This window comes from Pleurodeles waltl, chromosome 9 (assembly GCF_031143425.1).
Source record: "Pleurodeles waltl isolate 20211129_DDA chromosome 9, aPleWal1.hap1.20221129, whole genome shotgun sequence".
Classification (NCBI taxonomy): domain Eukaryota; kingdom Metazoa; phylum Chordata; class Amphibia; order Caudata; family Salamandridae; genus Pleurodeles; species Pleurodeles waltl.
In genome coordinates, this window is record NC_090448.1 from 1,074,276,687 (window position 1) to 1,074,348,775 (window position 72,089).

Genomic DNA, 72,089 nt, shown 5'->3' on the forward strand with positions numbered 1-72,089 from the left:
CGTAGATTCGTGGGTCGTAATGGCATGGGTGTATTTCTGTTGGCGTGATGGTGGAGGTTTGGTCATCTCCAGTTTATCGCTGACCGCTGATGTGGCGGCCTTCAGTGGAGGTCTGGTTTTTGGCGGTTTGCCAGTTGTGGGTCAGAATGACCCTGGCAAGTTACCGCGGACGCGGCGGTGTTATGGCGGTCTTCTGACCGGCGGTAACTGCCTTTTACCGCCAGGGTCAGAATGACCCCCTATAACTGCTAAATTTCTATGGTTTTGCAAGAATTAAATCGGAGCCTAACTAAAACATCCATGTAACCTTTGTTTTTTTCAGTGAATTTCTATGGTTCTTTTCATTCTTTTTCCTGACTATAACATCCATGTAAGCTTTGTTTTTTTCAGTGAAAAATCCCTTGATATAGTATAGTAATGGTAGATGGGTCCAGCCTGACAGGGAGGATGCAGGAAACTAGAAGTTGGGAACACAGGATGGTAGTAGAAGTCAAGTTAATAATACTGCCAGGATTCTGTTCCAGTGTGAGTTAGGGTAGGCTGATGCTCTCTTGGGTTATTTAAGGCATGATAGTCAACTCATCATCATGCCACTCACTCGTACAATGTTAGCAAAGTGTATCAGAGCTGCCACATGACTAACTTGCAGTCTTCTGTGGCTTTATCTCTTTATGAAGCTCATAGTCCCAATCTCCATGATGTGCAGTATGCAAAGGGAAAACAATTTCACTTATCAAAAGGAGGCAGAGAAGCAAAGATCATTATTTGGAATGCAATAGTTCAAAAATAAAAATGTTATGTTTTGATGTTTAGGCCAAGATTACGAAACAAGGATAGGCTCTCTGAATGAAAAAGTACAATGCTGTGCCTGTCAAAAAAATATGTTTGTACAGAGCACCACAAATCATTGTTTTTTATCTTCTTTCACCAATGAGCAAGAGGACAACTATAGTTATGGCCATCACCAGTGCTGTGATGAGTGTGACCACAACTGCCACAGCTGATGGTTCTGCTGCCCTCTGTAAGCCATTATTAACTTCCACCACTAAAATTAAGGCCTTCTATCTACTTACTACTTTTTTCGTGTTAGGTGTTTGTTATCCCTGCATATGTTCCTGTGTTGTTATGTATTTCTCGTGTCTGAAGTTGACTTTGTCCTGTCTGCATGTTTCTTTTGCTGTTTTTTCATAAGCTTGCTTTCCCCATCAATTACACTTTTTTTGTTGTTGTGTAGTACTAAGAGGGGAAAAATTGTTTGGTATGTAAAGAGGATCACACAGGCAGGCCCAAGTTGTACTCGAGCCGCCAACCATTTTGATTGTTGTATTGCAGAGTCAGAGTGGTCATAACAGTCATGGACTTTTGATAGAAAATGATACTGATAGATAGCTAAGCTAACTGTAGTGAGGTATTGCTGTTGTATCTTGTGCACAAAATACTTAGCTGGCTATCTGGTATCTAAAATGGGTGCATTATGTTTTTCACCAGGCACAGAGACCACCACCAGCAGTGCCATCAAAGCTGGAGTGTCGGTGGGGGTGCAGGCTGAGGTGACTAAAGAAAAGGGAGATGTTGTCTTACTGGTGGCAGGGACAAGTGGTAAGTCACCTTGCGTTTGTATTGAAAATGTACTGTACTGGTTAAGTGAGGCAGATATCCTGCCATCACCTCTAGAATCAAGTCCCTGGTGTTGGCATCTTGCCACCTCAAACTGAAGCGCAGTGTAATACTAATCTCTGGTGCTGCTGCTAAAACGAGTGCAGGAGATGACTAAATTAATTTGTGTGTTTTGCGGGCTAGTGGCACAACAGAACTGAGGCTGCCATGCACAAACCACAAACCAACGACAGTGTGTGTTTTCCAGTGCCCACTCTGTAGACTACTAGTGCTGCATTTCATCAATATGTCTTTCTGTACCAGACTACCTAAAGTAAATTCTTCAGCTGGACAGCTGTGATGTATATGCCACATTTCTCTGCCTAAGTGAAGTTATTTTTCATAATACATTACAAACTGATGGTTCCAATATTTTTCATCCCATTAATCAACGTGACTTTGAAGATCTTCACATTGATTGATGGGAGGTAAGCTATTTAAACATTAATCCATAGTACTTGATCATTTATTTATACCTGACTCAACCAACTGTTCCATAGCTAAACCTCTAGGTAGCCTAAACCCCTTACAACTTACCATCCTGTGGACTACCTGATTTCACCACTGCCAAGTGAAGGTTTGTAATAATTTGTGTTGGAGGCATGGATGTAATGTGTAACTAAGGGCTTGGGCCTTATCTACATATTTGTGGATGGAATGCTCTGAGACAAATAAAAGACCCTGTTCACTGCACTAGTTCATCATTTTCTTCTTTGTACTGTCTACTATAATACCACATGGTAGATGGGATATCCGTTATCTGCCAAGTGTGTCCCATCTGCCATACTATCACTATAAGCCTATAATCTAAGTTTGGACTTTGGGTAGTGGAAAGGAGGAGTGATCTTGAGAAGGCAGGGTCATTGGAATTATAAGTTCACATAGAACGCCACAGTTGGGCTGCCCCAAAAACATGCTGCAGAGTAACCATCAGACCCTCCAGCATGGCTTTGTTATGTTGCATAGTCAAGTATTAAATGGGCAGCATACATACTTATATGCCTTGCTCATTAATGGCAGGTGATCCAGATTTTTTAACACGATAAGTGTGTAATCTGTTTCACTATGAAATTATGTCCTTTTGAAAAATTATGTTTTCTTTTCTTTTGAATATGTTGGTGTTCTTACTTAATTATTCCTTGCCGTCAGTGCTATGATTGATTGATTACCTGACTATGATGTGATGCATGGGTGCAATAAACTTGGCCCAGGTTGTGGGAGACTGACTAGTACCACTACCCATATCAATCATCACATCCAAATAAAATTCAAATGGCCCTAGGGGAACAGCACTATGCCAGTATTGACAGTATACATCTGTTGGAGCTGAGAATCACAATATGAGATTTTGTATTTTGTTCTTCTCTTATTTTCTTGATATATCTACTCCAGCTAATGGCACCAAGCACCAACCAGCACTGGCCCACCCACCAACACCGCCAAAGATAGCTGCCCAGCTGTAGCAACACAATTTGTGGGAAGTAATGGACCAATATCACTGTCTGGTGGCCCTGAAACTGGAAGAGCAAGAAGCACAGGCGCAGGCAGAGATACTGCAAAAGGGTACTCAGGCTGCCAGCCAGGTCCACCTCCATCTTGGCCATGCCAGAGCCACAGCCTGCAGCAGAGGTACTCCACTGCCACCTGTTCCACCACCACTGTCTCTTCCTTGGACTGAACAACATAACGCCTACTTCATCTTGTTTTACGATGGGTGGCTACTCTAGCCCGTGAGATGGCACTGCTCTGGCAAGGGCAGCAGGACTTGGTCTATGAACTGGATGCCCTCATGTCCTTTTTTATTGAATATCTTTTTTTGATGGGAGGACATGAGGGTGGAGAGGGAGGGGGGACAGAGTTGGAGAAAGGGTTTGGACTTTAGACATTAGGCTTTGTTGCTTTCTTTTGAGTTTGGATTCAATTGGACTAACTTTTTGGGACATTTTGGCTTGGGAGGGGGTAGACCAGTTGTGGGTGGAAAAAGTGGCTTATAAAAATAAATGGGGTCTCCTTTTTTCTTAGTCATCCTTCATTATCTGTCTTTCTATTTTTAGTTGTCCTAGTAAAATTTATAATATCAATGTTGCGTGTTCTGTTGTGTTAAGAGATGTTAACACAGAGCTGCACCCTTTATAGTTTGTCAAATTGACACATGTATGTGCATCAACCCTACCTGAAATATCTTCCTATGTCCTTCACTAGGTTACTCATCTGTTTCTGCATTCCAGCTATACCCAGCCACCTGAGTAGCACTGTCTGGTAACAGAAACTTGGTTAATTCAAATCTATTTTACTTGATGAAGTTTTACAGCACCAAGCCGCAAACAATTATAAAGTACAGTAGTACTTAGTGAAGCAAATGTCCTTGTCCTGCCGACTGTAACTATTTGCCCAGTAGTGGTCTGCCAACATAGACAAAAATAGAATTTATCTCTCCTTCTAAAGAACAATTGAAGTACTAAATTGATTAGGGAATGGTACCTATCAAAAATCTTCATAAACCTTATTGCAGTGTTTACCAAAAGGCCCTTCCTTATTATTAATGTTGTTGGTATTAGTGTTCTCTTCTTATGCTATCAGGGAAGACATCACAAAGCAAGGAATCACTCCCACCTATCCCAAAGATGTGAACTTCAACTTTTGGATTCATCGGAAAGATTATTTATTTATCACAGGCAACTAGACTCCAAGTAACTGGTCAGGACTACTCCAGACCCAAATGAGATTGAGAGAGATATACCTGTAGTGCAGTGTTATTGATGAACAAGCGAGCAAAAGACTTTGAGCATTTATTTTGCATAGATTTGTATTTGTTAACTAAACTGACTGGTCTGGTCTCTGAAGGACTGAAAATAAAGTACAGGAAAAAGTGGACCATGCAAGTAAATTTAGCTAAGCCTGAAAGAACCAATCCAATTTACAAATTAGTTAGCACTCTCACTATCTGCTGCCACATTAATCATCATCACTAACACTCACTCAATACTATATCACACATGGTGCAATAGTTAGTTACCTGATACAAGTATGGTGGTACACAATTCTCATATTTTATCTCCACTTTTTGTCACGATTCACCCTGGGCTTACCGTCTGTAGTGGAGAGGGATGGTGTGCAGCCCCGGTTCCTGCAAGTCCTGCTCCGACCGAGGTAGGGGCGACCCCTTCCGGTAGCCACGGTGCTGTTGACAATAGTACGCCACCACAGTCCGTGCCCTCCAGAAGGAGTGTCAGAGGAAAAACCCCAAGGGAAAAAAAAACCTCCAACAGGAACTCCCTGGAACAGAAGGAGGACACAAGGAATTAGCACTCAGGAGCCTGGGAATACTGGAAGGCTGAAGAAAAAACAGGAACAACTGGCGTCCAAGCGAAGACCAGCCAGAGCGTGACCACCACAGCAGAAGTGTTGCAACGCAATGAGAAGAAGAAATGATTCCCCTTTTATACCCCTAGACAGGAAGTGATGGACAGGAAGACGTAACACCACCATTTTGGATTGGGAAGGGGCTATAGCAATAGACAGGAAAAGAAACCATAGTAAAAAGGAAACAGATGCATGCAGGGAAAAGGGAGGTGCAAGGTATGCTAGGAAGGAGAAGGCATGGCTCAAGAACCATGCAGGAGGAAAAGGAAGGCCCTGAAAATGGGTAACCGGTAAGTCTGAAGCTGGGGGGGGGGGCAGACACCCCACGACAACACTCGCGCCGCGCGCTGTGCGCGGCGAGGACCGATGCCCAATTCTGGGCCTCCGGCCTCGCCGCATCCAGAAAAAGGCCCCCGCGGGCCCCGCGACCCTTGACACGGGCAGCGGCTTTACCCGCGTCCCGGCCTGGAGGTGCCGCGGGCCGCCGTGGATCAACACTTTTCCCAAGGAAGCAACTCATTGGAAGTTTTAGAAATTAATAATCTTTACTGGGGCAACCCAGATAGTGAATGGAAAAGAAGGATATGTGTGGGAGGGAGGCAGGTAGGTATTGTTTCCAATGTCTTTGAAAGGAATGGGAAGGCATTGAAACTGCACACTGGTCAAACTCCAGTCTGGTCATACATGTGAAAATGGTTGGGCTGAATAAGTCAGACATATAATATAATGTTCCTCTAGCTATATCCATTTTTTAGCAAAACATTTTGACTCAAACATCTGGGATTTCCATGGTGGCCTATCCAGTCAGCGAAGTAGAATTTGTACTGAAACTTAGGGGAGGAAGTCCAGGAAGTTGGTCAGCTAAAGCACTTGAAGCTGTCCAAGCACCCTCATCCTCCTCCTCCTGTGGTGTTTCAGGAATAATGTAATTGTGTGGTATAAAGTGCTGGTTCATTTTAATCATGGTGAATCTCTTAACATTTTGAGGACAGAGACCGGTACTTTTAACTGTGACAACTACACCAGCTGCACTGATCACACTCTCAGGAGACATATTTGCTACTGGACAAGCTAGATACTTTAATGCCAACCTGCTAAGCTCTGGCCATTAACACATCTTCCCATACCAATAGACCAATGGTTTTTGGTCCATGTAGACCTTTTTTTGTTCTTACAGATAGTCTTGTACCATCCTCTGAATGTTCATTGGTGCTCCACTTGCTCGGCCTCTGTTGCCATCACCACTGCAGTCACCTTAAGCCCTGCCACATCAAACCAAGCAGTTGCAGAGGTTGGGTCCCATTCTTCAATTGCTTGTGTTATTGCTGGTGCAGTTGCTGGTACAGCTGGTGTTGGCTGCTTTGAGACAACATCACTGCCCTCTCCAGAGTTTGAAGGCTGCAAGCCAAAACTTCTGCTCAGGACTTTAACTTCCAGCCATTCCCCTTCTAGGTCTCTCGCTTGTGTAGTGTAACATTGATTTCTGAAAAAGGAATTAAAGTGGCCAGTATTTTTAGTTTACAGTGGATCAAGTATTGTGGCACAGATGTACTCTTTAGAAGACACAATCTCTCTTTGCAACCTTGGATTAACAATCAAGAAAAGGATTAAGCTATGAACCAACTCATGCACTTCTCCATTACTGTTCACATCGGCAAACCTTTGCAATACCTTTTTTTAACTGATCCTGTAGTAGATGCAACAAAAGGATAGCTTGGATCATTGTACTGTCCTCCTTGCTGACCTTCCATGTGTGAAAACCTCAAAAGGAAGTAGCATTTGTGTCAGGCATTTGACGAGGGTCCTTTTTTTCACCTCCGTGGTCATACTTTCCCAGTTGCGTCCCCTCCTCTGTCAAAGACATAGTCATTGGTTGACATGTACTGCTCAAACAGATGTTGTAACATGTAGTAAGTTGAGTTCCAGCATGATGGCACTTCCTGTAGGAGGGCTTTAATCTGTACTCTATTAGCATGCTGAGTGATCCTCACTAGCTTCTCAGCTTTAGAAGTATGACTGAAATAAGTTCAGATTCTTCTGTAGATGGTCAGTATATCACTGACTATTACTCCTTTTTTGAGATAGCCCTGCACAATCAGGTTAATGCAATGCACCAAACACAGGACACTGTCATATCTACCATCTGCCATGTCCTTGACTATGTTATTGGCATTGTCCATGGCAACACATCCAATTCTGAGATCTCTGGGTCACTGCCATTCAAATACCTTGCTGTTATAGTCTTCCAAGTTGTTTGCAGTTGTATGGTATTTCTCCATGGTGAACATCGCTACTGTTGCATGCTGCCTATACACCCATAAACGTTTCTTCAGCACTGAGACCTGCAGATAGCTGTAGCCTACCCCCCACAAAAGAGATACAGTGTTCGGTGACACACATTAAATTAGTTGCTTGAAAACAGGTCCGTATGTCTGTCTTTAGTTGGATAGTGTGAAAAGCACTCTGCTGCAAAGCTTCTACAACCGATTGCAGCAAATGGTGATGGAGAGCCGGAACAGCAACTCTGGAAAAGTAGATCCAATTGGGAACCTTCCATTTTGGGCTGATGGCCAGCACATGTTTCACAAAAGTAAAAAGGAGAAGGTCCAGTGATAAGATTTTAGCCAGCTTTCCCCTGTACAAATGTGCTGCTGGGTGGTTGCATTTGTAATGCTCCTCCTGCCTAAACATGCCTGTAATAGTAGCTTGTATTCTTTCTTTTGTAATGCACTGACAGGAGAAGCCCAGGAGATGGTTGGCTCAATGTGCATCTTGGAGAAGTGATCACCTTATGCGGCGGTGCCTCCATCTGAGATTGCTGAGGTGGGTGATGCTGCTGACACACTGCTGGGGACAGAATTGCTTTCTCATCACCTCCTACCATTATCAGAGCTGATTTCCCTGTCTTATTACCACCACATCCTGCAGCAATATTTTAAGGTGCTCCTCCCAACCTATTATGTGATATTTTTCAAATGGGTATTTGGCCTCCAGTACCATAGTATGACCCCTTCTTACCTCAATGCACACTCACGTGGCAAATGGAGCATGTTGCAATGTTATCTTCCTGCATGCTAATCATAAAAAAGTTCTTAATGGGGAGGAGAACTGTTTTAGTGGGCCACTGGAGCCAATGACAATGCCTGAAGAACTGGAGGTAGGTGAGTGTGTCGACTATTGCCTCTCTGCACTGCATACTTCAACTGAGGTAGTGGTAGATGCAGGTCTCAGTGGGGACCTTAAAAATATGGAAGCTGGCAAGGTGGTGGTGGTGGTGGAACCAGTGCCACATCTCTCACAGCATGTTGAATAGGAGGAATAATGTTAGTGTACCTTGAGACAGAGTCTATGAAAATGATAGGATCATCCTCCTCCTCTACTCCATAATTCCAAGGCTTTCAGGAACTTTCCTTTTCCCTTGCCTCTCATGCAGTATCTCAGGCTCTGCTGGGGTACAATTCTTGTCCAGATCATCAGAAGGAGGGCTTGGAGAAGATGGCAGAGTACCCTTCCTTTTTCTTGCTGGAGATCGGGAAGCCAATAGTTCAAGAAGAGGTATAGCTCAGCAGGAACCTCAATCTCGTGTTCTGCTTCTGCTTCAGGAAGAACTATTGCTGGCTCGAGCCACAGCTCCTGTCCACTTTGCTCAGTTTCCTGCAACAATTGAGTAATGGTATGCAGCTGAGACAACTCCAATTCAGAATGACTGCTCATCATCATGAGTGCAGTAGCTGCCTAGCTGAAAGACATGCCCTTGGGCTTTGGTTGGGGTTGTGCCTTCGTTGATGTTGGAGTGCTGCTCTCAGCTTGCTGCCCAGAGCATGGTGCTGCAGGCCCACCAAAGACGTTTCCTAAAAAAGGTAGGGGGTGGCAGACAAGTAGTAGCAATCTGTTTCTTTGTCTCTTACTCACCGACCACTTCCTTGGCAAGAACACCTTTCTTTGGGGCTATCTTTAAGCTCTGTCTGTTGGCACCTAGCAGCACAGGCGGAAGCAGAGGTGTCACATGCTGTGGTCATGTCACTTTGTGCTGGCCTTCTGTCTGGCAGTACTGTGAGTGATGTCTTTTGTGCACCTAAAAGCAAACAAACAAGAAAAACATTTAGCAAAACGTGCCATTTTTGCCATTAGGATTATTCATAATACAGACAATATAATTTAGTGAGGTTATCCCAAATAATGACCAACAATAGTGATTTGACTATTTATTCCAATCCACACTGCAACATAATATTTCAAATCAGGATAACAACATGAAGATGTAATTGTTTGCTTTATGTTTATCTAAGGGGGGACTCTGGTGGTGGGCGGGGTACAGTGGAAATGGAATAATCAATAAAAAAAGAATGCTGGTGTGTACCTATGGCAGGTGTGGGGTACTGGGAAAAATAGAATAATCCTTCAAAATGAATGCTGGTGTGCACCTATGGGAGGCGGGAGGGTGAAAGGGGAAATTGAATAATCCTTACAAAAACTAATGCTGTTGTGTGCATACGGCAGGCATGGTGTTTGGGAAAATTAGAATAAACCTTAAAAAATGAATGCCGATGTGCATCTATGGCCTAAGAAAAGAAGACGTATGGTGGGCAAGAGATGAAGAGAAAATGTAAAAAAAAAAAAAAAGACTTGCTGGTGTATCACTACGGCCTAAGAGAAATCCATTGGGAGACAAGGAGGTGCAGGGGAAAATCAAAAAATGCATACAATATTATAAAAACTGTTTAGACATATACTGCAATGATCCTCAAGCATATTAAACTGATGTCAAGGAAAAATGTAAAAACATTATAATGGCATAGACCTGTTCTTTCAACGCTCTTAGAAAATGGCTTTGAAAACTGGAAAAAGGGAATTAATAACACCTCAGGTGACTTGCTAAAAATGGCCGCCGGCCACAGTGGTCATAAAACAACAGCAAGCAAGGAGGAATGGAAAACAAAGAACACTTGCAGGCCTATGGCAAAAGCATACTGACTGCCTACACAAAGAGGCTGCCAGTCACATGGTCAAACAAAAACAATAGCAAGCAAAGAGGCATGGAGAACAAAGAACACATGCCGGCCTGTGGCAAAAGCACACTGACTGCCTGCATAACAAGACCGCTGGCAACATGGTCAAATAACAACAGCAAGAAAGGAGGTGTGGAGAACAAAGAACACATGCAGGCCTATGGATGAACACTGACTACACAAAATGGCTGCTGGCCACATGGCATGGATAACAAAGCAAACACACACACAGAACTAGCATCATAATCAATGAAGAAAACACCACTATAATTCAGCAGTGCCAAAAACAAAAAGTGAGCTACACAACAGCAAACATCCTCTCGAGTCATAATGATATCATATTACCCCTCTAAAATACACTTTTTGTAGAAAATAAGTTAAATACAAAAAAATAACATTGAATCCAATGCCATCCCTGGTCTAAATAATCATAGATGCTACATGAAGCAAAGAAAAAAAGTGATTTCATATACTCAATGACTAGTACTGGCTAGATGGTCCATGGGCAGACTAGGCCACATGGTAAAATAAATGAATAGTGCAAATTTAACAAAAATGGAGAAAATTTACTCGACTGTGCAACATTTTCTCTTACAAAAGATCAAAAATGTAACAAAAAAATACTACACCCCTACTGCAACTCCAGGCCACCCACCATAACCAAATTAAAAAATTGAATAAATGTACAAATACAATACTTGTGCATGCCGTCTATCAAACAACACCCTTATTCAAACGTTTTTAAGCTTGTTGTCATGTCACAAAAACAAAGAGGCTCATTTACAAGGCTCTTGCGCCACTGCAGCGTCATTGTTTTTACGCTGTGGTAGTGCAAAAACAACTCCAAATCTACAAAGTTATGCTAGAGGCCTCAGTGTAACTATTCACACCTGGGCGGCAGATACCGGCAATGATATGCATGGTAGGAGTTCCCAGGTCAAAAGCCACGCAGAACTGACACAGCAACATTTACAGCATTTCACTGCGTCGTTCTGTGACTTGCATTTCTGTGACTTCACTGTGTCAACAATTTAACACCTGCTCAGAGCAGGTGTTAAACTGCTGCAGGGCTTTTTCCTATGATTGCCTTCCACTCATTGTTAAAGTAGTGTCATTTTTTACACTAGTCCAGCAATGCATGAGTTTAGTGCCAACAGATGAGTCCGAATTTCTGACACATCTGTGAAAATGTGCACGAGGAGCTTTGTATTGTAAATACAGTGCATCCATAGTGTTGTTAGGTAATCATTAGACAGCACAAGAAATCTGACGCATTGGAGCAGATGCATCAGTTTCTTGTATAGAGGCCCAATGTCCTTATAATCCAATGGTATATGGAGCAGACAAAGAGAGGGATCATTTCTCTTGAAAATCCAAATGAAAAGTGACCAAGAGATGGACAAAGCACTGGTAGGAGCCTTAGGACAGGAAGAGGAAGGTACAGTCGCTGGGGCACTTTCTCCCTGTTATTTTGGAGTGGATTTACCTGCTTCTCCAGTTGCAAATCTACTCAAGAATCAGGCCCTCATTACAACCCTGGCGGTTGGTGATAAAGTGGGGGTAATACCACCAACAGGCTGGCGGTAAATACTGCTAAATTATGACCATGGCAGAAACGGCTCAGACAGAAAGCCACTTCAACACACCGACTGCCAGTGCTGAATCGACAGGCACCACAGCGGTAATCGCCTACAGCCAGGCTGAAGCCAATGTTCCGCCCACTGTATTAAGCCACAGGAAACTGCCACCTTTTCCAGGGCGGTACCAACGACATCAAAAGCCTGGTGGAAACTGAGCTCAAAAGCCAAAGGACTCACCTGTGAAGACTCAGGGAATAATCACGACGCCATGGAGCCCGAGCTGCACATATTCCTAATGTTGATTTACGTCTGCTCCACTACGAAGACCAACAACGGCGAAGATGACCACAGTGAGTACAGCCACCTAGCACACAGGGGAAAGGGGGAGGAAAAAGAGAGTCACACGCACAACACACATCCCCACCCCAACACGATGCACACAAGCAGATGCAGTAACATAACATATTTACCCAGTACTCCTCAGGAATAATGCAAAGACAACTCCAATAGATAAAAGTGAGTGTAATAAGATAAATATAGTAGAATTACATGCATCGAAATCAAAAAGTATATACATATTTACAAATGAAGGGACACTCCCCAGTCCTCAATGTTTGTGGGCCACAGGGCCACATTACAAAGTCCAATGCCACACTTCACTCCTGCAACAACACTGCAGGGGCATCAGGTCGAAAATAGGCAGGCACCTCAGGGGGATGGGGAACTCAGCCCGCAGATAGAAAAACGCCACTGGTCCTGGAGGGGGCAACATGCCCTGTGCTTTGTCCTGGGGAGTGCAAGGCCACAGCCTCTCTAGTGGGTGACTTGCCCACTGGTTCTGGAGGGGGCATCATGCCCTGTGCTTTGTCCTGGGGAGTGCAAGTCCATAGTCTCTCAAGTGGGTGACTTGCCCACTGGCACTGGAGTGGGCATTGTGCCCAGTGAGCCTCATCCTGGGGAGGATGGGGTGAGTGGATGGCTTCTCCACTGGTTCTGGAGGGGGCATCGTGCCCAGTGAGCTTCATCCTGGAGAGGATGGCATGAGTGGATGGCTTCTGCACTGGTTCTGGAGGGGGCATCGTGCCCAGTGGGCTTCATCTTGGGGAGGATGGGATGAGTGGATGGTTTCTCCACTGGTTCTGGAGGGGGGATTGTGCCCAGTGAGCTTCATCCTGGGGAGGAGGGGGTGAGTGGATGGCTTCTCCACTGGTTCTGGAGGGGGCATCATGCCCTGTGATGCAGATCTTGGGGATTGCAAGGTCACAGTCTCTCAGTTGGGTGTCATACCCACAGTATTTGCAAGGGACAGGCCGCACAACAGCCCATGGAGGTAGGTTTACAGAATGTCCGTCAGCAGTAACGGCTGTTCAGTGATGGCAGTGGTGCTACTGCTGCTGGTAGTAGTGGGGGAGGCTCCAGCCCATCCCCTGCAACTTCGGACGGCTGCTCACCGGTGCTGCTGGCAGAGCTGGTGGTGGTAGTGGTGGGGGGAGGCTCCAGCCCATCCCCTGCAGCCTTGGATGGCTGCCCACTGGTGTTTCTGGCAGAGTTGGTGGTGGTGGTAGGGGGAGGATCCAGCCCGACCCCTGCAGCTTCAGACAGCTACACCACCATGGTTGAGCTCAAACTGAGTCCGAGCACCAGGCCCCTTGTCCTTACTGCCTGCTGGTGCAGGCCACTTGCCCTTCCTGCCAGCAGGTGGGGATGGCTCCTTGCTCCTTTTGGCAGAAGCTGTGGGTGGCTCCTGCTCCTTTTGGCAGCAGCTGGGGGTGACTACTTGTCTTTCCTTGCTGCAGCTAGGGGTAGCTCTTGTGGCTACTTGCCTTTCCTTGCTGCAGCTGGAGGTTGCTCCTTGCCCTTCCTTCCTGCAGCAGGAGCTGGCTCCTTGCCCTTCCTTCATGCAGATGGGGCTGGCTCCTTGCCCTTTCTTGAAGCACTTGGGGCAGGCACCCTTTCCGTCTGGCTGGCTGGTGGCTGGGATCCTTTCCTACCTGGATTTTCTGGGGACACTACTGTGCCCTGTGTACTGGGTGGCTGAGGTGCTTGCCTGGGTTCTGACCACTCTGGCCTGACGTGAATGATGGGGGGAGGAGGGGTAGGGAAGAGGTCAACGGTGGAGAGGAAAAGCTTCTTAGGGACATTGGGGTGGGAAAAGGGAGAAGGTCTGGGAGTGGAAGAAGAGGGAGTGATTGTCGGAGGTGTCTGTCTGCTGTGTTTGGGTGCAGGTGCATGGGCTGGATGCTGTTGTGAGGTGGATGGCTGTTGGGTGTCTGAGTGCTTGCGTTTGTGTACGTTGGGAGGAGGGGGCACAGACACAGTGGGAGAGGCCACAGGGTACGTGTGCATGGATGTATGGGTGGTGACTGCCAGTGAGGTGTGTGCTCTGATAGGTGTGCTGGTGATGGTGACAGTGGATGAGGAAGTAGTGCATGCAGGTGTGAGTGTAGATGGAACTGGGAGGGAGCTGGAAGACGAGGAGGAGGGAGCCTCAGTGAAGGCAGTGGATGTTGGTATGTCTGCATCTGGATGGTGTTTGTGTGAGTGCCTCTGGGATGAAGTGTGGTCCTTGTGTTTGCCATGTCCACTCTTGTGTGTTGTCCTGTGTGCATGCTCATCTGCCTGTGTGCTTGGGATAGGTTGGGGTTGAGGGGAATGGGACTGTGAAGAGGAAATTGGAGGGGGGAGGGTGGAAACAGGGACAATGACTGCCATCAGAGAGGAGGCCAGAGCCTGGATTGATCTCTGTTGGACATCCAAGCCAGTGTGAATACTCTCCAGAAATGCACTGGACTGTTGTATTTGGGCTGCCAGCCCCTGGATGACATTCACAATGGTTGACTGCCCAACAGAGATGGATCTCAGGAGGTCAATAGCCTCCTCTCTCAGGGCAGCAGGGCTAACTGGGGCAGGGCCTGAGGTGCCTGGGGCGAAGGAGATGCCCACCCTCCTCGGTAAGCGGGCACGGGCAACTCGCTGAGGGGCTGGTGGGAGGGTGGTGCTGGTACGGGGTGGCAGAGGACTTGTGTTTGGGGTGGGCACAGAGGTGTCCGCCACCACCAGTGAGCTTCCATCGGAGGAGATATCCGTGTCTGAACTGTCCCCTCCTGTCTCTGCCGTGGTGCTCCCCTTGCCCTCCGTCCCACTGGTGCCCTCAGCGTCGGTGGACTCTGCCTCCTGGCTCCTGTGGGATGCAGCTCCTTCTGTCCCCGGTGCCTCTGCTCCTTCGCCAGATGATGCTAATGCACATAAGGACAGGATGACAAAACAAAAAGAGGGGAGACAAAGGATACACTTGGTTAATGGCGGCACCAACACCACCATTGGCGTACACAACACACTTACACACAGGGAACAGACCTACGCACTCGGCAATGCACTACCAGTTACAATACTAGTCACCAGGCCATGGGTAGAGACAGATACCGCCAACTGCAGCATACCTTGCACCCACACACCCCTGCCCAGTAGTGGATGCCTACTAGCTAGGTTGGAGGAATTTCAAATCAGAGCCCTGCCCAACATGGGACCTACTCTGCAATGTTAGTCCTTGGGAGGCAATCCCCAGCTGGGCCTCCGCCATCTTCCATGCCCAGCATCTCAGGTCCTCCCACCATTTGCGACAGTGGGTGCTCCGCCTGCCATAGACCCCCAGGGTCTGCATATACTTGGCGATGGCACGCCATATACCCTTCTTTTGATGGGCGCTGACCTGCAGAAGAAATACACACAGTGAAAGGTATTAGTCAGACCATCCTGCCTCTTACACTCATGGCCCACCATGGCCATTACCATTCCGATTAGCACATATATGCCCCAGCATACATGCTGCACGCTGCCCAGGGCCAATCCACTAACCCGCCCCCTACACGAGGCCTTCACACAAAGCACTCCATGCATTCATGACCCATGCATCGCAATCACAGTGTACTCACCTGTTGGTCTGGAGGCTCATACAGCAGTCGGTACTAAGGTAGGACCCCATCCACCAGTCTCTCCAACTCTGCCAAGGTGAAGGCAGGGGCCCTTTCCCCAGTCACACGAGCCATGGTAGGATCCAGACACAGGTCACAGCAGCACATGCAGTGTAGGTCCTCTCCTGTTGAAGGTCAGGTAGCAAGTGAATAAACAGATAGAAAATGGCGGTGACCTCTGCGGCAGTGCATACTGTCACTGCAGGCGTACATCACCATTGCCACTGTATCCCATAGGGCCCAATGATAACCAATGAGGAGTTGCACTGCGGTTCCCGACCGCCTTCCGCAATGTTGCACAACGTGAACAGAATTACCTAATTTCCACCTATCCCTCCATACAGGACAGGCAGATGCCATTTTGGGAGGGTGAGGGGGGCAGGCCATGGATCCTAACTGCGTCACAATTCACAATTTCACATTCTGGACATATGCCACCAAAATATTGTAACAATCACAATATGCATTGTACTGTAGTGGTTACAATTTACAGATAATGACCAGCTGCTCACTCTTTTGCCCCATAGATTGTAACCACTGCAGATGGATAGGAGATGGAGACATCCCCCCGTGTACAGACCCCTTGTGGAGTTGGCAACAATAGAGGACAGGCACATTATCCTCACCTACAGACTTGACAGGACCACAATCTCAGAGCTGTGTGCCCAATGCCTGACCTGATATCTGCTATCTGTCCCCGTACTGGGTTCCCCCCCCCCCCCCTTGTGCAAGGGCTATCAGTGCTCCATTTTTTGGCAACAGGTTCTTTCCAAGTGGCAGTGGGCTTGGCAGCAGGAATGTCACAGCCAATGTTCTCAATAGTATTGACCTGAGTGCTGGGTGCCCTGATTAAACACATGTGCAGCCACACATTGTTTTCCCCCAAGTGGAGGATTTGGCCACAGTGAAGGCTGACTTCTATGCAATGGGACATATCCCCAACATCATTGTTGCAAATGATGGGATACATATTGCATTTGTCCCCTCCCCCCGGCGAAATGAACAGGTCTTCAGAAATCGAAAAAGTTATCACTCTATGAATGTGCAGATGGTGTGCTTGGTGGACCAGTACATCTCCCATGTCAATGCTAAGTATCCAAGCTCAGTGCATGATGCTTTTATCCTAAGGAATAGCAGCATCCCAAATGTGATGGCCCAACTCCAGAGACACAGGGTGTGGCTAATAGGTGAGCCCTGGTACCCACCCAGTGGATGTTGGTGTATGGGTATGGTGTGAGACATAAGGGTTAGTGTGTGGCTAATAGTTGTCCCTTGATATTTGCAGGTGACTCAGGTTACCCCAACCTATCATGGCTACTGACCCCTCTGAGGAATCCCAGGCCAAGGGCTGAGGAACGTTACAATGAGGCACAGTGGCGAACAAGAAGGATTATTGAATGTACCTTCGTCCTTCTGAAGGCCAGGTTTTGGTGCCTCCATCTAACAGGTGGATCCCTGTGTTACTCACCCAAGTAGGTCTGCCAGATAATCATGGCATGCTGCATGTTGCACAACCTTGCCTTGAGATGCCACGTGCCTTTTCTGTAAGAAGAGGAGGCCGGAGATGGCCGTGTGGCAGCAGTGGACCCTGTGAACAGTGAAGATGAGGAGGCAGAGGATGAGAATGAGGACAACAGAAGTGCAGTCATTCGTCAGTACTTCCAATGACACACAGGTAAGACAGTGTTATTTCACATTTCATTGACAGTTTGATGTGTGACATTGTCAGTGGCAGGCTGTGAATTCTTCCTTCTATGCCCACTCACTGTATCCATTGGCATCTCTTTTTGCAGATGTTGGTGTCCCACTATTGCTCCTGGTGTGTTCACTGCAGCCAACTACAGGTTTTTACAATGTATACATTACTATACGGTTGAATTGCAATGATTAAAGCAAGTTAAACGAATACTCACTTAAATCATTTGACATACTCCATACTTGTATTTTTTCAAAGGGTGTTTATTTAAGTGCTAAGCAGTAGGGGGCAAGTGCATTGGGCTGGGGTGATGATGGAGGAAAGTCCAGGGTATAGTTCCAGTCTATTTGTAGCACATGTGCATTGTCCAAGGGGGCATAGGAAGGGGAGCAATGGCAGTTCAAGGTGGACAGGGTGACAGAGTGGGACCCAAGAGTGACAATCAGGAGGGTCTCATTTCCTGGCGGGGATCTTGGCAATAGTTTCGGCTTCTGTCTGGATTGCAGGGAATGTTTGCGGGGTGGTCATCCTTCTGCAGGGAGAGGGGTGCTGGTGGCCTGTTGGTCCTGTGGCAGGTCCTCCTGTCCACTAGCGGCAGTGGAGGTAGAGGGCTGTTCAGTTGTCTGACTAGTGTCAGGGGCCCGCTGGTGTGCCACTGCCTCACTCATACTGTTGGCCATGTCTGCCATTACCCCTGCAATGGAGACCAGGGTGGTGTTAATGGACTTCAAGTCCTCCCTGATCCCCAGGCACTGTCCCTCCTGCAGCCACATGTTCTCCTGCATCTTGTCCAGGATCTGTCCCAGTGTATCCTGGGAATGTGTGTATGCTCCCAGGATTGTGGTGAGTACCTCCTGGACAGTCGGTTCCCTGGGCCTGTCCTCCCCTTGGTGCACAGCATTCCTCCCAGCTTCCCTATTGTCCTGTGCCTCTGTCCCCTGAACCGTGTGCTCACTGTCACTGACCCCAGGTCCCTGATTATCCTGGGTTTGTGGGGTGCCCTGGGGTCCCTGTAGTGGTGGACACAGTGCTGATTGATGTGTCCAATATTGTGTGACATATTGTGCATGGGTGGGTTGCCCTATGTGGTTGTTATTGCCCTGGCAGCTTTGCCTTGTGTGAGTTGTTATTTGGTGGGCTAGATGATTGTCTCTAGTGTGCATGCTTTAGTGATTGGTGTCCGTGCAGGGCTGTGAGTGGTGTCCATGAATTGGTGGTGCATGCAGGGCTTGGCATTGGGATGAGTGGGTTGTGATGGTGGGGTGTGTGGAAAGTGGTTACGTGATGGGAGTGAGGGTGAGTGTGGGGGTATGTGTCTGGCATGCAGGTAGGCAGGTGATAGTAGTATAGAGTTGACCTACCAGAGTCCAGTCCTCCTCCTGCCAGGCCCTCAGGATGCATGATTGGCAAGACTTGTTCCTCCCATGTTATTAGTTGTAGGGGAGGAGATGGGGGTCCACTGCCAGTCCTCTGTACTGCGAGCTGGTGTCTTGCTGCAATGGAACGCACCTTCCCCCGTAGGTCGTTCCACCTCTTCCTGATGTCATCCCTTGTTCTGGGGTGCTGTCCCACGGCGTTGACCCTGTCCACGATTCTCCGCCATAGCTCCATCTTCCTAGAAATGGATATCTGCTGCATCTGCGATCCAAATAGTTGTGGCTCCACCCAATTGATTTCCTCCACCATGACCCTGAGCTCCTCCTCAGAGAATTTGGGGTGTTGTTGTGGTGCCATGGGTGTAGTGTGAGTGGTGTGGGTGAGGATGTGTAGGGTGATGTGTTGGGGTGTGTCATGTAAGGTGCGTGGGTGGTGTATAGGTGATGGTGGTATGTGGCTCTGGTTAAGTGTATGCTCTTTCTGTCTCTCTCTGGTGGTAATGATTGGTATTAGTAAAGGATTGTGGGTAATGTGGGTGTGTGTTTTATAATGGTGTGGTTGTGGTATGTGTATGGGTGTCAGGTGCGTGTAATTTCAATTGTCCAATATGGTGCTGTTTTGTTAGTGTGTGTGTATTTTGGGCGCGGCAATATGTACCGCCAATGGTTTACCGCCATTGAATGTCCGCCGTGGTGATTCGTGGGTCATAATTTTGTGGGTGTTGTTCTGTTGGCGTAACGGTTTGGGTTTTGCTACTGTCAATTTATAACTGACCTTTGGTGTGGCGGATTTGTGTGTGTGGCTGAATAGTGACGGATTGGTGTGTGTGTGTTATAATATGGTTAGCGGATATCCGCTGCGCAGCGGTATGTTGGCGGCAGTCAGCCTGGCGGTAAGTGGGATTTACCACCAATGTCATAATGAGGGCCTCAGTGACATTAATTCTCGCGATCTCCGGCATCCCAAAACAGAGCCAGGTGGCACTGTGTTGACCAGAAGCCTGACTTGAGGGTGGGGAAATCTAATTCGTGCCCATAGGCATGCAATAACAGAGCCTTGCATGTGATAATGGAGCTGTGTGCATGCCAACAAAACATTGCAGAAGCCAATAGAAAAATATTCACTGAACAGTGGAATGGCACTGTGTACAGGGACGTGGCATTACATATGTAGCATGGAGTTATCTGTATTTTACCAACTCTGCAAGCAGAAATAATTTTTCTACCTAGGCCTACTTATGAGGTGAAGGAGAGAAAGGGGAGGTCACTTACCTGATGGACCTCAAGACCTCCAGGAACCTTTTACACCTGACAGCTTTTGGTGTGGGCTTACCCCAGACTTTTTTTCCTTCTCCTCTTCTGTTTGCTGAAATTTGTTTTTGTTGGCCCTAGGACTTTGTACACTTTACATTTACTAAAAGTGCTAAAGTGTTTGTGTTCCATGTTAAGCACCTCAAAGCACACTAGGACCAATGAGAGATCTGAAGTCACCTTTCCCCTGGTGACAAATAATGGGGTGGAAAAGGAGAGTGAACCGCTCCATGGCCTCCTAGCCTGCAAGGAGCAAGATGTGTCTGTGGAAGTGGTCAACCTCTTCCCTACCCTGATCGCAGAACAGCAGATGAGCTGTCACTGTTAGCTGAAACAAACCACAGTATGAGAGATTCGAAGTCACTATGTTCCTGGTGACAGATGATGGGGTGGAAGAGAAGAGTGAACTTCTTCCTCACTGCCTGTCCTCTAAGAAGCAGGATGGGTCAGTGGAAGATGTCAGCCTCCTTCCTGCCAGACCCTAGAACAAGTAGATAGACTGCCTCTAGTTCCTTATAGCGCAGATTGCCTCTCTGTTATCTATCACCCTGGGCTTACACATTTTTCTACCCCTCACATTGATGCAGGAGACAGTACGCCTGTAAAGAACACAATTTACATACTGTCTGACAAGGTTGAGGGCTAGCATCAAGGCAGAAGTGTCCAAGATGCTTGAATTGGGGGTTATTGAGCACTCCAACAGTCCCTGGTCCAACCCAGTGGTGCTGGTACCCAAAGCTCCCCCTTGGGGCCCAACCCAGAACTTAGGTTCTTTGTGGACTATACGGGGCTCAACTCCCTTACCAAGAATGATGTACACCCCATCCCCCAAGCTGTTGAGCTCATAGATAGGTTAGGATCTGCCTAGTAATTTGACTTAATTTCTGGGGACTGGCTGACTGCCCTTTGGAGGGGAGTAAGGAGAGCTCCGCTTTTACCACTCCAGGTGACACTTTCAAATCAGGGTGATGTTCTTTGGGCTAAAGAATATCCCTGCCACCTTTCAGAGGTTGGTCAACAGGGTCCTGGCTGTGATTGAGGCATTGAGTGTCACCTATCTGGATGATATCGTTATAATCTATTCCAGTTGGGAGGATTCCCTGTTCCACCTCCCTGAGGTGCTTCATGGCTCTGCGACAGGTAGGCCTGCCTATCAACACCAGCACATGCCAGATAAGGCAGGGATGTGTGATGTATCTGGGACACCTGGTGGGCAGGAGAAAGGTGCAGCCCCCAAACGAAGATTGAGACTATCCTGTCCTGGGAACCCTCTAAAACTCAGACTCAAGGGAGGGCCTTCCTGGGCCTCACTGGATACTCTTGGAGATTGTCAAGAGAAATGGCACCATTGTTGTGCCCTAGACTGTGCTGACTTCTAGAAAGCAGCCCAAGAACCAAGTTGTTACTTCAGACAGATGCTTAAGAGCAAGCCATAGGGGCTATACTATTACAGTAAACAAGTGGGACCTAGACCAACCTGTAGTCTTCATAAGTAGGAGGTTACTCTCCAGGGAACCAAGGTGGAGTATTATTGAGGGAGAAGCCTTTGCTGTGGCCTGGGCACTGAAGATGCTGAAGACCATACTTGGTTGGGACTTCAGGGTTCAGACAGACCACAGGCACCTCACATGACTCCAGCAGAAGAGGGGTGATAATACCAAACTGCTGAGGTTGCCTGTTGGAAAATGGGTTATTGGTAGGGCAGGTAGGTACCTACACCTAGCAACAAGCCACTAACCTCCACATAGGTACAGTTAGGTCTCAGTAAATTAATCCCAGCTCAACCCTTGGTAGCTTGGCAACGAGCGTCAAGGCTTAACTTAGGAGACAAAGTGTAAAGCATTCAAATATCACAAAACAGTAATCAAATAAAACACAGGAAACAGTTTAAAAATCCAAAACCAATTTATAAAAATAGTTTAAATTTTTATCTTTAAAATGACACAAAAACGATTAAAATCGGTTCAGGGGAACCGGAGATATAAATTTTTAAAGAATTACTATTTTTCTAGCGCTTAGAAACAAAAAGCGCCAATCGGGTCATCTGGTTGCACCAGGACCGGGGCAAAGTCAAACTTTCAGGCCGACCGCGATGGAGCCCTGCTCGGCTACAGGTCGCGGGAGGCCTCGGTTAAAAAGTTACCTTCTGACTTAGTCTTTATTTTGAAGTTTTTCTTCACCGGGACGAACCTGCCAGTTGAATCCGACCTCCTGGAGCCCTTGTCCGGATATGCGATGTGGGTTTCCTCGGTGGAGACTTTTACCTTCGGACTTAGTCGTTTTTTCGAGATGAAAATCCTTCGACCGGGGTAAACCTGGATCTTGATCCGACGTCCATGGAGCCCTTCTCGGATACGATGGCTGGGAGGTCCCGGTCAACTTTTTACGTTCGGACTTAGTCTCTTTTTTGGATGTTTTTCTTTACCGGGACGAACCACGAAGTCAGGCCGGGTCGCGGTTGAGGCAAGCCGGCTAGAATTTCCGCGGCGGGTCGGTCCCTCTCTGGAGCTTTTTTCCAAAAATTCTCAAATCTTTTCCAAACTTCTGGGGCTTCACCCAGATGTTCTTTTAAGGTTCTTTTGGGGTCCACAGCTCACCCCAAGGGTCCAGAAGTTCTGTGATGGTCCTTGGGGGGTGCGGACTTCAACTCCCAGAATGCACCTGGCGCAAACTCCTTTTTGGCCACTGGACAGTGGTCAGCTGGTCGCTTTCTTCAGGAGTTGGTGCAGGGGACTCTGGTTTAGCAATTTTTCACCTGTAGCAAACAGGGAGTCCCTCCTTGAACCAGTTGAAGCCAGGCAAAGTCCTTCTTGTGGTGAAGCCCAAGTGTGCAGCTGGTGCAGTCCTTCTGAGTGCAGGGTCCAGGTGCAGGCCAGGGGTCCAGCAGGGCAGTCCTTCTTCTTCTTTAGTTCCTTTCTTGTTGAATTCTGGAGGGGATCTGAGGCGTGGGTGCAGGTCTGCCAGTTTTATCCTTGCTCCTGGGTGAAAAGCAGGGGGGCCCTGGTTCTCCAATCAGGGACAGGGTCGTCCCCCTGTGATGACCACTTCCTGGGAAGTGTGGCAAAAATCCATCCCAGAAGGCAACAGTCTCTAAAAATCCAACATGGATGAATCTGATTTTTGGAGGTTACATCTGGCTGAGCCCACCCACTGGTGTGGCTAAAAATCATGAACACACCCCTCTCCTGCCCTCTCCTAATCTAATCAAGGGGGCACCTAATTGTCTGGGGTTGCAGGATGTGGGGGTGTTGCTGGGTGCTCCAAATGTCCTTCTCTGCCTTTGAAGACCAGTTTGGCAGCCCTCCCCATTCCTGCCTCACCATCTGCTGAGGGGAGATTCTCTCCCCAAGCACATTCCTTTGTGTGAAGTCAGGCCACTTCACACCTCATCAAGGTAGCCTGGCAGAAGCTGCTGCAGGCTGGCCAATCAGAGCACAGCAGCAAAAACAATGCAGAGCTGAAATTGGCAACTTTTTAGGTAAAGTCTAAACTTTTTACCTGCACTAGTTATATTAAATCCAACAACTGGAAGTTGTGGGATTTATTACAACAATCAATTTGAAACCAAATTATTGGTATGTAACATTTAAGGAGACTTTAAAATTTAAAATAGAGTCTGCCCATTCTAGCCTATGAAGGCCATTTACTTCAATGAGGGAAAAACGAATTTGGCTGTTTTTACCTCACCAGGACTTATAAATCTATTTTTATAAAATCCCTGCTTATAGTTACATGGCACCCAGCCCTAGGGGCACATAGGGCACACCTTAGGGGTGACTTATATGTAAAAATAAGGTAGTTTAAGACTTTGGAAGTACCTTTAATTCCAAAGTCGAATTTGCATATAACTTTAATTTAAAAGCAGCCAGCAAGGCAGGCTTGCTTTTAAAATGACACTGGGCACCTCAGCAATGCACCTAGGTGTGCACCACCTATGCTGTGGTCCCTAAACCTACATGCCCTACCATATACTAGGGACTTATAGGTAGGTTAACTTAGCCAATTATAATTAGCCTAATTTGCATATCCATTTTACACAGAGCACAGGCCCTGGGACTGGTTAGCAGTACCCAGGGCACCATCAGAGTCAGGAAAACACCAGCATAAAGTGGAAAATGGGGGCAAAAAGTTATGGGGCCTCTGCAATCAGCCCTAGTTTCTCACATTGCCCATCTCCCGAAAGGCAATGTACTTTATGGTGGAACATTTCCCTGGGTCTGAGCACTCTAAGCCTGATGGCCTATCCAGGTTCTCCTGTGCTAGTGATGAGAACTATGATGGTGGGGAGATCTCCTCACTTTCAGCTGGGGGTACATTCTAGACTTGAGAACGTTTGGTGTGGTCTTCCACCAGAATTTTTGCCTTCTCCCCTCCTGTTTTCTAAAATTATTTTGTGTGGCCCTAAAACTCTGTGCACTTTATGACTGCTAAGCAGTGCTAAAGTGCTTGTGCTCACTCCTTTAAACTTGGTTAATTTGGCTGACACCGAATTAGCACCTTTAATTAATTTATAAATCTCTAGTAAAGTGGTACTACAGGTACCCAGTGCATGTAAATGAAATGCTTTTAAAGGCTTGCAGCACACATTGTGCCAACCATTTAGGTAGCCCTTTAAAATATGTCTCAAGTCTACCATTGCAGCTTGTGTGCAGTTTTAAACTGCCAATTCAATCTGGCAAAATTGAAGTTAATTTAAAGTTTGAGCACAGGGACTAGTTCACTAGTTCCCAGAACGCACTACAAAGCACCCAAAGGGTCATACTGTCAACAAAATAATTTAACCAAATTTCTCTATGTACATAATTTTACAGATCATTTAGGAGATTTTATTTCCATGAATATAGCAAATAACAATTCAACATAACAGTCCAAATGTTCAGGCACACTTGAGCTTGAATCTTCGCAAGATGTCTCCACTCAGATGCAAAGGTAAGGAATTTTCAGAATAGGATTCTAGGCTGACAATTCATTATCTTCACATCTGGGGGATGGGGTGAATCTTCGCAGTAAAATGACTCCTCTTAGATGCAATGATATTGAATTTTCAGAATAGGGTCAGAAAAGGAAACAAAGACGTTAAAGTTGGAGAACACTGGGGGATCAACCGTAAGCTTTTTCACCCGAGGTTTTATGTATGTATGTATGTATGTATTGGGTATTTATAAAACGCATTCCGGCCCAAGGGCATCGAAGCGCTAACTGGGTGAGACGAGTTGACTTAACAAGGAGACTCCCAGACTTATTGCGGAAAAAGCCAAGTCTTGACCAGTTTCCTAAATCTTAGATAGTTATGTTCTTGCCTTATGTCCAATGGTAAAGAGTTCCAGATATTAGCAGCCGCAATAGTAAATGCTCTGTCTCCCCACTTTACTTTCTTAGTGCGGGATGTTTGAATTCGATAGGCACCGGCCGAGCGCAACAGCCGATTAGGCCTGTACCATTGCAGCTTGGTGGTTAAAGCCTTAGGCCCAATCCCATGAACAGCCTTATGGGTGATGCAGAGAGCCTTAAAAGAGAGCCGCTGGATTACCGGAAGCCAGTGTAGATCTTTAAGGCACTTCTTAGCAGAGGCCCCGCGAGGCAATTTTAATAAAAGCCTGGCAGCAGTGTTCTGCATCAACTGTAACTTGTTCAAAGATTCTTTATCCAGATTGAGCAAAAGCGCATTTCCATAATCCAATCTGGAAATTACTAAAGCCAAAATGACGGTAGTTCTGCAAGTTTGTGGAATAAAAGGAAATATTTTTTTAAATTTCTTCATAGTCCACATACAGGTCTTGATTATCAGATTGACCTGAGGTTTGAATGACAATTGCTCATCGAACACTAATCCTAAGTTTCTTGAGGTAGACCGTGGAACAGGAAGCGTCCCACATTCTTCAGGCCACCAGCTAGAAGACCAATGTTCCCTTCCAATTCCAAAGCACAAAATCTCAGTTTTTTCACAATTGAGTTTCAACCAGTTGGTCTTCATCCAGTGATTTACTGCTGTCATACAGGCGTTGAAGCGGATGGCCACTTCTTCCAGATCTTTATTAATAGGGATGATAATTTGAGTATCGTCTGCGTATGAAGTAGGAATAAAGCTGAAAGAGCGAACCAGCTCTGCCAGCGGTGCCACATACACGTTAAATAGCGTCGGGCTTAGAGAAGAGTCCTGAGGGACCCCACACGGCAAGAGGTAGGCAGGGGATCTAAAGTCACCACTACTAACTGTGGCCCACCTGTCCGATAAAAAAGATTCAATCAGCTTAAGAGCCTGGTCTCTAATACCTGCCTGATAAAGACGGTCTAGCAGGATGTGAGGAGCAATGGTGTCAAAAGCTGCCGACAGGTCCAATAGCACCAGAAAGACCCCCTGCCCCTTATCCACCAATCTGCGTATGGTGTCAGATGATGCAATGAGAGCTGATTCAGTGCTGTGAGATTTCCGAAAGCCATGTTGCGAGCTGTCTAAGCCCTTAGAGGCAGACAGGAAATCAACCAATTCTTTATTAAGATGTTTTTCCAAGATTTTGGCCGCATAGGGGAGAAGGGCTATTGGGCGTAAGTTCGTCAGGTCATCGGGTTTACCAGCTGCCTTGTTTTTTAGCGGAATAATAGTGGTTTCTTTCCATGCCCTAGAATACAAGGCAGTTGCAAGAACTTCCTGAAGAATCGGGCCAGCATAGAAACCGCTAGCTCTGGTACTAATTGGAGGATAGCAGGGGGGCAGGGATCCATGGGGGAACCTGATTTAACTTCCAAGAGCAGTTTGCACAAAACCTCTTGAGAGGGCATCTTAAACCTTGAGAGTAAGAGTGGCTTGTCTGGCAACCCGTTTATTGTCACCACAGGGTGCAGATGTGTAATTAACCAGGGGAAAGGGTTGGCTTGTTCCTTGTCCAACCTAAAGCTGGAGTAGATGTCAAGGACTTTACATTCAAAAAATTTAGCTACTTTATTGCAGAAGAATTTTCTACTTTGGGAGTGCCTAAGGGAGTGGTAAGATCATTAACGTTTCTAAATAACTCTCTAGAAGAGTTGGCTGCTTCGCTAATTTTACGTGTAAAATAGTCCGATTTGGCAGCCCGACAGGCTTCTTTGTAAATGTTTAGTGCGAGCTTTAGCTCCACCCTCTCGGCTTCTCGAGGGCTGAGTTTCCAGCAGCGCTCCTTCTGCCGGTATTTCCTCTGTAAAAGTTTGAGGGCTTGATAGAACCAAGGTTGATTGGGTTTTTTCCTAGTACGGGGGACAGAGATCCTCGCCGGTGCTAGCGAGTCCATTGCCTGTTTAATGCCCAGATTGAATCTAGCCAGTGGTGACAACGTGGACGCCTTTAGATCATTCCAATTATGTGTTAGTGTTACCTTCAGTGGTTCTGCTTCAATATTTCTCCAAGATCTTGTCAGTATTTTCTGGGGAATAGGTATTATAGGCTGCTGCCTGGACAGAAATTTAAACGTCAGGAGAGCGTGATCCATCCACTCTAACGGGGTCGTTGAGAGATACAATTCTTCCTCGGGGTGGGTGAAAATCCCATCTAGGGTATGGCCAGCTCTATGAGTGGCCATCCCATCCTTTAGGACCCAATCCAGAACCACCATAAGGTTGAGAAATTCCTCAACCAGCAAGTCACTCGTATTATCAAAATGGATGTTAAAATCTCCCAAGATAATTGCCTTAGGGGCCATAATTAAAGGTTCCAATAATGAAGTCCATATCGAGAGGAACTTAGAGACGGGGCCTGGGGGCCGGTAAATTAACAGGCCTTCAAAGACTAGAGATTTGTCAAGGAGTAGTTTAAAGGCCATGGCTTCACAGACCTCTGGTATGTGGCTAGCACTATTCCAGGTGCAAGTAAACTCAGACCTGCAAATAATGGCCTAGCCTCCTCCTCTGCCTGTATTCCTGTCAACCCTATAAAAGGAGAAGCCGATAGGGGCCGCCTCAATAACCTTTACTACCTTCTTTTACCACCTAGCAGCAAGAGAAAAAAAATCCCTCTGTGAGCGATATGTTACAGAACTATGCCTCAAATTGGAGGCACTGTTGTTGAGGTAAATGGAGACCGTGCAATTAGAACATCTGATGCCGTGTGTAGTAATGGCTGCCAGCTGCGGCTCATTTAAACATTATCTTTCTCTCCAGCAGCTCATAAAAATCTAGCTGGATCTTGTATTCTCTCAGCATGTGGATCACTGGTGACTTTAACGTTTTTATCTGGTGCTTGACATTGTCCTTTAGACTACCACTCCACATTAAAGCCATTTGGAATATTCCTTTGCATATGATATAAGTGTCAGCTGTCAAAGCTGTGAAACTCTGCAAAACTGTGTGGGGGGAAACAAAATGTTCTTCTCATGCTCATGCGGGACTGGGAAGCTGTCCCGTTCAGTCACAGGGCCCTTCAGTAGCACAGATAGACAGAGGTCTGGAAGGCACCAAAGACATAGCACATGGTGGCTGCAGTGGAAGCAAGAGGGCGCTCATCTGTCTGGAGTGAATACTGCTCCAGCTCAGGTGGGAAGTTTTAAAGGCAGTGTCTGCTGTAGGTTGACAACGAGGTTCAGAAAAGAGCACCAATGCGTGGTTTACTATAACAGTCTTTACAATGTCACTTTCCACTCTAAAACCTGCACAAGCTACATAGTTTTTCAATAACGTTATTTGTTGTGTATATGTATTTAATATTCTATGCAGAAAAACACATTCTGGAAAATAACGCATGATATAGTATATTTAAATACTTATGTAGATAATATTCAAAGTAAACTCCTATTTATCATTCGAAGGGGACAGCTTTTAGGAGGGAAATTATTTGTTTTCAAGTTGTCATCTCTGCTGTCTGCTTCTCTGTGAGCAATACGTGTCATAAATTGTAATGGAAACATTCCCTGAGGTTATTCTCATGTACTGAAACTCAAATGAGCTAACAGCATGACAGCGGAGAGAACATAGGTGGTCATTCTGACCTCGGCGGTAAAAGGCGCCTACCGCCGGTCAGAAATCCTCCATAATCCCGCCGCGGTCGCGGAAACCCGCCACGGTCATTCGGACCCGCAGAAGGCAAACCTCCGAAAATCCGACAGCCACAACAGACCGCCAGACCAGCGGTCGGCGGAAAGGTGGTGGTGACAAAACCTCCACCGTCACGCCAACAGAAATACGCCCATGCCATTACGACCCACGAATCCACGCGGCGGTCATTCAAACGCGGTATTCCATTGGCGGGACACACCGCCGCGGTCAGAATACACACAAACGAACAAAACTCAGCCACATTGGACGATTTGAATCCCACACACCTGATACACATACACACACCACTCCCACACACACAATACAATATAAAACACCCACCCACATCACCCACAAACCCCTACGCTAAAAAATTCGTAAAGAAGGCAAGAACGAGAAACCAGCATCCAAAAAATAACAGCCACAGCCACTCAACACCATCACCCACACACTATCCACACACAAAACAACACACACCACCACACTCAACTCACTTAAATACACATACTCCACCCCACACATCATACACACCACCCCATGGCACCCCAAAGACAACCCCGCTTCACAGACGAAGAACTCAGGGTCATGGTGGAGGAAATCGTTCGGGTAGAGCCCCAGCTGTTCGGCACACAGATACAATACACCAGCATTGCCCGGAGGACGGAGCTATGGCAGAGGATTGTCGACAGGGTGAACGCAGTGGGACAGCACCCCAGAAATCGGGAAGACATCAGGAAGCGATGGAACGACCTACGGGGGAAGGTGCGTTCCATGGTATCCAGGCACAACATCGCCGTGCAGAAGACTGGCGGAGGACCCCCACCTCAACCCCCACAATTCACATCATGGGAGGAGGAAGTCTTGAACATCCTGCATCCTGACGGCCTCGCAGGAGTTGGCGGAGGAATGGATACTGGTAAGTTGAAGCTTCAATACTGCTTCCCCCCCACCTGCATGCCAAATCAGACCCCAACCCTCACCCCCATCCTCGAACCCCACCCTCACCCCCATCCTCACCCCCACCCTCACCCCCACCACCATCCTCACCCCCACCACCATCCTCACCCCCACCACCATCCTCACCCCCCACCCCCAGCACACCTATTCCCCGCCAATGTCTCACCATCACAACCCACACATCCCAAAACCTAGGCCTGCATGCGTCCACTAAGCATGGACACCCATCACCAAAGCATGTCCAATGCATATACACATCCCCCCCACAAGCCACCCTCACCAAAGCCCCCACACACGAATGCCAGCACTTGGGGACACGAGAACCCACAGATACACCCATATGCCACACATTGAAACTATAACCATACCTCTATACCCCTGCAGGACCCGACCGTCAACACACCGCGGCGGAGGGGCCAGAATTCTCCACACCCCCCACCCAAGAGGCCGTCAGCGATGACAGCAGCTCTGTCGACCTGGACACCGATGACCAGCCCGGACCATCGGGGACCTCTGGACAGTCGGTTCCCCTCACACAGGCCCAGGCCACTACAGACCCAAACCCCTCTGGGAACACCAGCACAGCTCCCACCCAGCGGGCCCATGCCTCTGTCTCCAGGGCGCGTCAATCTGCGGTGTGTCTACCACTACAGGGCACCCAGGATAACCCACCACCCCAACAACAACAGGGACCTGGGGGCAGTGGTAGTGGGCACACCGGCCAGGGGGCAGAGGCCCAGGGAAACAGGGGAACTCGGAGGGCAGCTGTGCGACAGGGGGGGGAGGAGAGGCCCAGGGAACCCACTCTCCACGAGGTCCTCACCACCATCATGGGAGCATACAACCGCTCCCAGGAGACGATGGCGACGGTACTGGCCCGGTTCCAGGAGATCCAGGTACTGCAGGAGGAACACTATCGGGGGTACAGGGAGGACATCAGAGCCATCAACACCACCCTGGTTACCATGGTAGGGCTGCTGCAGGACCTCGTCAACAACAGGGCGGACACTGAACAACACCCAAGGGCCCCTGCCACTAGCCTGGACCAAGAACAGCCAACCACCTCCGCCGGCGCTAGTGGACAGGAGGCCCCCGCACAGCAGCAGCCCACCAGACCCCCACCTCCTGCAGGAGAAGAACCACCCCGCAAGAGGGCCCTGAGATCTCGCAAGAAGACAGAGTAGGATGTCAAGACCCCCGCCAGCAATGGATACCACCTGATGTCATCCCACTGTCCCACATTGTCACCCTGTCCATCCTTGAACTGCCCATGCTCCATCTCTCCACAGGCCTCTGGACAATGCACCTGTGTGACTGTTACTCTGGACTCTGCCATGGACATTCCTTCACCATAGCCCCCACCCACTTGAAACCACCCATCCCATTTTGAGCACTTAAATAAACACCTATTTTGCACCAAAATATCTGGAGTCTGGCTGTGATTTCAATATATTGTAATTGACATGACAGTGCAAATATGTCCTTGTACATGGTGAAGTCAACAAACAGCTGCCACAAAGCTGTAGTCCATGGGGAAACGAAGCACAGGACTCGTAGTGGGGACCCCAGATCTCAAATAGGGAGGGAAAAGCCAAAACTCAGTCATCATACACTGGGGCAAATAGACAGGCAGCAGAGATGCTGGAGAGTAGTTAACATTTACTAAATTATCTTTGAAATGTTACCTGTGTCCTATTGGAAGTACTGTTCAATGATTCTGTCCCTGTTGTCTGTTTCAGCCCCGTCGTCTTCCTCCTCGTCACTCTCCTCAGGTTCCACCGCTGCCACAACACCACCGTCTCGACCATCCTCCTGCAGGAAAGGCACCTGGCGGCGCAAAGCCAGGTTGTGAAGCATGCAGCAGGCCACGATGATGTGACACACCTTCTTAGGTGAGTACATTAGGGATCCACCTGTCATATGCAGGCACCGAAACCTGGCCTTTAGGAGGCCAAAGGTGCGTTCGATCACCCTCCTAGTACGCCCATGGGCCTCATTGTACCGTTCCTCTGCCCTGGTCCGGGGATTCCTTACTGGGGTCAGTAGCCACGACAGGTTGGGGTACCCAGAGTCCCCCACTAGCCATACACGGTGTCTCTGTAGCTGTTCCATCACGTAAGGGATGCTGCTATTCCTGAGGATGTAGGCGTCATGCACTGACCCTGGGAATTTGGCATTTACATGCAAGATGTACTGGTCAGCCAAACACACCACCTGGATGTTCATTGAATGGTAATTTTTTCTGTTCCTGTACACCTGCTCCCTGTCTCTTGGGGGAACCAAAGCCACATGGGTCCCATCAATGGCACCAATTACGTTGGGAATATGTCCAAGGGCGTAGAAATCACCCTTCACTGTAGCCAATTCGCCCACCTCAGGGAAAATGATGTAGCTCCTCACGGATTTCATCAGGGCAGACAACACTCTGGATAACACCTTCGAAAACATGGGCTGAGACATCCCAGAAGCAATTCCCACGGTTGTCTGAAATGACCCACTTGCCAAGAAATGGAGTACTGACATGACCTGCACCAGAGGGGGAATCCCTGTGGGTTGGCGGATGGGGGACATCAGGTCGGGCTCCAGCTGGGCACACAGTTCATGGATAGTGGCACGGTTAAGACGGTAGGTCAGGATAATGTGGCGTTCTTCCATTGTCGACAGGTCCACCAGCGGTCGGTACACGGGAGGATTCATCCGTCTCCTCGCCCAACCCAGCGGACGGTGCCTAGGAAGGACAACATGGAGCACACAGTCAAGCAACCCACAGGTACGTACTCACAGCTAGCACAGTATACGATTCTCTATGCAGTGAATGGCGTGTCTGAGTGGCTATGCAAGGCCTAGGCCTGTGTGACGCAGTTGAAATTGAGCCATGTGGGCCCTGGAAATGGCGGCTGCCTGACCTGTGAAGTGTGACAATGGGATGTGAGGTCAATGCGCTGGTGTGGCACACCGCGGCGGGCGGCGGGCGAAGACCGCGGCGCAAAGCCGCATTGGTTAACATTGAAGCCTATGGGTTTCAGGAGCCAATGGCGAAGGGCGCCGGCGGTGGCGGGACGCACCGCCGCGGTACGCACCGCCGCGGACGTCACCGCCATTTTCTATCTACTTATCCACTTGCGACTTGAACTTTCACAGGAGAGGACCTATACTGCAAGTGTTGCTGTGACCTCGGTCTGGAAGGGACAATGGCTGCTGCGCCTGGGGAAAGGGCCCCTGCCTTCACTGGAGAGGAGTTGGAGAAACTTGTGGATGGGGTCCTCCCCCAGTATGCGCTACTCTACGGTCCTCCAGACCAACAAGTGAGTTTAATTCAATATGGATTTGGGGCCACTGGCTGGCTTGGGGGCCTGGCGGGGGGCCTGGCGGGGATGGGGGGCATGTTGGGCCTGGCGGGGGGCCTGGCGGGGATGGGGGGCATGTTGGGCCTGGCGGGGGGCATGGCGGGGGGCCTGGCGGGGATGGGGGGCATGTTGGGCCTGGCGGGGGGCCTGGCGGGGATGGGGGGCATGTTGGGCCTGGCGGGGGGCATGGCGGGGGGCCTGGCGGGGATGGGGGGCATGTTGGGCCTGGCGGGGGGCCTGGCGGGGATGGGGGGCATGTTGGGCCTGGCGGGGGGCATGGCGGGGGGCCTGGCGGGGATGGGGGGCATGTTGGGCCTGGCGGGGGGCCTGGCGGGGATGGGGGGCATGTTGGGCCTGGCGGGGGGCATGGCGGGGGGCCTGGCGGGGATGGGGGGCATGTTGGGCCTGGCGGGGGTCCTGGCGGGGGGCCTGGCGGGGATGGGGGGCATGTTGGGCCTGGCGGGGGTCCTGGCGGGGGGCCTGGCGGGGATGGGGGGCATGTTGGGCCTGGCGGGGGGCATGGCGGGGGGCCTGGCGGGGATGGGGGGCATGTGGGGCCTGGCGGGGGGCATGGCGGGGGGCCTGGCGGGGATGGGGGGCGTTGGGCCACTGGAAAGGAAAATGCTGACAAACTTGAACGTGGTATTTCTCCCTCCCTGTACGTGTCACATAGGTCCGCGCCCATGAGAAGATCGGGATTTGGCGTGCCATCGCCAAGGAAGTCCGGACCCTGGGGGTCCACCATCGACGGGCCACCCACTGCCGCAAGAGGTGGGAGGACATCCGCCGCGGGACCAAGAAGACCGCCGAGTCTCTGCTGGGGATGGCCTCCCAACGTAGGCGGGGTGCCTGCCGTCAACTGAGCCCCCTGATGTTCCGGATCCTGGCGGTGGCCTACCCTGAATTGGATGGGCGCGTGAGGGCAGCACAGCAGACACAAGGGGGTGAGTACAAGCATTATCTACTCTGTTGTCGCGCAGTGGAGGTGTCTGGGTGGGGGAGGAGGGCTGGGGGTCCCCCTAGGCCAGGGCGATATCTGTAGGCTGGGCACCCCCGTAAGCCCCTGTGTCCCCAGCCACCACCCTCAGTAGTTTGTCAGTACAGCCATCCCTGGGCCGTGTCATCCATGGGTGCAGTTGTCAACTCTAGGCGTGTAGGGCATGTTCCACGGAATGCGTAGCGGACCCCAAGTGCGCAACTTAGTGCAGGGGGCATCTGTGTCTGTCATGTCCGCTAACTGTACCGGAGATCCATGTACTCAATATCCCTTTATTTCTCTCCCCCCCCCCTTTTTGTTTGTCTTTATGTGCTTGTGTGCATCAGCATCATCAGGCGGAGGAGAAGTGGCATCGGGGCAGGAGGGAGCTGCATCTCACATGGCCCAGGAGGGCCATGCCACAGAGTCAGACTGGACCAGTGAGACGGAGGGCGAGGGGAGCTCCACGACGGGGACGACTGGACCCTGCAGCGACACGGACACGTCCTCGGAAGGGGGCTCCCTTGCGGGGGTGGCACCATCCGTGCCCCCGCCATTACAGGTACAGCCGCCACCCAGCGCACCATCTCCGCCCTCCCAGCAGCCCCTCAGCGTTCGCCCCGTGCCCGCTCTGCCAGGAAGCCGGGCATCTCCTTCGCCCCAGGCACCTCAGGCCCTGCCCCTGTTACCCCCGCTGCCCTCAGTGAGGAGGTCATTGACCTCCTCCGAACGCTCATTGTTGGGCAGACTACCCTTTTGAATGCCATCCAGGGGGTGGAGAGGGAGGTTCATCGCAGCAATGCGTACCTGGAGGGCATTCATTCGGGTCAGGCTGCCCATCAGCGATCGTTCCAGGCTCTGGCCTCAGCACTGACGGCAGCCATTGTCCCTGTCTCCTGCCTGCCTCTACTAACTCCCTCCTCCCAGTCTCCTGTTCCTCTGCCTGTCCCACCCACACCATCAGACCAGCCTGCACACACCTCAACACCCAAGAGAAGCTCATCCAAACATAAGCACCACAGATTACGCAGACATTCACACACGCAACATTCCGATGCAGACATGCCAACAGTCACTACCACCTCTGTGACCCCCACCTCCTCGTCTCCCTCCTCCCTCCCTGTGACGTCTACACTCACACCTCCATTCACCTCACCATCAGCCAGTGTTTCCATCACCAGCACACCCTCCACTCCAGTCCGCACACGTGCAGTCACCACCCCCACTGCCATTTACACGTCCCCTGTGTCCTCTCCCACTGTGTCTGTCACCCCCTCTTCCACACCACACAAACGCAGCCACCCACCCACCCAACAGCCATCCACCTCACGACAGCCTATCCCTCCTGCACCTGCACCCAAAGACAGCAAACGTGACTCACCTACAACCACATCCTCTCCCTCCACTCCCATTCCCACTGTACCTACCACTCTCCATTGTCCCAAGAAGCTCTTCCTCGCCACTACTAACTTCTTTCCTGACCCTGAGCCCCCCCCTCCTTCTCGTCGGGGTAAGAAGAGCACCTCAGCCACCACCAGCCCTGCAGCCCCCTTGACAAGGGTGCAGGGGTATTGGAGCCCGCCAGCCCGCATGTCTGGATCTTCGCCCAGCAGCAAGGGGACAGCCAGCCCACCCCCTGGGAAGAGGAGCAGAAGGCGGAAGGGGCGCCGCAGGAGCCCGCCTTCTACATCCCCCCGGACACCACCCAGAGACAGTCACCAGCCACAGCTCCAAAGGGAGGAAAGGGCCACAGGCCCACGACTAAGGAGGGCAAGGGCAGCAAGTCGGAGAGGTCAGGCAGCAGGCCTGCTGCCCAGGAGGAGCCCACAACCCCCATAGCCGCTGCCCCGGGAGGAACCGGCACAGCTGCCCCGGGAGAGCCCACCACCCCCATAGCCGCTGCCCAGGGAGGACCCAGCCCAGCTGGCCAGGAGGGCCCCACCACCCACAGCCCAGTTGGGCAGTGAAGGAGCACCATCCCCGCTGCCCAGGAGGGCACCACCAGGCAATTAGCAGTTGGCCATAGACCGGCCGCCGTCTCAAGAACCGCTGAACTGGGCCCTTCATGGCAAGGACCGCTGAACTGGGCCCCGCCGTCTCAAGCACCGCTCCGCTGGGCCCCGCCGTCTCAAGAACCGCTGAACTGGGCCCCGCCGTCTCAAGAACCGCTGAACTGGGCCCTTCAGGGCAAGGACCGCTGACCTGGGCCCCGCCGTCTCAAGAACCGCTGAACTGGGCCCCGCCGTCTCACGCACCGCTCCGCTGGGCCCCGCCGTCTCAAGAACTGCTGAACAGGGCCCGCTGTCTCAAGAACCGCTGAACTGGGCCCTTCAGGGCAAGGACCGCTGACCTGGGCCCCGCCGTCTCAAGAACCGCTGAACTGGGCCCCGCCGTCTCACGCACCGCTCCGCTGGGCCCCGCCGTCTCAAGAACCGCTGAACTGGGCCCCGCCGTCTCAAGAACCGCTTAACTGGGCCCTTCAGGGCAAGGACCGCTGAACTGGGCCCCGCCGTCTCAAGCACCACTCCGCTGGGCCCCGCCGTCTCAAGAACCGCTCCGCTGGGCCCCGCCGTCTCACGCACCGCTCCGCTGGGCCCCGCCGTCTCAAGAACCGCTGAACTGGGCCCTTCAGGGCAAGGACCGCTGACCTGGGCCCCGCCGTCTCAAGAAACGCTGAACTGGGCCCTTCAGGGCAAGGACCGCTGAACTGGGCCGCGCCGTCTCAAGCACCGCTTCGCTGGGCCCCGCCATCTCAAGAACCGCTGAACTGGGCCCCGCCGTCTCAAGAACCGCTGAACTGGGCCCTTCAGGGCAAGGACCGCTGACCTGGGCCCCGCCGTCTCAAGAACCGGTGAACTGGGCCCCGCCGTCTCACGCACCGCTCCGCTGGGCCCCGCCGTCTCAAGAACCGCTGAACTGGGCCCCGCCGTCTCAAGAACCGCTTAACTGGGCCGTTCAAGGCAAGAACCGCTGGCCCTTTGGCAGACGTGGCAGGGCAGGATCTATCTCGGGCAGGGCTGCAGGATGTCCTCTGGCCAACTTGCCTCCTCCAGTGGCAGTGGGGTCTGTTATGGACTGTATGGACTGTGGCTTTGCTCTCCCCAGGATGGCCCAGTGGGCAGGCCACCCACTGTATGGACTGTTTGGACTGTGGCTTTGCTCTCCCCAGGATGGCCCAGTGGGCAGGCCACCCACTGTATGGACTGTATGGACTGTGGCTTTGCTCTCCCCAGGATGGCCCAGTGGGCAGGCCACCCACTGTATGGACTGTTTGGACTGTGGCTTTGCTCTCCCCAGGATGGCCCAGTGGGCAGGCCACCCACTGTATGGACTGTTTGGACTGTGGCTTTGCTCTCCCCAGGATGGCCCAGTGGGCAGGCCACCCACTGTATGGACTGTATGGACTGTGGCTTTGCTCTCCCCAGGATGGCCCAGTGGGCAGGCCACCCACTGTATGGACTGTATGGACTGTGGCTTTGCTCTCCCCAGGATGGCCCAGTGGGCAGGCCACCCACTGTATGGACTGTTTGGACTGTGGCTTTGCTCTCCCCAGGATGGGCCAGTGGTCATGGAGTCCCCTCGTGGATCTGGCGTCGTGTACTCAAGTGGCTGAGGTGCCCCCCCTTCCATTCCCCCTGAGGTGCCTGTCCTATTTTCTTTCTGATGCCCCTGCAGTGTTCTCTCCGTGGAGTTCTTGTCGTGGGACTGGGCCTTGCCCCTTTTCACAGGACCCCTGTGATCCACAGACAGTGGTTGGACTACATTTAGTAGCTGTATATATTTTGTACATAGTTTATTTATTTATTGGGATTACTGGTGTACATATTTCAATATATCTGCCCGTTTATGATCTCTTCTTTTGGTCTTTGCATTATTTCAGAGGGGGGTGGTTTGTGGGTTGTGACAGTGATCTGTGGGAATGCATTGATGTGTGTGCTGTAGTGGGTGTGGGTGGGTGGGTGTGTGCCGGTAATCTTTTCCCTCCCCTGTGTCGTAGGTGCAGTACTCACCGATGTCTTCCGCGCCGCCGGGCGTGCTCCTGGTATATGAGCAGGAATAGGAGTGCGGGGATGACCTGCAACTCTGGTTCCATACTGCCGGAATCTCGCGTGGAGTGCGTAGAGGTGAGCGTTTTCCCGTTCGTAGTCTGTTTCCGCCGTGTTCTTATCGGCGGTGCTCCCGCCCCGGAAAAGGTGGCAGATTGGTGGGTCGTAATAGGGTGGGCGGTACATTGTCTGCCGCCTGGCTGTTGGCGGGAACCGCCGCGCTGTTTGTTTGTACCGCTGTGGCGGGCGGAGTGTTAAGTTGGCGGGCTGTGTTGGCGGTTCCCGCCAGGGTCAGAATTGCATATTTTAGACCGCCGGCCTGTTGGCGGCTTGGCCGCCGCTTTATCACCGACCGCCAGGGTCAGAATGAGGGCCTATGTGTGCTGTATCCTGATTGGCAAAGTGTACCTAACTACATGTGGCATCTAACTTTATGGTGTTTTGGGAATGCATGCTTCCCTCTAGCCATGTGCATTTTATTTGGGGCCAGTCTCCGGGGAACATTGTAATGTTGCTGCCTATCTGTAGGATCTGTCTAACTTCTCCTGTTTGTGTGTTTGGCTGTCTGCTAAGTGTTAACTCACATGTGACCTGTCAGTCATTAACCTTCAGGCCTGGGTCACAGAGCCTGCATGACCATGTACCTATGTGCTGGAGGTTGATGGAGAGTTCATGAGGGGGGAATCTAACAGTGGTGATACAACTTTGTTTGTGTATGAAAATGTATTGTTTGTGAAAATAATGTCTTGCTGGCGTGTGCATTGTTGATTAATCCAATATCAACATTCCCCAAACTAGATGAATTTTCCTCCACACCATCAAAACCACAAGTCACAACAGTCACAGTTGTCCCACCTCCTTTACTACTTGTATTTTACCCAATTTGCATACTGCGTTTTTACAGCAGGTAACCCCCAATTGTAGGAAAACAGTCCAAAACAGTAGCATGATGAAAACAGGCAACAATGTCGTGCTCAAACCAGTCAGCCACTGGGGAAGCTAGGAGTACCAGTTCGTGAGCCACTCCTGCTCAGGGGCACCTCCTTATTCACACATGTCCTTCTGTAGTCAGTAAATGCTTGAATGACAAGTGTCAAAGTTCCATTGTCCATGTCACTGCCGGATATGAAAGTACAGCAGGATTACGGTCATCAAGTCCAAGATGTTGCATCTCCATGAGGCAGATGGCTTTCAGATCTTCCTTTATTGCATTAAGGCCAAGCTCAGTACTGTTCATCAATGTGACCATTTCTCTCAATGTCATTTGTAACCAGAGGGCATTTGCTTTTGAGGGTGAAGAAGGGTAAGGACCCTCCCACCAATACTTGGGCATCAGTGAATAGTCTAAACTCCTCAGGAATGTCCTTGTACTGGGCCCAGCCAAAATAATCAGCAGCACTTTTCCTTCAAGCCTGATGCAAGTGTTGTTTTCTTCCTCAGCGGGTGTTGGTACAGTTCAGACAGATCTTCTCCAGGGACGGCCAGGGTTGAAGTGTGTATGGTGATGAGTGAGCAGAGGCCACGCCATCCAGGGACAAGCTGGGTGTAAGCAAACTCGCCACACTGCCAGAAGGTGCCCATCAGCGCGGAGGTGTCCCAATGCATGTCCAGAATGTGCAGTATTGTGCCACAGTTCTCATATATGCCTAGCGGGATCATTCCTTTGCTTTTTTGAACATCTTGGGATTTGTCCAGGGGTATGTCTGCAGCCCTCCTGGTGGTCTGAGTTTGATGGTTTCAACAGTTCAAAGAAAGTTTGTGGTGCAGGTGTGCTATGGAAGGTTTCAGCCGCATGTTGGAAAAGTGGACCGATGCATCTCTCCCTTCCGCCTTGTGGGTGGTAGGTATGGCGAACATTACCCAGTAGGGTCCTTCAAATATGGCTTTCTTTCATTCTCTTATGAAGTTTCGAATGTAAACTTCTTGACCAGGTTGAGGTATTCGATATGGTAGTTTGGTGGTGGTGCACTCAGTGCTCCGATGGATGACCCGTTTAGATAAGAACTTGGTGGTTTTGGTTAGCTCTGAGAGATACACATGCAATTTGTCCCCTAATGCTTGAGACTATCTGGTGTGGTGTGAGTTGTGATCACTGCTGGGTGTGTTCCTCAGTGCAAACAAGGCTAGGTGCAAGCAGCGGAACCACCTCTTGCTGAGGCCGGCCCAGATTTTACATATTTTATTTTTTAGCAGGCTGTCAACCCTCTGAACAACACCTTTTCTTAGGGGGTGGTATGCTGAGCCTAGTTTATGTGTGATCCCTTATAGGGTGCAGATATGGTTAAACATGGAGTTCACAAAGTGCTTTCTGTTTTCTGATGTATTGATGTCTGGCACCCCTCACTTTGGTATTACCTCTCTTACAAGGAACATCACCGTTGCCTTAACCTTAGCATCGCACGCAAGGACCAGCTTCGATCCAACTAGAGAACGGGCAGACCACTACAATCAGGTACAGATAGTTAGCACACTGATCAATCATACCAATAAAGATGATGTGTAATGCCCTGGTAAGCCCTGTTTGTGTGGGGATAGCCAATGACAGAACCTTGAGAGTAAGTTTGGGGGAGTATGGTTGGCTGGTGGAGCACTCCTTTAAGTTTTTTGTCACTGGTTTAGAGAAATTGAGAATAAACCAATCACTTTGAACTTCTGTCATCATGTTGCCCTTGACTGTGTGTATTGGTAAGTGTAATTGAGTGAAAGCTATCTTGACTAAGCTCTGCAGCATAACTGTCTTCCCGGTAGGTGGGTGTCTGCATATGAGGTCGTGTGCTGTCTGTGTGCAGCCCCTGGCCACCCATCACTTTTTTGCTTCAGGCAATGGAGTTTCTTGCAACTTCCTCAAATACAATCCTGCTGTTTCCGTATAAGGCTTGTCCTGAAGGGGTACCAACACATGTTTCATATATGCTTCAATGTAACCCATCATAAACCAAATCGTCATCCCTTGGGCTGCGCTGTTAGATGAGTGTTATTCCCCAGGGCCTGGATTGTTTATGTACACATGTATGCTTACTCTAATATATTAATCTATGTATGATTTGTACTAGCTATAAACATGCACTAAACCTAGTCATGCTGCTGTAGTAATATGACTCATGCTTCAGGGGTTCTGACTCTGAAATATGGTGGATGGGGAACACACAAGCCTCCACATCAAGCCCTTTTCGCAATTTGGTCAGCTAGTGCATTCCCTCGGGATACGAAATCCTTGCTCCCGTATGTGCAGCACATTTTACCATGGCCACATGCTTAGGGAGAGTCAGCGTGTTGATGAGTAGCTCAATGTCTAGGTCTGGGTTTGCAATGGGTGTAAAATCTGCTTTTAGAGACCCTTGCCTTTTCCACCCACCCATGCTTGAATGTACCATGGTGGTGACATAGGATGAGTGGGAATAAATGATCACTGTCTTACCCGAGCTTCGGGTGAGGGCTTCAGTTAGTGTAGTCAGTTCTGCCACTTGTGCGAGGTAAGGGAGGAGAATTAACTGCTTGATGACCTACAGCTTCTCTGAGGACGCGTGGTTTTGGGCCTGCCCCCGTATGCCTCACCCCAGTATCTTGATCGATCATGGAGGATCCATTAATGAACAGTGCCTCACTGTCTGGGTTAGGTCTTCCGTCTGGCTGATCCCCTTGGGGTGTATGTCACACAGTCATGGGTCTCCATCCCCCCTGCACCTCTTGGGCTAGAAAGAAGGCCGGGTTTACTAGGTAGCACCATACTACCTTAAGCGACGGCCCGGAGTGAATAAACTTGTAGCCCAAAACCAGTTGCGTAGTCAGTGTGCTCTTGCTCACATAATGTTCCACATACAGCACCAGCGGTGCCCCCATCACAATGGAAGTGCTTTTGTCTGCATCAAAGGCTGCTGTTGTGCCTGCTCGCATGGAATGTGACCCTGTATAACAGAGTCTAAGAGCCCGCAGAAATATGCATGGGGCTTTGTGCCCCAAGGGATATTTTTTATCAAAGAAGAATGTGTGATCTCTGTCTTGAGTTTGCAGAATACATGCATCTTAGGCCATTCAGGCTGATTCCTTGTGGCCAGCTTTTGCCTTTTTCATGGCCTTAACGAAGCCGGCAACGAGTTTGCTGTAATTGAAGACCCACTGCTGTACGTAGGTACACAGACCCCAAAACATTGGCAAGCCCCTCTTTGTTTTTGGTGTTGGCATAGTCCTGGTAGAGTCTATGCATTCTGATGTGATCCACCAACCGGCCGTTGATATCAGTCAGTCCAGATAACTAACATCCTTTTGTACATACTGCATCTTCCCCTTCTATACTTAGTAGCCACCCTCTGAAAGTGCAGTCAGGAGGGCTATCGTATCCTGTTGAAATTGACATAGGTCCTCGGACGGACTGCATATCAAGATGTCGTGAGCAAACTCTGTCAGGGTGCTATCCGATCGGAAGTTGGTGAAGTCCTTTCTTAGTATCTTATTGAAGATACTAGGGGACTCACAGTACCTCTGTGACAGTCTTTGGTATAGCAGATGAACCCCTCAGAATATGAACGTAGTCTGCATTCTTGATGTCCACCACAGAGAAATAGCGGGCTTCTGTGGGAATGTCGGTTAGTATGATGGAGAGGTCTGGTACCACGGTGAATTCCTGGACCAGGATATTGTTAAGGGGGCACAGGTCCTACACCAGGGGCCAGGTCCTTTACTCTTCTTGACAGGGAAGATCGGTGTATAGCAGGGGGAGATCCCCAAGTGGACGACCCCCTCATCAATTAGTGCTTGTATTGGGGGCACTATACCCTCATCAGCCTCCTTGGAGAGAGGGTACTAATGCACCTGTGGTAGGATGGCCCCTTCTCTCAATGTTATCTTTACTAGCTCAGCGGTATTGATGAGCCCCACGTAACAGGAACCCCTTGCCTATAGCTGTGGTGGAACTACTGACAAGTCTTGCTCCTGCCCTGTTGCCAATACTGCTATGGGCGATGGAGCCCCACTCTGCAGCTCTACCCTAACCCTAACCAAGCCAGCCAAGGCAATCTCTGAGGCTCCTGGACATTCGCTAAACAGTTGTTCATCAATTACCTCCCATACACTAATACCAGGTGTGACAAACATGGGACCTGCCCACATGGCACCTGCTTGGTCAGTGGCCAACAGGACCCTATATTTAGCCCGCACCTCAATGGCCTCTAATGGTCAGACATTCACACATGTACTTTGTAGAAGTATACATAGAATGTAATTCTTTTTTTATTTTACTTTGAATTTATGATTCTTTAAATCGTTATTAAAGAATTAAACAATCCCATGTTAATGTTACAATATTTTCATTAAAATATAGCTAATTTAATTGTAATTAATTCTTTACATCACTTTTAATAATTTACTAGTAATTGTAATTGCAATAGTAAATTGTCTTCATATAGCACTAACTACCACTGATGAGGCATTGAAACACTTTATGGTGAGTAGGACACTAATCCGTAACCCATAATTGGAGGTAAAAAGGGGTATCAAGGGTAGGGCAAGTAGTAAGTAGTGTTTTTTATACATATTTCAATTAAATAGATTTGTTATATTCAATGAAACAAATTAAGTCACAATCTACATTCTAATCATAATGGTTTATTTCGATACAAGTGAAAGTTTGGGCCATCAAACACGTTTCCCCCTCTCAGCAGTGCACAGGCTTGGGGCTTTTTCAAGGCTGTATGATTTTCAAAGAACAAGAAACATTCAAATGACATCTCAGACATACAAAAACTAATATTGAGAAAGAAATAGTAATCAAGGAAGAGAAACAGAATAAACTATGAACGAGAAAGAGCAACAGCTTTGCAAATAGAATTATATAGTTATAGTATATTAATTGTTTATACACTCTATGTGGCAAAACTTGGGGCATATTTACAAGAAACTGGTGCATCAGTGCTGATGCGCCAGTTTTCTTATGTCACCCCTGCCCCAACTAACAGCACCATGTGTGCGCTGTGTGCACCGTATTTACAATACAGCGCACCATAGCACACGTTAGGCCAATAGCACCAACATTTTTAAATCTAGTCTGACACTTTTCTGCACTAGCGTCAAGCATTTTCACGCTAGTGCCGCAAAGTGCAAGGCGGTCCATTGAGTACAACGGATGCATCACTTTAACGCCTTCTTTGAGCAGGTGCTCAAAATGACGTAAAAAATGGCGTAGTGAAATCTTGTAGATTTCAGTGCGTCATTTTTGCTGGCCTCCTAATGCCAGAACAGCCCCCTTGCATACAGTATGCCTGATGCAGGAGTCACAAAGTGGTACTATGCATGCATTGTGGCACTTTGTAAATATGGCATGGCGAAAGATTCGTCCTTGAGCCTAGCATAAAAAAGTATGCTAGTGTTGCACAAGGAGGTCCTAGGGCCTTGTAAATCTGGTCCGTGGTGTGTTGTACACTGTAAACTGTTCTGACAAGAATTCCATGCCAATAGCGAGCTGGGTGGTGAAGGGTTTCTATTGAATGTGTCCTAGTGTGTGAATGTATCGTTACTTTGTTAGGGATATCTCAGGCGAGGGCCAGTGAATACATACTATCGAAAAGTATGAGGCATGTTCATATTATAGTTTAGGTCCCATGCAGGGACTTTTCAGTGCATTAGACTCAGGTCATTGTTATGTCACGGAATTGGGTTGGATTTTTACCAGTGAGTGTCTGTGGACAGACTCCGTAGTGGTGCAGCTCTCTCATTTTTTGTTGAGGTATAGCTATGGTCCTGTAAGTTAAAGAGAAGGAGATGTAATATGGGCTATCTGGGCAGTCATGGAAAGAGGATAGAGGAAGTACAGAGGGCTGTGTGCTTACCTTGGAGGTCCTAGGTGTGTTTAAATCAGAGGATGGTGCAATGTTAATAAAGTCAGCATATCAATAAACCAGGAACACCAACATCCATGGAGGTTTTGAATATTGGGTGGTTATCCTATTAATGGAAGGTGCAAAGCAGGAATAAGGTACTGTAACAGGAAGGTACGTGATCAAGATTTGTAATAAAGAATCGCAAAGTGAGTTTACCTTCTGTCTGAGGAATAAAAAGCCACTGCAGTCCAAGAAAGTGTGAAGTTCTCTGTGTTGTGCCTCAGTTCACTTCAGGAGAAATGGAACCTAAGGCCTGATTCACAAATGTGACTTACAATTTTAAGTAATTTACACTTTGGAGTATGTTTAATATTTATAGCTTTTGACTAAATCTGAGTGTAAGTCACTACTAAAAAACAGTAATAAGTCCAGTACCATACATGTCAAAACTTTGGTTTAGCAGCACCATTCCAAAGAAATTAATGGGGGGAGGGAATTAAAATAAGCCCCATAGGAAATAATGCTAAACTACATTAAATTACGTTATTCAAGATAGTTGAAAAAACAAATATATACAATATAATGTTAAAAATAGATTAAAAAATAACATATTTAATAGCACTTACTACCCTTAACAAAGCACTTTGCAGCAAGTAGGACACTACACTGTAACCCAAAGTTAGACATAAAAAAGTAGTTTATTAGTAACATTGCTCCTTTTGATTCTTTTTGGATTAGTTGTGCTATGTTCTTTACATTTGTGCTGCTGAGATCTCATGCATTTAGGGCTAGACTTATTAAGATTTTGCTTTGACCTTGCGCCACGCAAAGGGGCTTAAGTGTAACGTAAAACCTATGGGAGATTTAACAAGCCATGTAAGGCCACCTAACTTTGCTCTGCATGGCATGATGATTCCGAGTGACGTAAGGCAGTGCAAATCACTGGTATTCCCTGGGTAGATTGTGGGTGTCCTCATGCATCCATCCAAGTATTTTGCCACTTTTCCAGATTTATCATTAGTGGTAGACCTGGGAATATGTCAAAATGCTACGCCTTCTCAGGTGGGGTGTAACAAGGAGAAATATGTTTATTTCTTCTCATTTTTCTTCTTTCTATGTGTGCTGCATTCTGAAAGAGTATTAAACCTCTCATGATTGTTTTTTCCAGGAGGGTGTCTCTACCTACACAAAAACAGTCCTGCTTACAATGCAGGCATCTTTGTACCTTCACAGTTAGTAAACCTGTGTTTGCTCTCCCTTGGTGGGAGCATTTTTAAAACTCCCGTCATGTGGGAACAAACACAAAGTCTGCTTCCAGCTGTGCAGGGGGGATTTAAAAATGCTCATGCCAGCTAGAAGCAAACGTTTGATCTGTTTCCCTGCCCCAGTGATAGGGTCCCCACAGCCTCCAATGGGTATATGGTGCATTCCCTGGGTGGTATCTGATTTCCCATCTTTAATATAGGGGGCCCGAGGGATGGAGTGCATGGGGCCAGAAAAGGCTTAGGGAGAGGGGGGTCCTCATGGCAACCCTTCAACTTAATTTCAATTGTGGTCATGGGGTCACAAGGGCCAACAAAGGTTCGTGGGGGCGGCACAAGGCCCCCCTCCCTTTTAAATAAAAAAAGCACTGGGGGCATTTTGTTCCCAGGGCCTAAAAAAGGGGGATGCTGGCTTCCTCCTCTTTTTTGTAAGTTTTAGCCATAGGGGTGGGCTCCTTAGGGCTTATAATATCTTGGACAGGGGGGCCCACCTTGCCTCCGTTTTAAAATAAAAAACCCCTAGGGATTGGAAAAATGAATGGAGAAAACACATTTTGGGATACCCCTTTTTGTTTGCCCCAACTTGATGGACTACTCCACAACTTTCTAGGAATGAGCTGAGGTGCATGAGATGTTTCTTTGCAAATGTTCCTGAAGAGATATTAAACAGCGTCTCAGTGAAAAAAGCGCCTTGAGAACCTATGGGTGATTAGCCACACTCCACAAATCCATGCTTGATTGATTGACTGTTATTGTTACGACAACATGTCAGTTAATACATACCGTTTTCAACTAACAAAACCACTGAAATTCACCACTTATAGTTATTTCAAGTAAATTAACTTGTGCCCTAAAGTTACTATAACTCCTGACCTGACAAACCATAATGTTTGGAATTGCGTGGCTTATAGTTAATAATAATATTAGCATGGGTGTAGTATTGTAGTGTGGCACTAGTATTGTTTTTTTTTTTGTCCTCATACACCTCAACGAAACTCCTATATCAGCCCCATGGTTGAGCCCGGCACCACTTCCCCAAAAAAGCTGATTCTGCCAGGGAGCCCACAATTTCTCTCATATAGGCTTCCAGCGGTAGATACTGTACCGCGACAGCCAGACCGCGAGAGATGGGGAGGAGGAGAAATAATCATTGGACCTGAACAAACCAAACATTGTTATACATTTGCTATTAGGCTACAACCAAATTCAGCTTCCCTGCCCATCAAGCAGGGGGCCCCACATTCCCTCTTTCCTGTTAGATGGGCCTCCCACATCCAGGTCAGTTTTTGCAAAATAAAAAAGGGCTTGCAGCCAGTCTTTGAGCAAGGGAGGTGTATTTGCTATCCATTTTCGACAAATTTCCCTCCTGGCCACCAAGACGGAATAGAAAATTAGGTCCTTGTCTGTTCTACTAATGTTATGACTTCCTCCAACCGCTCTTTGCGTCTGGCCAAAAATAATCAAAGGGAGAGTTACCAAAATCTCCCATCCCAATACCTGACAGAGATATTTACAGAGATCTTTCCAAAAGAGCTCCACCCCTGGGCACTCATAAACCAAATGGAGGTCAGAGACAAGCTGTAAATCGCATTTAGAACACTTAGGGGGTCATTACAACCCTGGCGGTATGCGCCGCCAACAGGCTGGCGGTGCTTCCAGGGGGATTACGACTGCGGCAGAAGCGCTGCGGTCGCTCTGCCGGGACCGGCGGTTTCCCGCCACTTTAGTACTGGTGGTTTCCCGCCACTTTAGTACCGGCGGATTTAATCCCAGGGGATTACGAGTCCCCCTCCCACAAGCCTTTTCATGGTGGTTAGAAAAGGCTGGCGGAAATGGGAGCTGCAACTGCAACTGCACCTGTCGCACAGCCGCAACACCACCGGCTCCATTTGGAGCCTGCTCCTGTGTTGAGAGTGAAATTCCCGCTGGGCCGGTGGGCGGAAACCTCCGGCCTAGCGCGGATCTCATAATAGACCCCCACGGAAGTGCGGTTGCAGTGGCGGCCGCCCAGCGGTTCAACCTTGGCGGGCGGCTTCAGCCGCTTGCCAAGGTTCTAATGAGGGCCCAAGTTACCTTGTTACTGCCTATTCTCCCTGGGGAAATATATGCTCTACGTCTCGTGAACAAATGATTCCTCCGAAGAGATGCTGGCTTGACAATCCTAAACAAAGTTGACATCGAGGATACCCACCACTGCACAGCTTTTCCCTGTGGCATACTCTTCCCCCATAGGGAGGTGGGCAATATAAATTCCCCATCCAGACCTTCTAGTATATCCAAATACCAACTTGAAACCTGCTTAAATTTGGGGGACTCAGATAACACCAGTTCTTACAAAAAGCCGGCAGGCCCACATACCACTTCTGATTCTTGTAACTAGCCTTTTAATTGAGCATACTTCAATATAGAAAAGGTACACCCCAACTTCACCTCAAGATCTTCCAGACGAATTAGCATTCTATCACTAAACAGATCCCCCCAGGACATTATCCCTGCCTTCTTCAGTGGTAATGCCAAACATCCCTAAAACATTCAGGGGTGCCAGGAGAGTCCCAAATTGGAGCATGTGAACTGTAGTAACTAACTCCTGCTTCCAGCCTCAAATAGTACCAACTTGTTGCGAGGTCACAGAGGATTTTCAGTTTAAAAAAAAAAAAAAATTGGGTCTCCAAACTTGAAAAGAAATCCCTTAACGGCTCCCCTAACCGAGCTCAGCATAGCTTTAAACATTACACCGATCTCTGAGGCATCGGGAACAGAAAACAACATTTTTACTGAATTCAATTGAAAAGCCCAGGCATAATAGTTCAAATGGTGAGCGCTAGCCCTCCTTTCTCCCTCTTTCTCCTCAGTTTTTTCCATGATATACGAGATCCTTTTGATGGCCAAAGAAAGGAGGTAATAGCCTGTTGAAGCTTTAACAAATACTGATTATGCATTAACAAAGGTATAGAGCTGTACAAAAAGTTACGTTTAGGCAGAATCATCATCTTCACAAAGTTAACCCTCCCTACCAGTGTCAGGGGCAGATGCATCCATCTCTGAAGGGATATGCAGCCTTCCTCTAGCACTGATTTTAAATTTGTTAGTGCAAGCAGCTGAATATCCTGAGTATATAGAATCCCTAAATATCTAATTTCGCTCTTCAATTGTATCTGTCCCACAAACAAATGATTCCAAGCCATGACCTCTGTCTTCTCTGCGTTTACCCGAAATCCTGAAACTCTACCAAAATCTTCAGCTAAAGACAGAAGCCTAGGCAAGGCAGAAACTAGGTCGGCCATGTATATTAAAAGGTCATCTGCATACAGAGCCACATTTTTTAACCAAAGCATTACACTCAAAAGGAGCAATAGCTGAGTTTCCTCTTATTTTTCTGGCTAGAGGCTCTATATAAAATTCAAACAGTAACGGGAAAAGAGGACAACCCTGCCTAGTACCTCTCATGATCTTCAAAGGCTCGGTAAGATTACCATTTACTAAAACTCTGGCAATGGGATCTCTGTATATTAAATCTATAACTCCACAAATGTTTCCTCCTAAACCAGCAGATCTCAGGATGACTGTTAAGTATCTCCAGTTCACCCTATCAAAGGCCTTCATTGCATCCAATGTAACCACAGCCAGGGGGGTTTCAAATGATGTAGCCATATCTATTGCCCCCACCAAATTGTAGGTCAATTCATAGGGAAACCTATCCTTGATAAAAAACCTTTTTGGTCAAGGTGAATTAGTCGACCCATCACTCTGCTGAGTCTATCGGCAAGAATCTTAGCGAATATTTTATAGTCACAGTTTAGCAGAGAGATGGGCCTATAAGATTAACACTTAACCGGACTCTTACCCGGTTTCTGAATTAAAGCAATCGTAGCCTCATTCCATGAACCTGGAATAGGGGCCCTGTCTTCAAAGATCCCAGCAGACAAGTCTACCAGAACTGGAATTATTGAGTCCGCCATCAGTTTATAAAATTCCATAGGAATGCCATCAGGCCCGGGTGCCTTACCATCTTTACTACCCAACAGCACCTTCCTGATTTCCGCCGCCGAGATCGGACTGTTGAAAGCAATTTGTTCTTCTTGTGATATGGTTGGGAGTATGTCCTCTGCCAACCACGTACCAATATCCTCTTCTCTTATCTCAGCTTCTTCTTTATACGGTTCAGAAAAGAAAGAATGGAAATCTACCTCCATTTCCTCACTATTCGAAGATCTCTCGCCTGCTTGATTTATCTCTACTTCCTTAATATAGTTCCTTACTAGATCCTGCTTACATTTCCAAGCTAGTAGCTTACCTGCACTCTCCCCATACTCAAAGTGTGCTAATTTACTAGCCTCTACTCTTTTGGTGACTCTAACTTGTAACACCTCCTCCAACTGAAGCCTTAACTTCTTCAACTTGAACTCCAAAGCCTCAGCCTCCTCCTCCTCCTTAGTATCCTCCAAAACTTGCCTCCTCACTTTAAACATTTCCTGTTCCAACTGTAAAATAGTGGCCCTATACTGCCTATTCTTATAACTAGCTATATTCATAGCCTTAACTCTCATGACTGCTTTAAAAGTGTCCCATACCACTGCCAGTGAGGCCGAACCTAAATTGATTTTAAAAAAGCCCTCCGCCTCTATCCCGTCTGATCAAGAGCCTCCAAGTCTTGCAGCAACGTACGGTCAAACACCCATCTGCTACCGACAGACCGTCCAACCACCTTTAATTCTAATACCACTGCTGAGTGATCTGAGAGATGGGCGGGTAAATAAGTAATATTATCTACCAAATCTTCAAGCCTGCAGTCAATAAGAAAGTAATCTATACGAGAGGCGTGCTTATATTTCTGATTATAAAAAGAAAACTCCCTTAATTCTCTCTTCCTCTGCCGCCATACATCCCTTAACCCCCACTCTTTCATTGCTCCTCTCAAAAAACGTTGGGATTTTGGAGTCCCTAATGACCTACACTTCTCAGATCTATCCAAATGATTATCTAGCATTACATTAAAATCCCCAGCAATTAGAACCGGATCTGGGAAATCGACTAACTGTGAAAAATATTTTTCAAGTGGGCCAATATTGTCACAATCTGGACCATAAAAACCTACCACAGAAAATGTTCTGTCAAAAATGTGTAACTTAACTATAATCCATTTTACCACTGGGTCAGATCGTACCTCTAACAATCCTGCCTTAATCCCATGCTTAACTAAAATGGTAACCTCCCTGGTATTGAAGTTATGCTCAGTGCAGGTGAATAAATGTACACATGCTAGCTCTTTAAAGCGATCAACCCCCTCATCTCTAGTTAGATGAGTCTCTTGTGGAATTAGAATTTTAGCCGGGGAGTCTTTTAAATATTGTAAAATGTTGTCTCTCCAACCCTTTGTTTTTAATCCGTTCACATCCCAAGAGAGTAACTGAACAGAAGAGGGGTCCCGGCATTTACTACTCTCACCCGCCATTATTCCCTGGGTGCCAATTTGATTGAGGTGAATGAGGAAACCTTTTTCTACATTTTTTCCCACATGTTCCCCACCCTGTGACACCCCACTTCCCGCCTCCCGCCCTTCCCATGGAGGACCCCCTTAGATAAGTGGACTGAGATATGTCCACGATTAGAGCACACATGATTCCCGGGTTACGGCCAGGGACGTTATTTTCCCATCGTGCTGCCCCCGACTTAAGTACAGCCAACAACTCATCCGCAGTTTTCCCATCTCTCATATTATACATTTTGTTGTTAAACGTAACCTTTAGATTAGTGGGAAATTTAAGTTGTGCATAGGCTCTCAATAATCTAAACTCCTCGAGCCGTTGTCCCAACTCTCACTGCCTATTGATGGTATTCCTGGAAAGATCTGATTTGATTTCAAATGAAAAATCCTGCGTTTTTAAAGATCTCAACTTAAGTGCTTTTAACAGAATTTTCTCCTTCAAACCATATGTTAAAAAGTTAATCAAAATTTTCAGAGGTTTGCTAATGCTTGGATTTTTCCTGAAGGGTTCTCTATGAATCATTTGAATGTCCCGCACAATTTCTTCTTCGCTTTCCTCTAATGAGAGTACAGACTTCAAAAGTGATACCAAAAAAGCCTTCAAATCAGCTCCTTCTGCCCCTTCAGGAACATGCAGTACCCTCAAGTTATTTCTCCTTGAATTATTTTCTAATTGTATCAATTTCTTCTGGAGGGCCTGCTCAGAAACTTTCAAGGCCTGAATGTCAACTTTGTGCACTTCAATGTCCTCTTTCAAAGTCACCACCGTAGCTTCCAGGGCCTGTGTTCTTAATGACAGAAGATCCAATTTTTTTTCCAAGGCCTCACAGACCTCTTTAATCTCTGCCTAATTTTTTTCTGAGGTGGCAAACCCATTCCTGATATCCCCTGAGAGGGAAAGTAACATCGCTTCTACTGAAGATTCCTTGCCAGAAGCCTGTCGAGGGGGACCCGACTGATCAACTGAAACCTGACATGGGAGACTACCCTCCAAAGAACTCTGTGTTACCTCAACGAGAGGGTCCTTGCTGCCAGTAGCCTAAGGAGAGGGGAGCCCCGCCCCCCTCTGGACTGACTGCACACCAAAGCATTGTGGGGTCTCAACTGCTTGAAAGGAGCCCCCTGATTCACAACACCTCATATCCGATTGTTTCTGCATCTTCCTAGTGCCTTGGGAATCCCTTTCCAGGATAGATTCTAATAAAGAAACATCCACCCCAGGCTTAAGTTTAAAGAAGGATCTCAAGGAGGAGGTGATTTTAGGGGCAACACTGATATTATTATTTTCGCCACCTGGTCATCCGGACCGTGTTTTAAAAGTCAAGCCCCCAGCCCTGGTGGTACTAAATTCCTCCCCCAGGCTCCAAAGGTATCCATTTTCAACTAGACATGCAGAGTTAGGGAGAGGATCAGCAACCTCCAAACAAACCGAGTTCAAAACGTTCCTACCTTCTGGTTGAGCCCCAGTCCACGTATTTCACAGCAAAGGCTGGCCTAGTTGGGCCCCTGAAGACTTTCAAGGCCCTTCCAGCACTCCGTTCCCCCTCTTCACCTTCCTGCAGCCTCCTAAGGGAACCTTGGGGAGACTGGGACTGAGACAGCTTCTGCTTGTGCTGGCTCTGCCCCTGCCTGCTTCTCCCCGGAGGGGGGCCTGTGCAATGGCCCTCCGCGAGCACCTCAGCTCCAGGGCTGCTCGCCTCCACAGTGCCCCTGGGGAGGCAGTCTGACGTCCCCGAGCCGACTCACCACTCCTGCGGCTCGGGAAATCACCGACAACGCATTCCGGCTGACCCATTCGGTGCGAGAGAGCTCTCGCCCCGCAGCCTCTCTAACCCGGAAAGACAAGACGCTCAGCGCGCGGCAGCGCTGCTGCGGCACGCCATGTCCTCCGCCTCCCATCTCCTCTTTTTTGGCACTAGTATTGTTGTTCCTGAATAAATGCACACATTTAGATGGCTTCCATTGTGCTTGAAAAAGTCTCTTGAGGCAATGATAAATGTAAGTCTGATTCTAGAAGATGTTACATTTTAAGGAGCAAATGCACTTTACGATGGCCACTATTCTGAGAGAGGAATTGTCCTGAGACAATGTTAAATGCAACCACCTTTTTTGTGCCACAATCCAAATGCACTTTCTCAAAAGATCTCATGCCTCACGGGAACTTATACTTAATGGTGGTCGGAGTATGAGAGTGGCAAGAAGTAGCAACAATCCATAAATTAGGAAAGAAACAAAGGTACAGCCCTTGTAAGTGGGAATGCTGCAACACGGTGATAGGAAACCCTAGTGATGCAATAGTGTGGTTGGTGCTCCTTCATGGTTGAGGTTCTGAAGCCAATCTCATCACCAAGTGTAAAACAATTACTTCAAAAATAGTTTAAATGGGAACAACAAATACAGCATCCTCCATTGACGTCCAAGTGATTGTATAAATGTACATATCTGAAGGCTCAACTGGAACAGACTGGAAGGGGTGTATAAGGAGAGGTTAACAGGGTGGCAGTATTGAAAGGGAGAAAGGTAATGATTACTACATATAAGAGAAAGAATACAACAGGAATTCTCATGAGAGGTAACAACATTGTTCCGGCATTAGGGCTCAGAACAAGGATATCTAAAGGCATGAAGGGCATGCAGATATGTCTTCTATTGAAAGGAGGGTCTGTGAATATTTCTGGTGTCCATGTCTGCCTGACTATTGATAGGATGGTGAGACAAAACGAGCTTAGAAGCAGGAGTAATAAATCAGCCAAATGTTGTGTGGCTTTTCCTGAGAGGGCAGTGGTGGAAGTTTGATCTGGGTGTATTAGGACTATTTAATGCCCCTTCTAAAAGAGATTTGTATATTAGTATTATTAGATTGTAACTCCAAGTAGCCTGAAGTAAAAGTAATGAAAAGTGTGGCCACAGATGTTCTTACTGAGCATTGGAGAATTCCTTTTTCAGAGCTTAGCCCTCAGAATTCTTAGAATCAGACAGTGGTCTTCAATTTAAAACCTCTAAGTGTTCAGTTTATCTTGGTAGGTGTGGCATCAATATTAGTAAAATTGCAGTGTGTTATCCTAAAACAAATTGGCAGATTGAACACTTCAATTGCAGTATCAAGGAAGGGGTACAGTTGACAGTTAACAGTGGGTTAAATTTCAGGAAAGCCTTGTAGGGGACTTTTCTATAGGACTACTAAAATAATAACAGGATACTGTCCATTTAAGCTTCTAGGAGTCTGAAACCGGCTCCAGGTTGACTCATTGGTAGATAAATGAGTAGTTGAGAGTTTCAGATGGTCAAAATGTAACATGTGAGTCCATTTACAAAGAGGTACGGAGAATAGTGGAGAACTATAAAAAGAAGATCGAGCGGGCCTTGATTAGGAAAAGGGCATGAGTATCATATAAGGGGATCCTGGTGGACCAATTTATTTAAAATAATTTGTCATGGGAAAATGGGCTCAAGATGATAAGGCCTGAATAGAGTCAGAGAGAGGTTGAATGGTGCTGTGAGAGTGGAAGGTGGTGTGGTGAAATGCGGTAATTAAACAGGGTGTCACATTTCAGCAAGTGGTGAAAAAGCTAAAAATAAACTTCTTGACATGGAAATTTCTAACCCAGAAGGTCAAAGGGATGCAATTTTAGTGTTGGCTTTAGAAGTAAGCGATTTTGGGAATTATAGTTCACGGCTGTAAAGGACTGTCTAAGGTAGAGAGGTTAGTTTCTAATGTGATCTAGGGATGGTAGAGAAGGGACAGAATGAGTCAACTAAGGCGTTTCAGCAAAGTTTATGGAATACAAGCTGAATAATACACATTTTTTTGGTTTTATTCATTTTATTGTAGGTTAAGAGGGATGCCTGTTGTAACAGATTCAGTGTGTTAGAATAGGCCATACCATGCTGGTATAGTATGGTTGGAATGTGGAATGTATTGATGAATGAAAGACATGAGACTGTGAGCTGGATGTGGAGATTGTGGGAGCTAAAGGAAGGGAGCTTGAAAAGGGGAGGCACCCAAGTTCTGTTGCAAGGTACTTTCCTTAAGTTTCTCTTTTAGCTCTCTGGTGCTTGTGCAATAAAGAGTGTTTCCAACCCTTCATCAGGATGGACATTGACTCTCATTGTGTCCTGTTTCCCATCATAAACTATCAGAATTGATTACCGTCAGCTACAAAGCAGGACACAACCTCTTAGATTATTCCCTAACAATGTATTTGCCATTTATTGTTTGTCAGAAAACCGTTACAATGCAATGGAATATACATTAATACACATTATGGCATATCATTTTCAATATTAAAAAGAAAGCTTGTGTCAATCAATCATTCAAACATTATTTGCCAATTGTTGCACGCACAATGTGTTTCTCTCTACCATTATAGTAATAGCAAAAATCAGGTCACTGTGTTCTTACTAGTGAAGGGGATATATGTGTCAGCCCCCACATGCATTGCTTCAGATGATGGAAGGGTTGTTCTTTTATATGTCAGAATATAGAATCTTCGATTTAATTTGATTTCTAGCATGAACTCTAGTCTGTGTCTTTCCCAACAACGTTTTGCCAACAGCACTAGGAGCAGGGATGATCTGGCCAGTGGTAAATTGCAGGTCATTCAGCAAACACCACTGTAAAATAGTGAAATGTCTCTCTTCACAGGAAGTGACAACTGAATTGGGTTGCTTGAATTGCATGATATCGGCCACCAGGTCACATGACCCTTAGTCATAAATTCAAAACTCAGCTCCTTCAGCTGACCAAGCACGATATGCCTTTTTTTAATCATGTGTGAACCCAACATAACCTCCTATTATCAACAGAGACAGGGATTATAGCAAAAGAGGATGATTATGTGAAACTATTACTAGCAGCCATTTCCACCTTATTCAAATCTGGGCTTGGATAAACTCTGTTGCACCTTCTTGCTGGCACACACTCCGCAAACTCTGGAAGATCTTCAGATGGATCAAAGCAGACAGTCGCAGGACAGTCACCCTCGCCTTGGTCACGAGCAAGCTCGACTATGGCAACACCCTCTACACCGGCACCTCAACTAGGAAAATCGAAAAACTTCAACTCATACAGAACGCCACCGCCAGACTCATTCTGGACCTCCCTCGCCGAGAACACATCTCCCAACACCTGAGGACCCTCTACTGGCTACTGGTCATGAAGCGAATCACTTTCAAGCTTCTCACCTAAACATACAAGGCCATACACAATACAAGACCAGCCTACCTGAAACACCGTGTCTCCTTCCTCACCCTTGCCAGATCACTCCGCTTCACCCAGATGGCCCTGGTCACTGTCCCCCACATCCATAAAACCACAGTCGGATGACGATCTTTTACCTACACTGCAGCGAAGAGCTGGAACAATCTCCCCTGCACCTCAGACAAAGCCCGTCACCATCTTCAGGAAGAACCTCAAGATGTGGCTCTTCAGATGAGGCCACCCTCCACTCCTCCTCAGCGCCTTGAGACCCTCACGGTTGAGTAGCCGTGCTTTACAAATACTGATTGATTAATTAATAGATTTTTGTTTGTGACTAAACAGTAGAAACATCACTCACTAACATTAACGTGGAATCTGGAAGCACAAATCTGACCCAAACATATTATCGATTTCAGGGAGGTGAGGTGAACACAACAAATTTAACTATTTGCTAATACTGGAGTTTTTCTGTTAAAAGCAGAGCAAAAAATGCTCATAAACCCGATTACATAACATTTGATCTGCTTTGATAAGTTTTGCTCTGTTGTAGATGAAGGGTGAAATCTTGCTATAGCAGATGGCCAATGCATAAGTATGTTTTATCACATGCAAGTGTATCCCCCTTTAAATTAGAAATAGTGATAATGACCCTTGACTGACCGTTTTAGAAGAACAGGGGCTTTGTCATGTGATGCAAGTGTTACTGTGCTTCATTCCAGACACAGTGACACTTGAATTGCATGACCATACCCCTGTTTTCTAAAAGGCCACTAAAGGGAATTCTTGTGAAATCCCTTGGGAGTTGTATTGAATATTCTATGATATAAGTCAGTAATTTATATTCACTAGAATGTGGTATGAAAGCTATTGTTGACTGAGTAATTGGGAGTGCTAAAGTTGTTGTTCACAGAACAATTGGGCTACTGAATGATGGCTGGTTGTGCGATTCATGTCAGCTACACAACGTAAACCAATTGTAGGAGTATGCCTTTGTTATAGTCACCATATATTTCTCCTTCTTAGTATCCCCCACCTATGTGCTGTTTATTTAGATGTATGTTTCAAACATAAATGCACATCTGTTGGTGGCACTATTCATTAAATTCATTGCAATGTATTAACTAAGCATGCTTGAATGTATTACTAATTTTTCTGTACAAGTTGAATTTTCTTTTTCTGAATTAACTCTTCAGTTATTGTTTTTCAATGGTAGACAAGGTTTCACAGAGTGTGAGTGAGTGAAAGACTGCAAGGACTTTACTAATAATCGTTTATTTAAAAAATAAAATGTTCACTTACGTTCACATAAAACATAGAATTTAGAAAAGTGCATAATGAGATGGAGAGGAACTGCATACTGAGGACTTGAGACTGAGGGTCCTACAGAGCTGCAATCGCCTACCTTTCCTGAAGGAGAAGGAGAAGGCACTTCCAGCCTGCACTAAATTGGCTTATCTGCTGACTTGCAGATACTGGGTGAGAATAAGAGCTGCTGTTTCTTTGCTGAACATTGGTTTGTCTGTTCAGAAGAAATATGTAAATGTGAACCATCTCTGAAACTTGAAGTAGTCCTCTTTTGGTGCTATGTTTAATTTATTTAGCCAAGAGAAAGGTGGGGTTGGGGGTATTGTTACACATAATGTTACAGTAATTTTTATTACTCACGCGTCTGGAAAGTTTTACTCACCTGCCTAGAAAGTATTATTGCAACTATTTTATATGATTTTTGTAATAGTTATTTTTCAGATTGTGTGCACTAGGATAGAAATTTGATTTTAAATGATTCTTGAAAATATAGTATTAGCCTCCTAGTGTTCTTGAGTGTGCCTTTCTATGATGTAAGAGGGTTTGGTTCATAAAGAATTGCTGTGAACTCTCACAGTACTTATCGTTACCTACACCATATCTCACTGAAGTAATGCTTGGTTGGCTGTGGGCTGGTCCACAAGAGTATCAGTTTCAGGTTGGCCTAATGACAAAGTCCTAAGTAGCAGTGGGTGTTGAAAACCGTTTCCAACTATGTTCTGGAAAAAATACAGAACACTTATCAGTTGGGTCAGTCAGCAGCATTCCTAATGAGTCACATTACCCTTGATGGAGCACTGTTTTGCATATAGGACCCTATAGATATATATGTTGTAAAAAAAATATATCCCAACCAGCGAAGAACTTGAGGGTATTTTGGGTTTCTGTGATTAGGAAAGCTGTCATGTACATGTTTGGCTTTCACTGGTTGTCACAAAGAGAGACAGCTAAATCAGTAGAATATTAGGGTAGTATAATATCTTGAAAAGTAGTAGCTAATATCAAAGAGGAGACTTCAATGCCAGTTTATAACTTTAGGCACAAGCAAACCTAGAATAGCTGTACAGTGTTACAGCACTCACCAAAGAGAAAGTACAGACAAATAATCAACAGCACTTTGATTGGAAAGATCAAGTACACTGAGACAAGCAAGATATCCTTCATCATCAAGCGTAAAAACTGAAGGTCCTTTGTGTATTGTATACCTTTTCACCCCAGTGTGAGTCCATAGTACTGTATTATGTGTGCATGTATGGTGAAGACAGAATTATCAAGGAGGTATGTCTTATTTGAATGTTACCTGATGATGATTAGTGGTAGATACACATTTTGAAGAATCATTGATGTTTGCCACAAAATTATATAGCGTCACAGTGCAAATGTACCTATATATCTAGTATCTGATATAAACACTGAGCAGATACTTTTTGGTGGGGAATGGTGAGGTTGTAGCCATCAAGACCTTTCCAGTAGGGTTGGGTGTAAGTCACATAATTTACTGTAGCATAATTACACAAAGTTACAGAAAACATTTGCGAGATTACCCAGAATTATATGAGGTCATAACCCAGCATTTAGTGCTATTGTCCTAGCACAAAATGCACCCTCGCATCCAAAACGAAACTGAGGATACAAAAGCAGCCAGCAGCCACTAGTGCTTACTAAGTTAAATATTTTTGTGCTGCTGCAGTAAGAGTTTTGTGCCAAATTGCTCAAAATTAGGTGAACATGTAACTTTCGGTATTATTGTGTCAAAGCATAATGTGCAATTACAGAAATTACCGTGGTTACTACAGCCTAATTACAGTTTATCCCAGGCCTTCCTTCGAGTGTACACATTTATAATTTTAGTTTTGCCTGCTCTCCTGGAACTGGAGATGCCGAGTACACACTCACAGGTGCATGTGGGGTCACCCAAGAGTGATCATCATGTCACCTCATGTTTCCCTTATCTGTACCCAAGATGCAACAGATGGCGCAGAGAAGATTACAGTGTAAGTGTCAGAACTCCATGGACCCAACACCAGAAGTGACACCGGAAGCTCCGTATCTCTGTTAAACCCTGTAGTGGACCAAGAAATGGATGGTACCCTCACAATGTCAAAGGTGCTAGACACACTGTTTAAGAGGAAGGCATCTTTGCAACAATGTAGCTGTACCATGCATGCCGCTCGCAGAATTATTTACTCTTACCAATTACCACAGGGCTTTTGATGGTGGTACATTCTACCGTTTCGTTGAAACCATAATCTCCATCTGAAGCATACTGCACGAACTGTTAATGTGGATCCCTCACAGCGCACCCATTTGCAACATGCTTTGGACTGAAACAAACTGCGTTGCCTATCAACTCCTTCTCTATGACTGTTCTAGCTTCCATCAGTCAAGAGGATGTAGTGGAGGGTTAGTTCCTTTACAGGGCATCATGTTCAAGAATAAATGATTATCGACAGTGGGAAGCAATTCCTTTTCAGCATAGTTTTACAATCCAAATTCAAGTACATAGTACGGTAAAGCATATACATTCATGAACAAATAAGAAATCTATAACACTAATTAAATATGATAAAATGTACATAAAAATAAGTAAATAAAAGATATAATAATCTACTGAAACACAATTTTTAAGAGCTGATTTTAAAAATAACCCAGAAAGGAAAGTGGTGTCAGGTGCAGCTAAGGTGCTTCGCCTATTAGGCCACCAGATGAAACTTCCCTGGTGGGACACCGCCTTCAGAAAATGAAGTAAGGTGTCTTTGCATGTGTTTAGGGATATAAAAGCTACTGAACGAACTTTGGATGCACCTTGTACGCTTACGATATGAATATATCAAATGGAAGAGTCTTCTTGAATTAATAAACTACCTAAATTCCTCAGATTATATCAAATCAGCGCTTGCTTTTTTCCTACCTTTTTAGGGTTTAGGGCTCCTTATCTAAACACTTTGGTTCTAGTTACATACAGAAGTAATCCTCAGCGTCTTTCATTTCATCTAATTGATGTGTATGCGACTAAAAATTGTCAGTATAAAAATGTTTCCTGTGTAAATGTAGGTCTAATATATACTTAAGATTGACACACTTCAAAGTAACATGTCTGAGAAAAAGCGGTGTTTTTCTATCCTGTATGTTACAAATTTTAAAAGTAAGTGTATAATTTTCTCCGGAGTTATTTTCTTGACTCGGAATAAATATGAATTTAGGGACCTTTATTATCTATTGTGAATGCTTAGCTTGTTGAATATTTAACTTGTAAAATGTTCTCTTGTGGTTGCAGAGTTATACTAAGTAAATGGTTGCAAAGACATTCTCGATTTATATTAAAGCTTCATTCCCATGTCTGATATTTCCGATAAATATGTTAAATTTGGCTCCCTTCTTACTCACTTTACGTAATTAAATGCCAAGAGGGCTCATTCTCTGACATATAAGAATGAAATTAAGTATAATTGACAGTGGGAGCCTTGCATCCTCCTTTTTAGTAAGCATTGTATCTATATGTCATATTGGCATACTTTAGGTATGATTAAACAAAATACTGTATTGTATCATAAATATTTCGCAATAATCATGTTGTTTAAGTTACAGTGCTATAAATGGTTAATTCAGAAAAATGAAAAAGAGTATTTACTGCTTTAAAACAGTGGAATTAATAGGAGAATATAAGAGCGGAAATTAGTTTTCCACCAAATTTTTCAAGCAGTGTTATGGGCTTCTCTTTGATCACAACCTTTCTTGCTTTACAGTACTACGTACTTGCTTCTGGACTTGCAAGAATGAGCTAAAACAGGTTGTTCCCCACTCCTAAAAGTTACTTACTTATACTCAACACATCAGAGGGGCAATTGGCTTGGGTGGGTGGTAGCAGTGCAAGAAAATATATTTCTGAACTCAAACTATACCTTAATGTACACCGTTTCAGGGAATTGCTAAATATCCATTACTTCAACGCCATTAATTCATTCAATCTTCGCTTTGTCTTCATCATTGAATCATTATGAAGCAGGGAGAAGCCACTAAGGGGGTTATATGCTCCCTCTCCTGCATCAAAGTCCACATGCTTTATTTTATTTTAACTTGCGTGTGATGCCAAGATCTATCCTCATCGTCCGCTGAGGCATGAGACTCCATTTTCTCACCAGGTTTATCTGAGGTCGAGGAAAGATTGTCTGTTCCCTCTACCTCTACAACAGCCTCAAGGATGTCGGAGAAAACATCCATATAGCCCTTTATACATTTCTCTGTGGTGTATGCCTTAGACAAGGATTTTTTGGACTTTTGTGCCATACTCTGTGGCTCTCGAGACTGTAATTGAGGAGAGGAGTCAGGAAAGGGGAGATTAAAATTTTTATTTGCAGGGCCATGAGCACTAGAGATATTGATATGTACATTTGGATGCATTTTCGTAAAATCTGGTGAAAAGCATATCCCTCGGGATAAATCACAAAATCAGTAACTGTGTTACTGGTCAAGTCAACAGGAAAATTAGAGGGATTACTCTGTGATTCTAATTAGACTTGCAATTCCAGTTCTGCCATTATAAATTGAATTCTCCAAAACATGATAAATTAAAATCAAGTTGCCCCGCAATGTATATAGGACTAACACCCCACTGTGAATTTAATTGCATTGTCTCAGAGGGAGGTACACTGTCCCATGTACCTTATTTTACTTCATTGGTCTGTTTCCCTTTTTCATAAGAACACAATGGCCCTCATTATGACATTGGCTGTAAGTCCCGCTTACCGCCATGCCGACTGTCGCCAACATACCGCCGCCGCAGCCGTTTACCGCTACCCATACTATGACACACACATATCAATCTGTCACTATACAGACACACACACAAGTCCGCCAGCCCAATGGTCAGTGATAAAATGTCTGTAGCAACACCCACACCGTTACGCCAACAGAACTATGCCCACAGCATTATAACCCACGAATCACCATGGCGGACATTCAATGGCGCTAAACCATTGGCGTACATACTGCCGAGCTCTATATACACACCCACAAACAACACAACACCACATTGGAAATTTTGAATAACACACACCTGACATACACACACACACTACACCCACACACCCACACCACTATAAAACACACACCCACGTTACCCACAACCCTTTACAACTCAAGAAAATTGATAACTGAGGGAGACACACACCAAGAGCACCCACAGAACCAAAGCCACAGAACACCATCACCCACACACCATCCACGCACCTCACAGCACACACTTCAACACATCACCCCACACACCCTCACCCTCACACACACCACTCACACTACACCCATGGCACCACAAAGACAACCCAGGTTCTCAGAGGAGGAGCTAAGGGTCATGGTGGAGGAAATCATCCGGGTAGAGTCACAGCTATTTGGATCACAGGTGCAGCAGACATCCATTCCCAGGAAGATGGAGCTATGGCGGAGGATCGTGGAGAGGGTCAACGCAGTGGGACAGCACCCCAGGGATGACATCCGGAAGAGGTGGAATGACCTATGGGGGAAGGAATGGTCCGTGGTAGCAACACACAAGATAGCAGTACAGAGCACTGGCGGTGAATCCCCACCTCCTCCCCCACAACTAACAACATGGGAGGAGCAAGTCTTGGCAATACTGCATCCTGAGGGCCTGGTAGGAGTAGTAGGAGGACTGGACTCTGGTAAGTCAAATCGCTAATACTATCACCCCCCCTACCTGCATGCCATTACAAACCCCCACCCCTACCCTCACCTCCATCACTCCACCACCTCACATACACCACACTATCACAACCCACCCCTCCCACTACCAAGCCCTGCACGCAACACCAATGCCTGGAATCATTACAGACCTCCATAGACACCCATCACCAAAGCATGCACACTTGAGACAATCACCTATCCAACCAAATCACCACTCACACAAGCCTAAGCTGTCAGGGACATCACAACAATACAGGGCAACACACCCATGCACAAGATGTCACACACAGAACCAATAACACTTCATTTACATCCCCACAGGTCCCCCACACAACGTCACCAGAGAGGAGGTGCAAGCAACATCCAGTCCCCCCACAGAAGAGGCCCACAAGTATGACAGCAGCTCTGGACACCTGGATCAGGATGACCAACGTGACCCATCAGGGACCTGCGGACAGTCGGTTACCCAGGCACAATCCCATACCACCACAGAGCCTCCCCCCTCAGGAAGCACCACCACAGCACCTATCCAGCGGGCCCATACTTCTGTCCCCAGGACATATCAATCAGCAGTGTGTCCACCACTATAGGGACCCTAGGCAACCCCACAAATACTGGACGATCAGGGACCTCGGGTCAGTGTCAGTGGGCACATGGTTCAGGGGACAGAGGTACAGGACAACAGGGAAGCTGGGAGGACTACTGTGCGATGGGGCAGGACAGGACCAGGGAACCAACTCTCCAGGAGGCACTCACCAACATCCCGGGAGCATACCTCCATTCCCAAGAGACGATGGGCAAGATACTGGCCAAGTTGCAGGAGACCCAGCGGCTGCAGGAGGGACAGTACCTGGAGATCAGGGAGAACCTGAGGGACAGCCACACCACCCTGGTCACCATTGCAGGGGTGCTGGCAGACATGGCCAACACCATGAGGGAGGCAGTGGCACACCACCGGGACCCTGATACTAGCCACACCGATGAACAGCCCTCCACCTCCGCTGACGCTAGTGGACAGGAGCCCCGCCAGAGGAACAACAGGCCATCAGCACCCCTCCCCCTGCAGAAGGAGAACCACCACGCAAACGTCCCTGCGATCCAGGTAGAAGCCAGAGAATATTGCCAAGACCCCGCCAGGAAATAAGACTCTCCTGAATGTCACCCTTGTGTCCCACTATGTCACACTGTCCACCTTGAACTGCAATTACTCCACTTCCTATGCCTCCTTGGACAGTGCACCTGTGATACAAATAGAATGGAACTTTTCCCTGAACTCTCCTCCACCACCACCCCAGCCTATAGCAATACCCCATCCACTTATTAGCACATAAATAAACACCCTTGTAAAAAATACAAGTATTGAGTCTGTCAATTGATTGAACTATGTTTTCGTTTAACAATCTGTAAACATTGGAATTCAACTGTACTGTAATGTACACAAAGGTATGACCTGTAGTTTGCTGCAGTCAACACACCAGGAGCCAGAGTGGGGTACATATATCCGTAAATAGACATGCCAAAGGGTACAGTGAGTGGCCATAGTAGTGGGAATATCAGCCTGCCAGCTAAAATTTACAGCACAAAACTGAAATGGTAGGTGAAGTTACAGTGTCTTACCTGTGTACCACTGTCGAATGATTGCTGTTCTGTTGTCCAAATCCTCATCCTCTGCCTCATCTTCGTCACTGTCCACAGGTTCCACTGCTGCCACACGGCTATCTCCAGCCTCATCCTCCTGCAGAAAAGGCACCTGATGACGTAAGGCAAGGTTGTGCAACATGCAACATGCCACAATGATCTGGCACACCTTCTTGGGTGAGTAGCACAGGGAACCACCTGTTAGATGGAGGCACAGAAACCTGGCTCTATAATTCTTCTTGTTCGCCCATGTGCCTCATTGTAACGTTCCTCTTCCCTTGTCCTGGGATTCCTCATTGGGGTCAGTAGCCCTGAGAGTTTGGGGTAACCAGTCACCTGCAAATATCAAGGGATACCTGTTAGCCAAACACTAACCCTTAGGGCCAACCGCATACCCATACACCAACATATACTGGGTGGGAACCATGGGCTCACCTATTAGCCACACCCGGTGCCTCTGGCGTTGAGCCATCACATATGGGATGCTGCTATTCCTCAGGATAAAGGCATCATGCACAGACCCAGGATACTTTGCACTGACATGGGCGATGTACTGGTCCGCCAGGCACACTATCTGCACATTCATCAAGTGAAAGCTCTTTCGATTTCTGAACACCTGTTCATTTCTCCCAGGGGGGGAGGCAATATGTGTACCATCAATTGCCCCAATGATGTTGGGGATATGTCCCATTGCATAGAAATCACCTTTTATTGTGGACAAATCCTCCACCTGGGGTAAAACACTGTAGCTGCACATGTATTTCATCAGGGGCGACAATACTCTTGTTAGCACTATTGAGAACATTGGCTGTGACATTCCTGCTGCCAAGTCCCCTGTCACTTGGAAACAACCAGTTGGCAAGAAATGGAGCACAGATAGCACTTGCGCAAGAGGGGGGATCCCAGTGGAGTGACGGATAGCAGAGATCAGGCCTGGCTCCAATTGGGCACACAGATCTTGGATTGTGGCCCTGTCAAGTCTGTAGGTGAGGATAATGTGCCTGTCGTCCATTGTTGCCAAGTCCACCAGGGGCCTGTACACGGGGGGTGTCTCCATCTCCTATTAATCTGCAGCGGTTGCAATCTAGGGGGCAAAACGATGAGCATCTTGTCAGTATTCAACATTTCCAAAATGTACAGTGCACTGCATTTTGTGACTGAAACAGTATGTTGTTGTATAGGCCCAAATGGTGCCTATGTGTGCTGTGACGCAGTCATGTGCCATGGCCTGCCCCCCCTAAAATGGCGTCCGCCTGTCCTGTGTGGATGGACAGGTGGAAATAAGGTAATGCCGCTGCCCTTGTGCGCCGTTGCGGGAGGCGATCGAGTACCGCTGTGTAACTCCTCATTGGTTGTAATTAAGCCCCAATGGGTTACAGTGGCCAATGGTGATGTACGCCGGCTGTGACGGTACGCACCACCGCGGTTGTGACCACCATTTCCTATCTGTTCACTCACTTGCTAACTGACCTTCAACAGGAGAGGACCTACACTGCAAGTGCTGCTGTGACCTGTGTCTGGGCCATGTCACTGGGGAAAGGGTCCCTGCCTTCAATGCTTCGGAGTTGGAGAGACTGGTGGATGGGGTCCTACCCCAGTAGTGAATGCTGTATGGGCCCCCAGACCAACAAGTGAGTACACTGTGAGCACGATGCATGGGCATGAATGCATGGAGTGCTGTATGTGAGGGCCTTGTGTAAGGGGGGGTGGTTGAAGGGTCCTGGGCAGCGTGCTGCATGTATGGTGTGCAATGTCTGTGCTCAAGGGGATGGGAGGGATATGGTGGGCCATGAGTGTAACAGGCCAGACGGTATGACTGATACCTTTTTACTATGTTTATTTCTTTGCAGGTCAGCGGCCATCAGAAAAAGGGTATATGGCATGCCATCGCCAAGGATGTGCGGACCGTGGGGGTCTACAGCAGGTGGAGCACCCACTGTCGCAAACGGTGGGAGGACCTGAGACTCTGGGCAAGAAAGACAGCAAAGGCCCAGCTGGGGATGGCCTCCCAATGAGGAAGGGGTGAATCCCTGACGTTCCGCATACTGGCAGTGGCCTATCCGGAGATGGATGGACGCTTGAGGGCATCAGAACAGCCACAAGGGGGTGAGTACAGTTTCACATTATACTACTTGTGCGTGGTGCAGTGGTCTTCAGTTGGGGGATGTGGGCCTGTTGGTGCCCCTAGGACAGGCCAGACATTGCAGGGTAGGTTCCATGTTGGGCAGGTGCTGATGAACACTACGTCCAACCAAGCTAGTAGGCATCCACTACTGAGTAGGGCTCTGTGGGTCTCAGGTATGCTGCAATTGGCGTTAGGTATTCCTGTCCATTGCATGGTGATTAGCATTGTGACTGGTATGCATCGCCTAGTGCGTAGGGAGGTTCCCTGTGTGGATGTGTGTCGTGTATCCTCTATCTCTCCCCCCCTTTATGTTTTGTCACCCTGTCCTTCTGTGCATTAGCATCATCTGGTGGAGGAGCAGAGGCACCGGCGACAGAGAGAGCTGCATCCCACAGTGCCCATGAGGCCAAATCTATCGACAGTGAGGGCAACAGTGGGATGAAGGGCGAGGGGAGATCCAGGGCAGAGACAGGAGGGGACAGTTCTGACAGTGATACCTCCTCCGATGAAAGCTCTCCAGTGGTGGCAGACACCTCTGTGGCCACCGCAACTACAGTAACAACCGCCACCCCCCTACCAGCACCGCCCTCACAGCAGCGCCTTAGCGAGTTTCCCGTGCCAGCTCAACCAAGAGGGTGGGCATCTCCTTCGCCCCCTGCACCTCAGGCCCTGCCCCAGTTAGCCCCGCTGCCCTCAGTGAGGAGGCTATTGACCTCCTGAGATCCATCTCTGTTGGGCAGCCAACCATAGTGCATGCCATCCAGGGGCTGGCAGGCCATTTGCACACCTGCATGCAATAAATCCTCATCCACAGCTCCATCACCATCATGTCTATCACTACACACCCCTCACTGGCAGTCACCACCCCCACATCCATACACACGTCCCCTGTGTCAGTCCCCCCTCCTCCCAAAGTACACAAACGCAAGCACTCAGACACCCAACAGCCATCCACCTCACAACAGCATCCAGCCCATGCACCTGCACCCAAACACAGCAGACAGACACCTCCAACAACCACTCCCTCTTCCTCCACTCCCAAACCTTCACCCTCCTCCTGCCCCAGTGTCCCTAAGAAGCTTTTCCTCTCCGCCGTTAACCTCATCCCTGCCCCTCCCCTCCCCCAGTCCTGAATGTCAGGCCAGGGTGATCAGAACCCAAGCTAGTACCTCAGCCACCCAGTCCACGGGAACAGTAGTGTCGGCAACTACTGCAGGTGTGAGAGGCTCCAAGGAACCACCCATCAGCACTGGCAGTGTGCCTGCACCAACTGCCAAGGGGAAAGGGCAAGGGCAAGAAGGCACCACCAGCTGGCAAGGGCAAGGAAGCACCACCAGCTGGCAAGGAGGCACCACCGGCTTACAAGGGCAAGGACAAAGGACCTGCACCTGCAGGCAGGAAGGACAGGAGGCCTGGTGCTGGGACTGATTCTGAACCCTCTACACCAACCATGGCGGTTCAGCCGACTGAGGCTGCAGGGGAAGGCCTGGAGCCTCCCCCCACCACTACCAGCACTGCTACCAGCACCACCACCTGCACCACCACCTGCACCACCACCTGCACCGCCACCTGCACCGCCACCAGCACCGCTGCCAGCAGCAGCATCCCCAGTAGGCAGTCGTCCGAGGCTGCAGGGGAAGGGCTGGAGCCTTCCCCCAACACTGACAGCACTGCCACCAGCACCACTGCCAGCAGCAGCAGCCCCAGTGGGCAGCCGTCCGATGCTGCAGGGGAAGGGCTGGAGCCTCCCCCCACCACTGCCAGCACCGCCACCAGCACCGCCACCTGCACCACCACCTGCACCGCAACCAGTACCGCTGTCAGCAGCAGCATCCCCACTGGGCAGCCGTCCGAGGCTGCAGGGGAAGGGCTGGAGCCTCCCCCCAACACTGCCAACCCCGACACTAGCACCGTCACTTCCACCACTGAGCAGCCGCAGGCGCCAGCGGGCAGTGTGAAGTCCTGACTCCATGGACTGTAATGCATCCTGACCCCTTCAAATCGTGTGAGTGTGACACCCAGGTGAGAGACTGTGACCTTGCACTCCCCAAAATCTGCATCACAGGGCACAAAGCCCCCTCCAGAACCAGTGGAAGAAGGCATCCACTCACCCCCTCCTTGCCAGGATGAAGCACACTGGGCACAAATCCCCCTCCAGAACCAGTGGAGAAGCCATCCACTTGAGAGTCTGTGGCCTTGCACTCCCCAGGACCAAGCGGTGGGCAAACCACCCACTTGAGAGACTGTGGCCTTGCACTCCCCAGGACCAAGCAGTGGGCAAACCACCCACTTGAGAGACTGTGGCCTTGCACTCCCCAGGACCAAACAGTGGGCAAAACACCTACTTGAGAGACTGTGGCCTTGCACTTCCCAGGACCGAGCAGTTGGCAAACCACTCACTTGAGAGACTGTGGCTTTGCACTCCCCAGGACATCGCACAGGGCATGTTTCCCCCTCCAGGACCAGTGGTTTTGTACCATCTTCCGGCTGAGATGCCCCCCATTCCCTGTCCCCCTAAGGGGACTGTGTATTTTCGAACTGATACCCCTGCAGTGTTCTCTCCATGTTGATGCAGGAGTCAATCAATCAATCAATCAATCAATTTGTCAGGTGGGGCCTTGGCCTATGTGATGTGGCCCTGTGGCCCACAGACATTGTGGATTGGGCAGTGTCCCTCCATTTGTATATATGTATATACTGTATTGACTTTTGAGGACGTATTTCTAGTATTTTATCTTATTGCACTCTAATCACTTCCTTTTGTCCTTGCATTATTCCTGAGGGGTACGGGGTGAATATGTAATTTTACTGCATCTGGTTTTGTGTATGATGTTGGGGGTAGGGGTGTTGCGTGTTGCTTGTGTGTGTCACTCTCTTTTTCATCCTCCCTCCCTTGTTTGTTAGGCGGCAGTACTCACCGTGGTCGTCTTTGCCGGTGTTGGTATTCATGGTGTAGGAGGAGGTAGACCAGCATGGGGAACACCTGCAGTTCTGGCTTCATGGCAGTGTGGTTCTTCCATGAGTGTCCATAGCTGAGTTGTTTCCGTTCTGTGTTCTGTTTCCGCCGTGCCTTTGATGTTGTTGATACCACCCAGGAAAAGGCAGCTGAGAAGCCTGTTGTAATACTGTGTGCAGTACATTTTCTTCCGCCTGGCTGTTGGCGGTTACGGCTGCAGTGCTTGTTGCTACCACTGTGGCGGTAGGTGTGTTAAATAGGCTGTCTCTGTGAGCGGTTTACGCAATGGTCATAATTCAATTTTTTTTACCTCTGGCTTTTTGGCGGTGCTACCGCCGCATTATCACCGACCGCCAAGGTTGTAATTTGAGCCAATATGTCATGGATTTTAATTTCCTTTGCAGATTTCTTTCCTAAATTCAAATCCAAAATTCTAAATTAAATAACATTATTTAAAATAGTTTAAAATATAAATTAATATAAATAAATATAAATCATGGAAAAATACATAAATAGTGTATATATGTCCATATATGTAAAACATATACATTAATGTTGAATATGTACATAAAAGAGTACATATTTGTACTGTTTTATATATACATATTGTTTTTATAAATGTATTTATTGGTATTTTTCTCCTTTGTTTTCAGTTTTGATTTAAACAATACAACAACATAAGAAGTATAACAATCAATGCATATCGATAATTAAATGAAGTGATGGTCTCACAGTTAAGGTCATGGCGGCATGTTCACAACGACAAGAAATAAAAAAGGAGAAGGGCAATACATCCATCCAAGATCTGAGGCGTGCATGTACTCTGGTCCGTTTACTCGGTGTTCCCAGTCCCCTCACATTCCATGTTACTATGACAAACTGATCTATATTATTCCTCCCGCGTGGCGCCATAAGAGTATTTGGGGTGTCCTTCTGTGCATGGGTCCCGGTCCCTAATTTTGGGCCACTTGGTCATTGCCCCTTTGGCATAGCTATTTGTTAGAGGGGGCATGTGCAGCATTTTCCTCTGTGCTTTAAGTGATTCCGGAGTGTGTGAATTTTCTAATCTACTAGCCCCAGCCACCCCAAATGGATCCCCAACCCTACTAACAACTAGTGCGCAACTACTAAACCTATAAGTGTGCAAAAAAAAACGTATCCGGTTGGATTTTGGTGGTGGAGTAATTATATCTACCAGATGTGGCTCTTTTACGGGGCTCACATGTTTCCGCAGACTGAGTCTGCCAATACCGTTTGGGTGCCCCCCAGCATTATGTGCGCTCCATGCCCCGCCCGCCCCCCTCATATTGCCTCCCGGGCCGCC